At 29.0% G+C, this 58,978-nt stretch overlaps 1 protein-coding gene and 1 long non-coding RNA gene across 7 annotated transcripts; one reads left to right on the top strand and one right to left on the bottom strand.

The window, feature by feature from the left end:
- Positions 1–730: 730 nt before the first annotated feature.
- Positions 731–9,905, top strand: l(2)10685 (5-methylcytosine rRNA methyltransferase l(2)10685). 6 transcript variants are annotated; one of them, XM_085658269.1, is made up of 11 exons: positions 731–823; positions 905–1,012; positions 1,133–1,315; positions 1,385–1,751; positions 1,833–2,015; positions 2,116–2,402; positions 2,495–2,619; positions 2,690–2,827; positions 2,878–5,259; positions 5,758–5,956; positions 6,045–9,905. In XM_085658269.1, exons 2-9 carry the CDS (start codon positions 932–934, stop codon positions 3,074–3,076), a joined length of 1,563 nt encoding a protein of 520 aa, XP_085514395.1. In that variant the 5' UTR covers positions 731–823; positions 905–931; the 3' UTR covers positions 3,077–5,259; positions 5,758–5,956; positions 6,045–9,905. The 6 variants fall into 6 exon arrangements, with proteins under 6 accessions (XP_085514395.1, XP_085514394.1, XP_085514393.1 ...); XM_085658268.1 differs by lacking the exon at positions 731–823 and having other exon boundaries at positions 830–1,012; positions 6,045–6,190; positions 6,537–9,905; XM_085658267.1 differs by lacking the exon at positions 731–823 and having other exon boundaries at positions 830–1,012; positions 2,878–3,081; positions 3,650–5,259.
- A 19,178-nt stretch (positions 9,906–29,083) lies between these two features.
- On the bottom strand, positions 29,084–30,376 carry LOC146872861 (uncharacterized). Its single transcript, XR_014982354.1, has 3 exons — positions 30,181–30,376; positions 29,845–30,014; positions 29,084–29,259 (listed from the first exon to the last, which is right to left on the bottom strand). It is a non-coding gene; the product is annotated as an uncharacterized LOC146872861 (long non-coding RNA).
- Positions 30,377–58,978: the final 28,602 nt, after the last annotated feature.

The following is a 58,978-nucleotide window of genomic DNA, read 5'->3' on the forward strand; positions in this document are numbered from 1 at the left end:
CGGAATTTATGCGGCGGTATGACTTCACGCTGCACTCTCGTCCTCCTTTTTAAACGTTCGCACGTCCTTCTTCAGGATACGATTTGCATTTTCACTTACGTAATCCGAAACCGAAATGTTCTTGCAACGTTCTAATATAAAGTTCGACAAAGTCGAACAATTAAAAAAATTTTCAGAATGAATATCAAGTGGTCAGGTAAGAACTTTTGACTTATTTAATATGTACCTTTGTTTTTATTGTACCTATTGGCCTTTCATTTACAATAATATAAATTGTTTGGTACTGTTTGCTCAACGTGAATTGTTAAGATGTCGATTTTGTCGTCTTTATATTACATTGGCTCGATAATTTTGCTCGATGTATTTACATACGTAAACGTAAATATAAGGTAATATACCACGTACGAGAGTGCATAAGTATATGTCATATGTATGTATAGGCTTGTTTTACTTTTTACGGAAGCGTGTTGTTTGTTTCATGGAATTTGTTAAAGACCATGGCAGGAAAAAAGTAAGCGTATAGTCGATCGAGTCTTTCAATGGTATCTATCATCTAGCAAGTTGTATACAAGTTGTAACTCAAAGATGGGGTTGACCATACTTCCAATCCTTGTATCCGCATTTGCCTTTTCTCTCTCTTTCTCTTTCTTCGTATTCACATGTGTGGTTCGCGCCCTTCTCTTTTTACATCTCTTACCGCATTGCAATCTTCTAACGGTTAATCGACTTCGACTTCTTCTGACTAATCGATCTAAATTTTTGCATATCACGCCATCTAGCAGATTAATTCTAAAAGCCTATTCGATATGTGCTATATTTTTGTGTAAGAGGCGTTTTCCTCTTTCCGTTAACATAACCTATTGAAGATAATTTTTGATTATGAGTTAAAATTTAAATGTTTCAGACTAGATTTAATCATTGTCATCTCAAAATGGCATTTTTAATTAAATGGTTGAAAGTCGAAGAATTGTTAAAAATATTTGTTAGATTTAAGCACGGTTCAAATCATTGGGTAAGAATTTTAATATAATTTATTTAGTTTCATATTGAAGCTTGCTTAATTTTGTTACTTGTTTCTTTTATGTTCCGGTTATTACACTACTGTACATTATAAGTATTTTGTATCTTAAAGTCTGTAATTAGGAAGGAAAAGACACATAAGAACAGAGCATTGGCATATTTTGACGACTTTTATGATAAAGTATATGGAAAAGCGTGGAAGGACATAAGAACCGCATTGCTACAAGAAGAAAACAAATATATAGCAGTGGTTAATAATTTTAGCGATGTGAAAAGAATACAAACGTCTTTGGAGGTATAATAGTTATATATATTCTGTATAAAATTTAAAGAATTATCTTTTGTCAATAATTATATATTATAGAATTCTGGGGCGATAAATTTGAAGTTAATATATGATGCATTTATGGAAAATGTACAAGATCAAAGGTTTCAAAAGAAGCCAAAGAAAACTATTAAGTTAAATGATCGAATGGATAATATAATATCGGAACGACAAATATCAAAAGTACAGTCGGTTTATCCAATTGATTATGAATCATCTCCAGATTCACTGACCTATACAGAGAACAATGATAGGAACATTAATATTAATAAACCATTAGAATTAGTACATTTAAAATCTATAGCAGAAGATTCAAATGATGTGAACATTGACAGCAATCGTATTGTTCTTCCCTCTGATGGTTTAGCAAGTCTTTATGAGTTTGTACCGGTAACAAAATTGAAAGGTTCGTAAATATACTATTCAATATGCATATATAAGAAATATCTGCAGAAAGTGTTTCAGTTTTCTTTTTATTTTAATATAGGTATGGATGAATGGGTTTTAGAATCTGAACATTATGAATATTATCAAAAGACAAGTGATTTTAAGATACCCGTGGAAAAAGAGAAAATTTTGTCTTTTCCAAAACATCTTAAATTGTATACATATGAAGAGTTTAGCGAAGAAAAATTTTCAGTCCCACAAAAAGGATCCACTGGAGTATTAGGTTTGATATAACACTATTTCTATCTTTAGTAGTAAATCTATTTATTGTAGTACTTATTTATTTTACCTGCTTTATATTTCAATGTATTGGTTTATTGTAGATTATTATCTTTTTGATGGAGGCTCAATACTACCTATCTTGGCTCTTGACATACAATTAGGTGATTATGTATTAGATATGTGTGCAGCACCTGGAGGCAAGACTCTAACAATTTTGCAAACACTTATGCCCAATTTAGTGGTAGCAAATGATCTCTCGCAGTCTAGAGTAAACAGAATAAAAAAAGTACTAAATCAATACATAGCAGATATAGGACAGTTAAATGACAAATTGTTTATAACAGAAGAAGATGCACGTAAAATTAATGATAAAGGCGTATATAATAAGGTACTATATATAGTTTAAGAAAGTGATTTATTTTATATGTATTAGTTTCAATATCCTTGGTTATAATTTTTTTTTCTTAACTTTGATTATAGATACTTGTTGATGTCCCATGTACAACAGATAGACATGTATTACATGAAAATAATAACAATATTTTTAAACCTACAAGAATTAAAGAAAGATTGCGAATGCCAGAAATCCAAGCAGATATTTTATTGTTAGTATCATAAATATTTTAAATATACTTTTATTTGGCATTAACTATATTACTGCTATCAATATTGCAGCAATGCATTGCAATTAGTAACTGTTGGTGGTACTGTCGTATATTCTACCTGTTCTCTTAGTCCTATACAAAATGATGGGGTTATACAAATGGCACTAAAACGAATGTGGGAAGAAAGTAATACTGTTATAATTGTAAAGTAAGTTATAAAAAATTGTATTATTATATTTTTATTAATATTTTTGATAGTTTTTCCATGTGGAAATTCAAACAAAAAGTAATGAAAATGATAAATTATATGAACAGAGATATGTCGGATGCATTAGATCCATTGCAAACATTGTTTAATTTTGGAAATTTTGGCTTGAAACATGGACATATTGTCATACCTACTATTGGTTATAATTGGGGTCCTATGTATTTTTGTAAAATGGTTAAATTGAAATGATGAAGGTAAGGTAGTTAAATCACACTTACTTAATTTATTAATAAATTATATATATAAAAGTTGTAGACATAATAATAATAAATTTATAGAAGTATAAAAATAATCTGTAAAAAATGTACCAAATGTAAATATTTCTGTGTTAGTTTAACTATTAAAGCACAGATATTTTAATTTATATGTACAATTAAGTAAAGTAATTTATATTTCCAATATTGTAACAGTTTTTAAGTAATTTTGTACCTTTACATTATGAGACTTTTTTACACCACATTAAAATATGCATATTTCATCCAAAAATGTTAAAATTTACATTAATAGTAGCATATCCCTGTGTCTATAATAATATATAGCGTCGATATGTATACATCATTGGTTTTCTTCGATCTTTTGTTAATATATTGCAGTTTTTGCTAATCTCGCACTCTTTCAACTGTACTATATAATAGACGCGTATCTCAATAGGTTATGAGGTTAATTATTAGATTTCATCACGTTCTACATGTTTACAAGGAAAATTATTTATGTCATAAATGTGTGACAAATTAAATAATTATATATGATTAAATAACATAGATACAATGAATCGTGGATCATATAGATGGATCCATTGTGAAAATCGAAGAGAATGCAGCTATGTGAAAGATTACACAGAAAGACTAAAAACTCTCGGCCTAATTATAAATCTAAGTGTTAAATCGAGCGAGTTCAAACATATAAAATGGAAAAAATGTCATTAAAAATATAAGAAATAACTAAAAATATCTATGAATGTGAAGATCCTACTATGAGATGATGTATACTCTTTAAACCGATCGAAGAAAAAAATAAACCAAAGTGTGGCACAGTATGTAAATCCATTTATTCAAAAAGTAGAATAATTAGATGAATTTGGCATACAATCATTAATACCTGTTAGTTAATTCATTGTCTAATGAATATGAAACAGTCAGCATAAATATTGAATCCAAAAAAGAGAATCTATATTTAAAAATTTTTAAATAAAATTAATGAAAAAAGATATAACAAAAACAGATATCAAATAATGAACAATGTCAACCTGATAGAGAAGAAGCATTATCATTATAGGTACTATTATTAAATAGAAACACATGTGGATAAAAAAGTTATATAGCAAGATAAACTAGAAATAGAAGAAAAGGTATAGCTACGAGAAATTACGAAGATTTATGTCCACTCATGATAAAATAATGATAAATATTTGTTAATTAGTTTAGATTTGATAAATTTGACATGTGAAAATAACGTAGATATTAAAATGAATACAAAAAAAGAAAGAGAAAAGAAACTAATCCAAAAGAAAGTAATGAAAAAAGAAAGAAAAAGGAAAAAAGAACAGCAACATTTCAACTAGCAATCCCATGATTAATAATCTGGAGCACTTTGCAATGAGCTACACAGCTTATTATCTAAATGTTACTATCTACTGCTCATATACGTCATAAATGAATTGATATTTTGCAAAATTAATTTTTTCGAAAGTGAGAATTGTATGTTACTGCTGCGACAAATTAAAATAGCAATGTAAATCACGTATATAATAATAAGTAATACCGCGACTGTCGGGGTTTTATCCTAGTTATGTTCATGATTGAATTAAAATTGTTATTAAAATATTACAAATTCAAGAAAATTGAAAATAAACGAATTAAGTAAACACTATGCAACATGATAAATAATATGTACTATTTTATACTTCAATAATTACATAAGTAGTATATATTTGCAAAAGCAAGTATATTTGTGGACTAGTCAACAATGTCTTAAGGTCTTGCCAAACTGTAGTGCAACAACATGCACATGGGTAATAATAGAAAGAAATTTAAAAGCACTAATGAAAATAGTAGAATGCATACAACAGAAAATTATATAAATTAAAAAGAAAAGAGAAAAAACTAACAAGAACATTAAAGTATAATTGTTAGATCAGGAAGCAAATGACATCGAATAAAGAGATATAATGTTTATACAAGAATTAAAAAATAATTTATTAGTATCAAGTATCATTTGAGTATATAATGCAGTTATAAGAAGAAAATATGGGTCCATTTCCACGAAAACTACAATGAAAGATGAACTGTAATCCATTTAATAAATGAAGAATCCAATCATGTTGTCACAAATTTATAATAAAAAGCAACATGATCACTGAAATAAATGAAATTGTACGTACAGTCACTTTTATAAATATTTATACACCGTAGTAATTTCAAAACTATTGTTTCATATATTTATTTATCATATGTTTATTCAATTTATTGTTCTGTAATAAGTTAAAACATTTATTCCAATACATACAAAAATAAATATTGTTTATTGTTTTATATATAATCATTCATAATCAAAATTAAACACTATTTTGAGGTCTCAAAAATCGAGCACTTAATAATATTTAATTACTTTTAATAATACTACATTTTAATATCTTGTTAACTATCATTTTTGCCGAATAATTTCTTTCATATGCGTAGAAATTATGTTAGAAATATGTTAGAAATTATTTTAAGTAAATAATTTCATAGTATACGTCTCCACTTTTCTATTAAGCAAGTTCTTAATTTTTTTGTTCTTATTTGTATTATCTAAAATTTTTTAACTTTTAATTTTTAACTTTTTGTTAAATTATCTTTCAAATTTTTAAATATTTGTTTTTGTTAATATAGACAGTACAAAAGAGCTGATACCAGTATTAAAACTACTCTAGCCACGAGAGGCTGTATGTAACCCAAAATTCAAAGAATTGGAAAATGTGATAGACCAAGAAAGTTATATAATTCATCAATGACAGCTCAAAATGATCAGTATGTTGTAAAGAAAGTTATAGATAGTCTAAAAAGAGAATTGCGACTAGAGGCAGTTAAGGTAAAATATAAATGTTTTGTTGAGAAATGAAATCTAGTAAGTATACCAAAAGATAAAAAAAATATTAATAAATACATGTATTTTTAAGGTTAAAAGAAAACAAAATGGATTGGTGGACAAATTCAAAGCGAAATTAATTGCAAAGGAATAGATTATGAGGAGGTTTTCGTTCCAGTTGGTAACTATGAGACTATTAGACTCAATTTTTCCTTACATGTTGTTGAAAAAACAAATGTACGTATATCTAAACTGACTTATTCAATTAAATATACATGATCTAGTCTAAAACGCTAAAGATTTTGTAAAATGAGAAATTCTGTAAATTAAACAAAGTCTTGTATGAACTGAAGCAATTAAATAGGAAATGGTGCTAAAAGTTAAACAATTATTTGACAAGCATTTATTTTAATAAAAGTACAGTTAATCCATATGTATATAGAAATTTAGATGCGAATAGTGAATGTTATAATTATAATATATGTAGATTTTTCTTAAATGGATCAAGGAATTTAACCATTATACTGCCAGACCTATCTACGCGGTACATGTGAAGAATGACATGACTGATTCAATATTCCAGACAAAAGACAGTTATAAAGAGAGATGATTACGCATCAGAAATCATAACGACTAAGTGTGAGCGAAAAAGCTACTTGATACTTGAAGGAGCGACAATCAGAATGTAAACGCATGAAACCGATACATCGGTCTGTGGCAGTTTTCGCATAGGTACTGAGGGGTGATGTGTTGATCTGCTGGTAGTAAAAGGTTTAAATAGGATAAATTGAGTTAAGAATTTATTGAAATTAGTTTTTGAAACAAAAAACATCAAATGCAAAATTAATAAAAACAGCTACTCACTGCAATGTAAACATATTAAAAATGTGATGGAAAACATTACAAATTGATGGGTAGTTTAATATATTTATCTTACAGTTGTCTAGATATTGTTTGTCGCGAAAGCATTTAATCGATTTTGTGATAATTCAGATATAAATCTTTGAAGAAAATAATGCTACATGCTAAGGTATTTGTGTGGAATTATAGATTATCAAAGGTAATACCAAACTAGAAACGTATATTGACTCCAACTGATTGACGACTTAGAGGATATGCATTTATGCTTAGATTATGTTGTAATATTGATAAGTGTTCCAATTAGTTGAAATACAAAGAAACAAAAATGTGTTTCCATCGACAATAGAAGCAGAGTATATAACTCTTTTAGAACTTATATAAAAGATATAGTTTATTTAAGAAGCTTGTGATGATCGGTAGTATAGATCTGGTTCGTTATGAAGTTCAAAAGAGAGTATCGCAGAGACGCCTTTATTTTTTAGGACTCGCGTGACTCTTGGGACTCAATGGATGTTTATGCTTAGTGATAAGTCCTCGATGGTTATATTTTGCATTCCTTAGCAGTGAGCCAAAACACTTTATAATTGAATAAAATTTTTATTACATCTTTTTACAGAAATTGATGTTCTATCATCGAGTTGTTTTATTATATTGAGTTAATTAAAATATTAAAACTGTTTATTTATTATTGATCATGTTATAGATCGTTAAATTTGTTTATATTGCAAATGTGTGTAAGGGACAATTTATCAATTTCGAGAGTCTTTAAGAGTCTGCAGGTTCCGTAATCTAAAAACAATGAAGATGTATTGCAAGCGATAGCTTCCAAAATCAGGAATGTGTTCATTTTTTTAATTATAATTTTCCAATTTTATGTATATAAAAGAGTAATGCTGAAACAGATATGATTTATATTAATAGTAAATGTTAGTACAAGGTAATTAAATAGCATACGGAAAGGATTTTGATTTATAATAATAAAAATTTGTCTTTTACTATCTGTGTATAACTTTAATGAGATTTTTAGCTTGATTTTTGATTATAATTATTTGTAATGTTTCTTATCCATCTTATATGTGTTATGATTCTTATCTGTTGCTATGTTTCCTTATTCTGTCTGTTATTACATATGCAATTTTATGTTATAGTTGTAATGACCTTATTCATGTATTGTATCAAATTATATTGTACGAAGTGGTAAGAATTAGAAATATTTTATCATTTATAGAAGGTAAAAAAATGTTTGTAAATTTTTATTTTATAAAAGATAATCATTTAGTTATCATGTGCTGTTATTCCACAGAATAGGCAATTTTGATTATGCATTATCATTGTCATATTTAATATTATTAGTGAATTCTTATGGTTCTTAACCCTTTCGTTATGGACGAGTTCTCCGCCGCGGAATTTCCGCTGAACGGAGCGCTGCGACATCACTGCATGCTATGCGACGTCGTAGATGCCATCAATAGCATCTTATGGAAGGCCACTATAGTGGCCCGTAGTAGCGAAAGGGTTAAAGCTGTGGTGTTTAAGGCTGTCCGGTATTCCTGATTTTATAATGGTTTATGCCAACGATAAGAACAGGCGTAATTATTGACTGATTTTGATGACCGGGATCTCATTTTAAAGACAAAAGTTTAATCTAGAATCCTGTTTTTTCGAATTTTTGAACAAATTGTATATTTGTAAATAAACTATTCTCGAAGAAATACCATTCTTTAACATTATTTTTTCAAAGTAAATAAAGCTTTTCCAAAAATTCAAGAAAGTGCGGTCTTAGATTAAATCTTCGTCTTTAAAATGAGACTTTATTCATTAAAATCGGTTAAGAATTACGCATGTACTCATTGTTGACGTAAACCATAAAATCAGGGGTTTTAGTCTCACTAGCCTTAATTAGAATACATGAAAAAGTATATAACGAATGTTATGATGTGTATATATATATATATGTGTTATATTATGATGTATATGCCAAGAACATGTGTGTAGTGTATATATACATAGAATTAACACTGAATAATATTTGTATAATTTTTCTTTAAATTATAATTTTATAGTATAGTATTATGATTATAATATGATAGTGTTTTTATCGATATTTTAGGATTGTGTTCTGAAGTGTTTCCAATTAGTATAGCTATAATGTCTCTACAGTTTATGTGGTGATATTGGAATTAATTTTATAGGTTCGTTTGCGTATTTGTTTAGCATTTTATTGGCCACTTATCCATTTAATTGTACAAGATAGTAAATTAGAGTTTTGATGTTTTCTTGACAAATTCCTTTATTAATATTAATGTTGGTGTTGAAATTAATGTTGGTCTATGTATCTTAGTATGATTTTTAATATTGACAATATAATTTAGAGATCTCAATGAAATTACTCAAAAATATCAAAAATTGCTGACTGCAGAATTCTCCAGAGTTAATTACTATGTCGCGAACACGTCCCCGCTTTTTCAACATCTAACACGTAGAAAAATTTTCTTTCTTCAGTATCTTCTTTAGCCAGTTTAGATTATTCAAAAGTCTGCATGTTACATTTTTTATGATGGATACAAATGAAATGAGACTGTCCGATCGTTGTGGAATAATCCTATATCATTTGTTTTATGTAGTAATAAAAATTATTTTGGTTATATAATTAAGTTGAGTTCGTGATTTTTTTACAATCGCTTTCAAACATAACGTAACAGCAAATTGAATTAGAAAAACACTTCAACATTTCCAAGAAAGTTATCTTGATTTCCTTAGATGACCTTAGTTGCATACCTCAGTCATCAGTACGATATTTTAACAAACTTGTGAACGTACTGATAATTTGCTGTAACTGATAACTTGCTATAATCAAAGAGGATCAATGCATTCGAAATTCAATGTATATATAAATGATAATCTAGCAGTGTCAAAAATTGGGATTACAATCAATGCAGTATTAGTCGGATATTTAAATAATCTGAAGTCTAGTTTATATATCATATTTCAGATATCACAGGCCAATAGTCTGTTAGATTATAAAAAATGGATATATCCCAAAAATAATAGTATGTGTAAAGAATCATAATGAAATACAAAAAAAATATAAACACAGTATATGTAAATAAATATTGTTATTATATATTAATAACAATATTTATATATGTATTATTACATAAATAAATATATGTAATTAAATATTAAATTGAAATATTTTTATAAAAAAATAAATATATAATTAAATCGATTCCATAAGTTTCACATCTAATGTGCGTGGTGTCATGTACTCATTTTTGTTTATCAAAAATAATAATTAGTAAATATATTTAATATATAAGTATATATAATTATTTTTTATAAAATGTCCGACAAAAGTTTGCTTTATTACCGCAAATTTATATACTATTTATTATATGTATCAATTATATTTATTATTCTTTATGTATTTATATCGCAAAATAAATGCGTATTGGCGTTGCTTCATATCTAAGACAGATCCTTGCGAGACGCATGCCACCATCAAAGGATATATAGTTAGACAAAAAAGTCTCGGTACACTGTACTAAAATTTTTTTGATATTGTTTATCTCTAAGCGGAATATTAATAAATAAATCATTTTTACGCTAGTGTATTCAGAAATATAACATTTATTATTAATGAAAAAGAAAAAATAATACATTTATTTATCAAGTAAAATAAAGAAAAAACAAATAACAAAAATAAGGTCAAAAAAGTTTTCGTACACATAACTTTATTAATCATAATATTTTAAATTAATAATCTGTCGGTTCTCCCTTCACTTTAATTACCTCTTGTAATTTTTTTGGCACAAAGTTCCGGATTTTAATTCTTTTTTGTTTTTAATATTATACTTTTTTAAGTTTCCTTTAATAAATATATATATAACATAGAACATTTATGTTATTATAATATATAGTATAATATATTATGTTATATATTATGCTATATATTATGTTATATATATATATATATATATATAATATATGTAATACATTTATAAAATTATATATAAATATAATAAAACTGGATAAAATTATATATAAAATATATTAAAATTATATATATATATATATATATATATATATATATATATATAAATATATATAAATGTATATATAATATAAATGTTCTATGGGGTTCATGTCGAGTGATTGAGGAAGTATGTGAAGTTGCTTTGGAACATTATATAATATCCATTCTTTTACTTTTTTTGCGGTGTGCTTTAAATCGTTATCTTGTTGAAAGATAAACGATCCTTCTAAATTTAATTTCATTGCTCTACTACTTAAATTTTCTTTAAAAATATTAAGATAGACATATTTTGATTCATAATTTCATCAATAAATGTTAAATTTCCAACCCCCGCTTTTTTTACATTTGCCAAATTTTTACATTCCATTTGTGTATTTGGTTTTCTCTAGACTTTAATATATCCGTCTGAAGTAAAAATATTAAATTTACTTTCATCACTGAATAGAACACTATTCCAGAAGTTTTTATCTTTGTTAATATGCAAATTTGGAAATTCCAAACATTTATATATATTGCACTTATGAAAGGTTTTTTTCTGGCTGTATGGCCATTGCAATCAGCTTTCCTAAATACATTTCGAACAGTTCCAGATACTACTTTAATCTTATAGTCAGTTTCAATCATACCTACTAATTTTGGAGCACTTGTACATGAATCACATCTTATTGTTCGCAAAATAGCATATTTATGATGTGTTTCTAATTTTTGTGGTCTTCCTGTTCGTCCTCGATTTTGTAATGATCCAGTTTTATTATATTTATCAAGAACGTACTGTACAGAAAAGTATGATCTTTACAATTTGGGCAATTTTTTTTAATGTTACACTTTCTTCTCTTAATTTTACAATTAATTTGCGAATTGCTATCGGTATGTCCATTTTCGGGAAAATGTTGTGTATGATTTTTTTTTTTTTTGGTAGACGAGAAAATAACTTGTATTTGACTTTGGAGCACTGTTTTGTTTGTAAACGTCCTGCTGAATTCTTGGTATTGTTAAATTCAATCTTGTACAGAGACTTTCCTGACGTTATTTTTGTTAATTTTAATTATAATTTTTTTATTTTATTTGTTGATAAATAAATATAAGGTTTTTTCTTTTTCATTAATAATAAATGTTATGTAACTGAATATACTAAAATAAAAATTATTTATTTATTAATTCTTTGCAGTCGAATGTCGCCACAAAGACGGCGAAAAATAATTTAAATGAAAACAAAGTATTGCCAAATTGAAAAAAAACCTAATGACAATATAAATAATGAAATTATTTTTTACCGCTTTTGCGACGATATTCGACCTACTGAATAGAAATGTGATGTCGCTTGTATGTCGGCATAAAGGGTTAATATCCCGATTGGAGAGAAACAATGTTAAAAAAATTTTAGTACGGTGTACGGAGATCTTTTTGACTAACTATAAATATGAAAGACTGAAAAGTGTGATTTTACAACTTATTAACACTACCTACTCTAATCCACATTAATCTGGCTGTTATGCTTGAGAGGAATATGTCTACAAAAGCTTATACACTAATACAATAGATGCATGGTGGAGATAATGTTCTCTTGCGCTTGTAGTTCATATTTTGAACGAAATGCTGTTCATCATCTTTCGCTCGAAGCGTACGTGATTTCAGCGATAGATAAGGACAAAATTACTATAAAACAATTATTATTATTAATTGAAGGGATAGTCTTTGTATTGGTATGTTTTCTCTTTGTGTTTTTGTTTAACTTTGGATTCTATGGGCGCTATATGATTTGTTTTTAACTCATATGTATAACCATGTTTTTCATGGGTTGCTAGATTTCCTGAAGATTCTATAGAGGTGGATCACGTGTTTTTGGCTGGTGAAATTTTTTTTTTATCTTACGTATTTTTATATTTTTTGTTGAACTTTCTTCAAGTTTAATTTGCATGATATATGGAGGATTTCTAGATAATGTATCTACGATATTTTCAAGTTAATGTTAAGTTTCTAAATTATAAACATTTAATGTCATTTGTCAACGTTGTAGTTGTGAATTGGTTTTATTATTTAAGTATGTTAATGCTCTATGTATGTAGTCCATTTAAATTCTATAGTTTTTTGAAGTAATTTAGTAAGTGATGTTACTATTTTCGTGTAATATTTAATGATTTATTCAATGATTTTGTTAATACCAAAAATATTCTTTCTGTTTCTTGAAACTATTAAAATCTGATACCGAAAATTGGATTTTTTTCTTTTAATAAATTTTGAAGTTGCTTTTGATTTTCTGTTTTATATACACGAAGACAACGGTATTGTTTTGTATTATTTGAATGTTCATATCGTAGCAACATGTCTATGGAGTGTATGTGTGAGAGAAAGAGCATAACTGTATAACCATATAACAATCGTAGAAGTAAAAAAAGCGAATTAGTATCAATTGGCTGATTTATTTCAATTACACGAACAAATCATATCCGTAAATTAAGAGTTAGATTGGGACAAATGTGTAATTAACAGAGAAAATATAGTATAATTAAAGTGAAATCAAATGACACCTATAATATGAAGAGAGTATGGTCACGTGAAGAGGCTGTTCTGATATCAACATGCGTAGAATTCTTAAAATTTTGAACGATTTAGCGGAATTCATCCTGATCAGATGAATACCAGAATGGCCGCCTATAGGAATATAGTCCTGGAACATATAGAGTGTGTATGTGAGTGAGTGGGATGAGAAGTATGAATACCCAAAGCCTCTATACACATTGAAATATGTAAGTATATACACCTAGCCAGGCTTTTTTACGATTAGTTAACGGGATTATTCATCACGGATTGGATTTCCTATGAAACCTTTTTTGACGCATTGACTCGGAGTACGTGGTTTGGAAAATGTTCGTAAGTGCTTTAGCCCGATTTTTCACTTCTTGGGCTGATTTTACACTCCTCATCTCCAGCGTTGATTTGGCCAGAGCAAGTGCTTCTTCCGAAAACATACCCCAATTAACTTTTTTAGTGTCGAACCTTTTGTTCTTTGTTTTCTTCGTGACATCTCAGCCTTTGGCGCACGCAACAAAATGTAAATTGAGTTGTGATCACTAGAAGTTCATTCAGTCCTCATTCTCTAATTGTCGATAAATTGGCTGATGAATGGAAGCACTAGGGTTAGGTCTTAGAGATTGAAGCGTTAATTCAAGATGTATATCTCGTCGCTGTATGGAAAATAGTGCGAGACAACATAGAAAGAGAAACTTAGAAAGGAGATCTGAACTTCTACACAAACACAGTGGGGAGTGCTAAGCTACGAAGTGAAGAACATCTAAAGGATCGGATTGATCACAACGACTCCTCACTGATATTATTCACATTAGTCATATATGCGCTCACCGTAGATATATGTTCATATATCTATTTACTCATATTCAATTTATCGATCATATAATTCCATTACAAATTATCAAACGTATCTTAGAATATATTCAACAGATTCGTTCATAAAGTCTTTCACTCATTACTAAGGAAGTTCGATAGAACACTCCAAAATCTGTATTGAGAGTCATATATCCTTTCATACATCTTACTCTTGAGTTTTTTCACTAGCATTCGTTTTAGCGCTTTTCTAAATATGGACAGCAAACATATTGGCCTAAACGACGCTAGATTACTTCTCACTTTCTTTGGTAATTTCAAGATTACTATCACACGCGTAATCTTTTATTCAGCAGGGAAATGATTCGTACTCAGATAGACATTATACGTTCTCTTCACATCACATCAACCATTCCGAGATTGCTCGCTAAATCATGCCTAAAATTTCCACACATACAATCACATTCTGTCCAATCAGAATATTTTTTTGTCTTAGAACATCCTGCATACAATACTATAATCATCCTGAATTTCTTGTTCTCCTCTTCTTAACTATCTAATCTTCGAAATTACTCTTAATTACTTTAAATACATTCTGTAGGCAGTCTCTTTACTTAAAAGTCTGAAGAACTAAGAGCCGTTGTTGTTGAAGGCACCGGAGATATTAAATAATAACGTGATGAAAAATCTCTACGATTGGATTCTCCGTCAAATGGAGAAAAGACTAAAGAAATCAAACTACCTATCCGAAATTGTTCTTGGCACGAGCGAAGTATTGGCGAGGCGTAACTTCGTAACAACCTCTTGAAAACTTTCTATAATGGAGAGAAAACAAATCGAATGATACAATTTTGGATCGTACATGTCTTTGTCTTCTCCTTTTAGTAGGATTCTTATGGTGCCGGATGATAAAGGTTTTTTAAGCACATACACTTCTATAAAGTCCGACTCTCGAGCTTTGTCGTTTCTCAGCGATCTAATGACACATATCATCTTCTTTTCCGCGAAAGTAAGAGCGTATCAATGTTTCGGGCGCGGTACTATTCTTAAATATTATTGCTCCGGAGTGTCTTCTAATTCGTGGTCGTTTGGAATATGCGTATGTAGAAAGAAGTTGGCGGTTTCTTTCATGCTCCGATCAGTTGTATCTTTACCATTAATCATATGCCTAAAAAACTTGATGGCGCGTAGTTCCCCAGAAGTTTTCAATCATATGCACTGTACCGATGTCAGTTTTTTAGAGAAGAATCCAAATAATTGCCTTTTTCCGTCGACGAGTTGTTCCAGGGCAACATAAATGGCGTCATCCGATACATTAGTAATTAAAAGCAACTTGGAGTATTCATTTAAGTATGTGAACAGGATGACTTGTGCCAGACGTTGAAGGCCTGTGTCGAAGACTTAGTCTGTTCTAATGTTCTAGATTATCAGTGTCCTGTCATGTTTTTTGCATCCACTGTGAGATTGTGTAATAAATTTTAATTTTGCAACTGTTGACATTGCACACCTACGCAAACTTAGGTATCTACAGTACTTTCTCCTAAGGGCCACATATCCCTATTGAATATATCTGTCCCTGGAATTTCCTTGAATAATCGCTAAAAAAACGAATAGATAAAAAAAACATTGCCACCTTTGTCCGAGTTTAGACATTGTTAGTAAAATACTTAGTTTTTAATAATGTATCGAGCCAGATACCTACCCTTCAAATATTAATGCAATACTCATGGGTCCACATCGTTTCCAGGACAAAGGACCACGCATGAGATTGGTTAAATATTACGAACGAACTATCCCGACACGCCCATTACCAATAAGAATATTGCTTTCCCGTTCTAAATACTTTTAATTAAATTCCTCGCTTTTCATTTTTCTTTCCTAAATCATTAATGCTTTCGTGGACAGTTCGAAATAAATCTGCAGACAGTAGCATCTAAGCATTCGCACTCATCAGTAAAACAACCGAGTCTTACCAATATCACTGGATATGCCTGAAACGGAGGTATCCAGCACAAATTAAATTGTACTATGAATGATGTGAGTCTGAAAGAGTTGACTCTTCCGAGAGTTATTACATTACTGGCTCAGAAATAGATTCACTACACCAGAACACATCAACAATTGTATCATACTACGACAAATATACTGTGATAACCACAATTCACACTATATCTATTGTCTCGCATCTACCTCAGGAGCTCCACGGGATCCTTCAAAATAATTCACGTTCTCCCATTAATTTGTGGGAAAGCGGTATTTTGCTGATGACCTACCACGGTATTCGCTGCCCTCATTCATCGTGACCAGTGGGTCTATAACTCTGACTATTAGGAAGAGGCGGGAAAATTTTCTCCCGTGCAAATCAACTATCATTGCTGATCCGGAGCGAGACGAGTATCAGAAAACGCTTTCGTAGTTGCGCCCTCTCGACATAACAGCAACGTCTTTAATGAATTTTCTATAAAAGTTCAGCATGCCTAGAAATCTTCGAAGTTCAATGATATTTTTGGATTTCGACAAATCAAGAATAGTATGTATCCATTTATTTAAATGTTTAGTACTGTTGACGCACACGTGCGTCTCTCCATTGTTTGCGCCACTTTGTCTTAAGTGTTATATTGGGTTGTTCGGAAAGTAATTTCGTTTTTTCCCGACAGGATTTAATTGTATTTTTTTGCATCCAACTTCACACTTAAGCTGCATAATCATTATATGTTTTGAGAGCTGATATAGCAAGGCTTGTGTGTGAAAAAGTCCAATTGATTTTACGCAGTAGTTTTTGGTTGGTGCCCTTTTAAATATGGAGAGCAATAAGCAGCATTTTCGTCATATTTTAATTTTTTACTATAGAAAAGGTAAAAATGCTGTTCAAGCCAGAAAGAAATTAACCGATGTGTATGGAGAAGATGTGTTGACAATACGCCAGTGCCAGAACTGGCTTGCAAAATTTCGATCCGGCAATTTTGATGTCGAAGATGCACCACGTTCTGGAAGGCCGGTTAAAGCTGATAAAGACACGATAAAGGCATTAGTTGATGCAAACCGGCGAATAACAACACGTGAGATCGGTGAGACGTTAAATTTATCAAATTCAACTATTTATAACTACTTGAAAGGCCTGGGTTTAACCTCGAAGCTCGATATATGGGTTTCTTATGTTCTCACGGAGAGAAATTTGTGTCGTCGCGTTGACGTCTGTGATTCGCTTCTTAAACGTTACGAAAACGATCCATTTTTGAAGCGCATCATTACTGGGGACTAAAAATGGGTTGTATATAACAATGTCAAACGCAAGAGATCATGGAGCGAAAAAAATGAACCGGTTCAAAGCATTTCCAAAGCCAATATCCATCAAAAAAAGGTGACGCTGTCTGTTTGGTGGGATTTTAAAGGATTCGTTTTTTTGAGATTTTACCGGATAACACAACAATTAATTCGGAAGTTTACTGTCATCAGCTGGACAAAGTGAATGATGCACTTCAACAGAAAAGGCCAGAATTAATCAACAGAAAAGGTGTAGTGTTCCACCAAGATAATACGAGACCTTATGTAAGATTGGTCTCTTGCCAAAAGCTTTTACAGCTTGAATGGGATACAATGCCACACCCACCATATTCTCCAGGTCTGGCACCTTCGGATTATTATTTGTTCCGGTCACTGCAAAATTTTTTAGACAGTAAAACCTTCATTTCAAATGAGGTCAAAAACCACCTCGATCAGTTTTTTGCCAGCAAAGAGCAAAAATTTTATGAGCGTAGAATCATCCTACTACCAGAAAGATGTTAAAAGCTATTGGATCAGAATGGCCAATATATAATTTAATGAAATATTTGTTCATTATACGAAAATTGTCTTTCATTTTCACAAAAAAAAGCGAAATTACTTTCCGAACAACCCATTATATATTGGAAATATTTACCCTTTGGGAACCTATTGGATATTAACTAACAAAACGCATAGATAAAAACATGTAGCACCTTTGTTGGGGCCTAGGCATTCTTAGTAAAGTATCTGGGTTTTGATAATATGTCAATCCGGCCAATAAATAAATAACGAAAGTAGACGTCTAGGTGCGGTAAGCCAAGAGTTATCTCAACTCAAATTGAGTCCGAAACTATCTGAACAAAGGGGGAACACACGGAATGATAGTTGAGAAACTATCTGAACAAAGGGGTAAACACGGAATGTTTAAACATTCCAACGAACTATCCTCGACCAATGGGCATTTATTCTTTCCCTTTCCATATTTCAACTCCGCCCTTTTTATTCATGTTCCTAATATCATTTCAGTCTGCGTGGATAGTTCTAAAGACGCCAAAAGGCAGTTAAGTTCCATCTTTCAGACTCACAACATCTAAGCTCTCAAGCCTCCTTCAGAAGCAACCAGTATAACTAACTTCACATCATATACGAAACACACAAACAATTGTAACTCATTTAATCAAAAATACGATGAGATTTACATAGCGCGCATCATTTAATATCGCGCATTTACTTCTTAATTTCTCACGGCATGTTTTAAAAGAACGCACATAAATTAATTTGCGGGAACGCAGTGAAGGGTATTTTGCTGACGGCCTACAACGGTATCCTAGCTTAGTGCTGCTGCCCTTATTCATCGCGACTAGAGGGTCTATAGCTTAGACAATAAGGACGAGATGGGGGACATTTCTTCTGTGTCAAATCGACTGTCATTACTAGTCCGGTGCGAGACGCACATCTAAAATCGCTCTCGTATACAATAACAACAATAAATAAGTACCTTGAGTGGATAGCTTATTTCTCAAGTAGATAATTGTTGGATTTCCCAATTGGCAATTACATTCGTGGAGTTTGTGAGTAATTATACTGAATGCTTATCAGATATGATGATCTCGTTGAGCTGTCTGTACTCGTCGCAAATATTACAGGTCTTTCTTAAGTCACAGCAAAATCACACTAGAGTAAAGGCTATCTGAAAAATTCATGATATGGCAATCTAGATTTCAATTTTTCATTTGGCCTCTTTGTATTTTTCTGGTAAAATTATCCGGGTCTTATTTGTGCAAGATGGGTTTTTTATAACGATATAGTGTCGAATGTTGTGATATGGTTTTTAACAGCAAACGTGTCGTGACCTGCGAGTATCGACTCAGCACATCATAAAAGTCGGGATCGCTTGTTGGGTTGTCAAATAAGCGATATCTGACTCCTTATAGATAGTTTTGTTACGTTGTCGATGAGCCATAGGGAAAAAATTGGTGTTTATGTAGGAATTCATTTCCCAGGGTAACTTGGTTGCCATCTGCTATTAGGAAAGTCCATTTGAAAGGTTACCTGAAGCTCAGGTCTAGAAGTGGTTTTTCTACTAGTACGTCTCCTAGTTTGATTTGTTGCATAAAAGGTCTTGTTTTTGGTCCTGGAGTGTCTAGCGGAGTTATAACGTAACACGGCAGCGTTGTTCACTAGGAAACGCATTCTGTTTTCTTTTATGGGAATGAAGTGCTTTAGTTTAGAATCGGGAAGTAATCTCTCACAGAATACCGTCTTTTTTCAACCACTCCATCCTTTACCTTCAGTCGCTTTAAAAACTACTGGAAAGTTGATGGTATATGATGGAGTGCTCTTTTTTTTCTCTCTTTATCTGTTCGGCAATCACATTTCTACATTCAATTTTTCTTCTTTGATAGAAATTTCTTAACTAAGCTAGGACATCAGGATTTCTATCTTTTCTTCCTAGAGTATTCTCTTTTTCAACTATGATTGCTACGATTAAATAGGGACCGGCAGAATTTCTTTCTAAGGATAAGATCTTGAAATAGACGCGGTAACTCAGTGAATGTATAATGGTGTTGCGTATCTTCTCCAATAACACGCATGTATTGTTCCGTGTAATAATATTTTCAAGCAAATCTGATATAATCAGCATGGTACTTTTTTGAAATGATGAGAAATAAAATATTACAAAAAACTTATCGATATTGAATATTGAGACAAGGAATAATTTTTTTTCTAATAAAAATTTAGATATCTCTATTTGTTATTGAAATTAAGAAGAGAACAATGGCATATATATATATATATATATATATATATATATATATATATAAGAAAATATTAAAAGAAAGAATATCTATATAAATATAAAAGAGTAGAAAATTAAAAATTATTCGTATGTATATTGAAAATAAGATATTGGAAAGATATCATAACTATATTATAATTATTAAAGCATAAATAAATATAAAAAATTAAAAGATATAAACAATAATTTCTTTGTTTTATTGATTGTTCAGAAATTGATTCTAAAATTTTTTCTTAGTATGATATATTTTATAAGATTCTTTAAGGTTATTTATTACCCCTGGTTTTATAATGGTTTACGCTATCAATGAGAACAGGCGTAATTCTTGATTAATTTTGATGAATAAGTCATCATTTTAAAGACGAAGGTTTGATGTAGATTTTTTCTTTTTGATTTTCACATATACACTTAAATGTGTATTTTATGTCCATGGAATAGAGATTACCTGCTTATTTGTGTGCGTAAATAGCTGATGCTCAGATTTTCTGAACATTTCCAAAACGTAAAGAAATTTCACTATAATGTAATAACACTTAAATGTAGTTACATCACTTTTACCCTTCGCAAAGGCATTATCTCAGAAATCAAACTTTACAGGTAAAGAACATCAGATATCTAGGACTCCACGTAGATGCAAACTTACGTGGAAAAAGCACATAAATAAAAAAATTCAGTGAATCAGAATTCTAAGAAAGGGCATGTGTTGTCTAATCAACTGCCGTTCGATACTAAATACAAACAATAAATTATTAATCTATAAAGCCATAATAAAATCTGTCTGAACATACGGCAAACAATTATGGGGTACATCAGCAAAAGGTCATGTCAACAAAATGGAAATTATACAATCAATCACACTACATACAGTAGTAGAAGCATCATGGTACATAAAAAACGAAAAACTACGTTGAGACCTACAAATCCTCATTGTAAAAGAGGGAATACAGCAACTTTCCAGCAGCTGCAGAGAGGGAAAAATAAATCATCCAAACCTATTAGCCAACACCTTGTACACTGTTAACGTCATGAAAAGATTGAAGAAAAAATAATCATAGTATCTAATATGGATACCTGAATATGATCACTGCATCAGTGCTACTCTATTGGGCATAGCACTCATATGTTACCCTTATTTGCTAATTCAACTAGTCGAATCTCTCATTCGACAGATTGAAGAGACTTTAATTTGGAGTTAATATAAAAAAAAATAAATAAAAAAGTTATGGATGTTTTCAAAATTTATGTGGCTTTATACGACTAAAACTATCGCTGCGAACAAAATAATAGATCGTTTTCGAAAACAATCTGTTGTATCTGGAAATTCGCGTAGAATAATTTCCGATAGAAGAGATGTAGTTAAATCAAAAGACCTTGCGCCGAGAAAATTGAATATGTACTTATCACTATCGGGATTTCTAGAGCGAACAAGCAAGTAGAATGCATGGGTTGTACGTTAATATCATTGTTAACGAAACTCACCGATCCGAGAAAAGAAGAGTGGTATCATTATCTTGAACGTGTACAATAGCATCTTAATACCACCATTCATAGAATAGTAAAGATAATAGAAGTATAAGAATCATTACCTTTAATCTATTGTTCAAGGTCCATGCGCATTTGCGAGACGATCCTGAAATTTGTGTCTTATTAGAAGGTGAGAGGATTACCAAATTTCAAACCGAGAAAGACGAACTGTGCGAGAGTGCCAAAAAAAATATAGCGAAAATATAACAAAAAAATAAAAGAATTTTTGATAAAAAGTGAACTAAATATACAAATTATCGTGAAGACCATTTGATAGTAATAAGATAAACGCAACAAAGTCCTGGATTGAAATTTGCAAGTAATTGTAAGTATTTAAGACCATATTCGCATTTTGCACAAAAATAGATACATAGTTCATAAAGTTGACAAATATGAGATAAACTTCGATCTCTGCGAATTATGTAAAACACTAGTTATTAGATGTTGTAAATAATGAATCTAAAGATGATGGCATAGATAATAATTGATATCAGAAATTGCTATTTCTGAAGAATGATCGAGTGTAGGCTAAGAGAACTATTTTGAAGGTCAAAAATTGCATAGGAAGCGATCGAACATTCTAGCAATGATTTAAATGACGCATTGTCAAGGCGAAAAAGTCAATATATTATTCATAAATATAAACAAAATATACTACTTATCATTTTTTTCAAAAGTACGAAAATAATTGGTATAACATAATATAATCAATTTGTTTATTTATTTATGTTAGATTATTATTAAATAATAATTTGTTTTTTATAAATTATTTGTAATTCTTTTTATGCAAATATTCTATTCTACGTCTGAAAATAGACATTATTCAATACTTTTGTAATATTATGCTAGACACTGAATAATTAAATTCTACAAAATATCATAGACTCAAATATTTTAATTACTTTTATATTTAAATACATATAACTAAAATATATAAAAAAATACACAACAGAATTTTTTAAGGAAAAAAGAAAGTAAACAAAGAAAGAAGAAACAAAATAGAAAAAGTTATAAAACAAATAGCTAGATTTTGCAAGTAAAATTTCTTTTTTTATTTCAACTTTTCCAACGTATGATAAAACTCAAGTAGGACACAGCAGCAATATAATTTTGTTCAATGAGAAATGCATATGAAGTATATAGATTTATCGATTATTGTTTCAAAATTAATAATTAGTGAACATATATATTATATATTATTTTTAATAAAGATCAAAACACGAGTTCATTTCCACATTACCCACTGAGATTTTTCGAGCCTATTTTGTTATGGTTTTCTCTGTAGGAATTCACTTCATATTATTGCAATTACTACTACTATTACTATAATAATAATACGTAATATTATAATATACAAATAAGAACATTAATAAAAAAATAAAGAAGAAATAGAAGAATATACTTATATTTATATATCATGACACATATGAAGACTAATATAAAATAATAATTATATATTATAATAATATAATAATTTATTGTAACAAAAGAAGGAAAAATGTATCATTTTACGTGCTGGTTTGACGTGCAAACTCACAATAAATCATGTCCTTGATAATTTTTACACATGACCGCCCATTGATAGATACGTCTAATACAAATAACATATGAGGAACAGTACGAAATGTTTATTTTGCTTTTGTTTCCTATCGTTTCTCTTTATCTTATTACCGTTATTATGATCATTATGAATTTGTCACCACACTGTTTCTTACTCATGATCAGCCGAAACTAATTGTTTTTACTAGTATAATATAAAATGTATTAAACAATATCTAGATGTATATAAATAATATTTAAGTACATTTTTATTATTATTATTATTATATTATATTATATTATATTACATTATTTTATATTATATTATATTATTATTATTATTATCAGTAGTAGTAGTAATAATGTAGTAACAGTCAAAGTAGTATAGAGTAGACTAGTCCTATAGGAGAAACCACGTAGAAAAAGCGCTGAGAGTTCTATTCTATAGGTAGTGTGGACATGAACTCATTTAATTCGTATTAAAGTAATATACAAGTATTCATTAATTATTTTTATGAAAATATTCGACAAATTCTTATTTTTTATCGCAGATTTATATACTAATTTTTATATGTGTCAATTCAATGAAAACCTTATATATCGATACGATAGACGCACGGGTAGGGAACAGGGGTTGTATTACTAATTCATATTTTGTCCATACTTGTCGCTGAAGTCACACACGCCTTGAATAAAAGGTAGTGAACAGTTTTAAGACTAAAACTATCGCGATTTACTTTTGAGACTATTTCTTACTAATTCACTGTGCTTGAAAGTCGCTATCTTATAGCATGGTTCAATTGTCAGAAAGCGATTTTAAACAGAAACAGAGGAATATTACTACCCGAGAGCTATTCCTCAAATATGAATCTGTTTTGTGTTCTGATTTTGGGGGGCAGCGTAACCGGAGAGTAGCAACCTAAAAATGATTGCAAGAAAAGAATGAAGAAAAAATGAAACATTCGAATTAATAATAATAAACGAAGTAAATTCAATATTCAACAGATGAAGATAGACGTTATCTAACGCTTATTTAAAAATAATTAACTTAGACTTCCTATCTACTTCTAATGGAAACGGCTAATTAATAATTTAAATGAGTTTTTCTTGAAACATGGTTTTCAAAATCGCTCAGATATATAGAATTGATTCAAATATTTTGAACAAATTAATTTCTAAAATTATCTAATACTTATCGAAGCGTTTTATCGAATAACATCTTTTTCGTTATTAACAAAAGAAAACGAAAATTCAGATCGAAAATAATACTTTTACTTTTAGGCAGCTGTCATTTTCCAAAAAACAGATTTTGTAAAAATTTGCTTTGTCTTACTAGTATCCTTTATCCATTTCAATGGAAAAAAGAAAATCATCTTAACATAATGTTATACTGTTAACGAACCATCTCATATACAATTGTTATATAAATGAAACTTCTAGAAGTTTATGTTTGACAGATACTATAGAAACCTCTAACTGCTCTTACAAAATTCAACAAGATTATTTTTATATTTTAGAATCACAATACTTCCTTTTAAAAATTCTTCATATTTAGGTAAATACGAAACTTTCAAAGAATGTGGTCTTTCAGAGAAATGGTTCCAAACAATCAACTAACACATGAGTTTCCAAGAAATTAAAGTTTCTTCTTGCGGTTTAATAAGTATATTTTTTATTACGTCATGTAAGTCCATTTCTATTCTATTATTAGATGACTCATTATTATTCACAATTTCAAATGCATCATAAGTAAATGAATTATATTTGTATGATTTATAAACGCCATATTTAATATTACACGTTACGTTCATTACAGAGTCAACGTAAGTTTTTATTATAAATATCTATAGTAGACTATAAAAAGAGGTACCATACTGTATAAATTATTTTATTTTTTCCTTTAATATTCTATACTATTTTATAGTAAATGTCAAAAGAATATTGCTCCTTATGAATGAAAAAAATAAATCTTATAAAACATTATTCATATTTTTACTTATTACTTCTTTTTAATTATATAAATAATCGATAAATATCTTACAAAATTATAGTCCTAAGTAAAAAAAGTAACTTTAGTCTACAAACTTTCTTTCTATTTGAAACCATTTGCTAATTACAATATAAAATCGAAATAAAGCCGAATTTTCAGGGGACAATTTTATTACCTCTGAATGAATTTGAACAGTACAAAAAAAGATAATACATATGTACATATACTTAACATATTTCCAAAATTTTATAATTTTCTGAATTTTCAAGAATTACAAGAATTTTTAAAATAAGAAGTAGAACAAAAGAGCAATAAGTTATTGAATCCGTATGCACGAATATGAATGGGGATAAGAAAGGCTATGAAGTATACATGATTGAAAAAGAACAACAGAAGGACAGTTTTGAATAGACCAAGGAGAGGAGAAAGATCAGAGAGCAGAATTAAGAGTATTGCGTATAATCCTGAGTGAACCAACAAAGAGTAAAGTAAAGCCTTGATTACGTTAAGAAAAGAGAGAAGAGTTTTAGTATCTTGAGTTGTAATACTTTAATTATAATATCTGTATTAATAAAGTACATATTAACTAAAAATAAGTAATCCGAGTTAGTCAGTCCGTATCTTCTAGGTAGAATTTCGAAAAATATCCTACATTAATTAACTAAATTAATAGATGGGTTGATAAAAGCATTAGATCGTATGATAGAAACTATTTATTTTCAAAAATGTATATAGAAGAATGCCTCACTGATTTTTCACCAAAAGTTTATAATAATTTCAATTAATATCCTTAGTCGAATGTTAATTTAATAGATTTTATAGGCTTTAACATGAGATTTCGTTTTATACTAATGTCTTCAATGGCTACCAGCTTATCTATTTTAATAATTAATTTTCTTATGATTGTAGCAATAATTATTTTCATTTGAAACGTGACGTATTTATAACCTAAAAAAGTGAAATCAATTTTAAATATACTTTATCGTATAACTTTTTGGAATGCAATTTCAATAATCTACAAAAATATGTAATTACTTATACAGTTTTTAGGTCTATCGTTGAATGGAATAAATAATTAGGATGTAAATTGTCTCTATTGTCCTGTAAAAACCTATCGGGATTAAAATTTAATGGATCATTCCAATTTCTTTCATTACGCTTAAGTACATAGAAGCATATTGCAACACTACATCCTTTTGATATTTTTCAATTCTTTTCCATTTAATAATACATGAATAAGTGTTAATAAAATATTAATAGTAAATAAATAATATTTCGTTTCTAATGAAAATAACAAAATTTTCTTTTATATGAAAATATCTTCTATATTTTCTATTACTTTATGCCCAATTACTGGAACTGCAGGAAACAGACACAATGTTTCTTTAATAACTCTTTCTAAATATTTCATATATCTCAAGTCGTCAAATATTATTGGAACTTCTTGAGGATCGCTCGAACCATAAATTTGATATAATTCCTCGTAAAGTTTCTTCTTTAATCAAAGATATGGAAATACGATAGATGTATGAAAATATTTATCATTATATAAATAAGGGCAAATAATAAACTAAATACGTACTTGGATTTCAGAGTATGTAGCGATCATTAATAATACGAAACTAATCGTACTAGCTGATATATCGCTTGCCTTAAAAGGAGTTAAAATATTTTCCCAATTCTATTCAATGAATAAAATGTTATTGCTATGAAAATAAATTTTACTCACAACAAGAGCAAACGTGTTGATCTCATCACGAACATCATTCTTCGAATATGTTTCAGTGCCGAATAACAAATTAAGAAATAACCATGAATTTTGTTCTTTATTAAAAAATAAACACATATAATTTATTATTAATGTATAAAGTATTAAAAGAAAAAATTATTATTAATCGTACCTATATTTTTCTTCATTGATTCTCGATTAACTTTATTTTCCAACATTAAGTTTTTTTTCTTGTTAATTATCTTCTTGAACAAAAAATAACATACAAAGAATAATATATTAAAATATTAAAGTAAAATATTAAAATCCTTAAAAAAATATTTATTTTAAATATACTTTGCTTATGATGTCATTGATGTACGATATACATTTTTGATATTTCTTTATTTTAGCAGTGTTGTTAAAAATAATATTAGGATGTAACCATACTTTGAATATCATTTATATAGATCTCTCCATTACACTAAATAAAAAAGACAAAAACAATTTGTAAGTAAATAATAAAAGAATAAAAAAAATGTATTATTATTACTATTCCAGAGATTCTCCAAGTTTGAAATTCAGATTGGTTTGCAAATTTAATCTTGCATTCAAAATGCCATCTTTCAATATAAATCAAAACAAAATTATATAAATATATATAATTTAAATCAAAAAATTAAATCAAAACAAAAAAAAATATATATATATATATATATATATATATATATATAATTATATAAAGTATAAAAATTTTCTATTTTCACTTTATAACATATCCAGAATGCAGAGTATAATATAATGGTAAATATCTATCTTTTTTGCCAGTTGCAGACTCCAATATTTACGTTAAAAAAATTGGATTTTCAACGAATACATCTATATGCGACCCAAGAGCGTTGGAAGGAAAAACTTGTCTAAATAATCTTATATATAATAAGACATAATAAATAATCTTCGATGAGTTCGCCACTTTAATTCTACAAATCATAAGAAAATTTATAGAATAAAATATTATTTCCACGAAATTAAAATTGATTTTCCTAATCAATATACTTTTAGCTCTTAGCTCTCTGTTTCTTTCTCTCTGGTACCTCTTTTCATTTATCCCAACACTTTTTCCTTTTCTAGTCTCAATTTCTCTCATTCAATTCCCTCTATTTACTTATTCCCCTTAAACTACCTCATATTTTTTTGTTAATTTCCTTTCTCTTCTTCTGTTTGTCCCCACTATTTACGCGTGCTCCCATTGCATCATCACATACTCTACAACTACTATTTTTCTCTGAGATGTATCTCGATTATTTTATTTTTTTATTCAACCTAAATCTGGCCAATCTTCTCTACCTTCTTCTTTCTTTTCTCATCGTCACTTTATTAGATCCACTGTATCTTGACGCTGCTACTTTCTATTAAATTTCATTTTTCTTTCGTATTTATTTTTACTAATATATACTTTTACAAGCACTTATAATGCACCTTTTCATAAATTTTCTTGGATATAACTTTTCAAATAAAGAAAAATTAAGAATTAAATTCAGCGAATGAGCAGACCGATAAATTACACTCTCGCGTCTTATCTAGCGATATTTTCGATAGTATCCCTCTTGTATTATTCGAGGCAACGATCTTGCTAAAACTAAATATTGACAAGGATATTGTACTGTATACCAATCAATCTTCTATTAAATGTATTGAAAAATGTATGCAACATGAAGGTTTTTAATAATTATTCAAAAAATTTGTTTTTTGAAAAAGAATATTTTTTTTTAATATATTTTTATATGCACTATGTTTTTTATCTAAACAATGTTAAATATTGTAGAAAGTAGGGGCTGGATAAAAAAATGATGTTTCAGGTAAAAGTTGGTTTTATTTTTGCATAAAATAATATGCTCTTATAAACATTATAAGTTTACATCAAACATATAAAAACGTATTTTTAAAAACGTACACCAAATTCGAAAAGAATATTGCAAATTATGTTTGCCTCTTAGAACCAATTAACTTTTCCTTCAAATTTTTTTTCCAGAAATGCATTGTTGTCGAAATATTTAAATGTCTCAATGTAAAAAATTCACCTTATATATAGTTACATGAGAGTAATATAAATAATAATTAAATACTAATAAAAAATGTAAAATACTTCACCTGAAGCAGTGAACAAACCATTACCAGTAGGAGATTTTATATATTTATATTCCTCGCTCTTCTTAATAGCATTTTGATTAGATAACACAGTCTAAAAAAAAAAAGAGAAATAAAAAATTAAAAGAATAAAAAGAAATAACATAAACCCATTATAAATAATTAAAATAAAATTGATAAATCTTAGTTTGATATAACCAGGTTTATCGACTATTATAACTAATTTTGTGCCTATCCATAGATGCCACAATGATGAATAATTCTCACTAAGTTTTCTATGTGTGTTGTTAATATCTGAAGGAAAGAGTATAAATAATAACAGAATAAAATATAAATATACAATATTTAAGATACAAACTTACTTTCCATATTACCAATAAATAAATAAAAATTTTCAATGATAGGAAACGTTGTTGGTCCGGGGAAGTCTTTGATTATGTTATACATACGTAATTTTTTAAAACAATGTTTTAATGTAGAATAAACCCACAAATATGTAACATGTAATTGTAACTAACGTTGTTATTGAGATTATACTGAATTTCATTTGAAAGTTAAAGAAATGTATAGATCGTATATTTTTTAACACATCTATAAATGTCATATTTTCCAATAGAATATAAAAATATCAAGAATAATTCTATAATTGTAATAATTAAAATTTATGGGAACGTATTACGTTAAGCCAGTGGTGTAGGTTGATTTCCACCTTTGTCTCTTTCTGCGCGGCAGAATACTGAACCCACTGCTAGCAATGAAAAGAACAGTTGCACAAATTCAAAACTGCCACGTTTGTATCGTCGAACAGCTGCTGAAATTGCAATGATGCAAATTCCGCTTGCCGTGTTCCTGCAAATTATTGGGAAATCGCAAATTTTTATAAGTTGAATACCGGGAAGGTCGAAAAGGATTATACCCTGATTTAATGCACTTCATGATTTAAGTAACTTATGACAATATTTTTGAACGAATGAAACTCATTTCGTGATATAAATTCACTATTATTTGCGGATACCTCGATGTTTGAAGAATGACAAGTGTTCCTATGCCGCGATTTAGTATAGCATTACGACTCGACTGTTTTAACGAACAGTTTTAAATCGAATGTTACGAACGCTTTTTATTATTTATCCAAGGATACGATTATGAAAATTAGGGAATAGGAAGAGTAAAGAAGAGATCTCCATAAAAATGTAAATGGAATGAGAAAGAATGACTAGTTATTGGATAGAGAAATGTCTGGATAATTCGTCTCGAATATTCAAATTAACACACGTGTGGTGCTTTTTAAAAAATGATCGTTCTGTTTTATGAATAAAATACAGCTGCTTTAAGATTAGGCACAAAACAAACACGCAGCTCGTTTAATCTAAAAGCCTACCTCTTGTATTTATTGCCGGATTAGTACATTTTAGATATCTATGAGTTTAACTAAAGATTATAAGATTCAGCTATGTGACCTTTATCGTTCTGTCTTTTCTTAGTATAGCAATAATATATATATACATAGAAGAAGGTATACTATATATATATATATATATATATATATATATATATATATATATAAATATATATGTAAATAAATATATAATAAAAATAAATATATAATAAAAAAAATAAATATATAATAAAAATAAATATATATATATATATATAAATAGGTATAATATATATATATTATAGTATAATATATATTATCGGCTATCATCGTTGGTCCGGTGCGAGACGCTTATCTGGAAACGCTCTTGTAGTTTCGCCCTCATTTACAATTCAATAGTACAATGTATAAGAGTACAATATATTTGGTAAAATATGTTATAATATAATAAATGTAATAATGTATATGTATATAATTAATTAATTAAGATACCTGATAATATTGCTAAATATAGTGAAAGATATAAGTAGTATAATTATAGTGGAACTGTTATAACATATTTTTCACTACATATTAACAAAGAAGTGGTTAGATTTCCAAGTTAAGAGATAATCACGTTAGTATCTATCCGTAAAATACCTCATCTTTTTTTCTCTTATTTTCTAAAAATCATGGGAAAGATTATTGGATAGAAACGTGATGAATAATTAAAATATTCCTACCCAGATATGACCAATACATTCCCTTATAATCGTTATTTGAAATTAATGAATAACATTAACTAACTATGAAGAAAACAAGATAGAGATAGACAGAAGTGTCAATCGTATTGAATACTCTTCTCATGGTCATCATTTATGTGTATCGTAGCTATTATACGTGAAAAATTAATAGAATTATGTAATAGATTTTGCTAGCTTATATGTTTCCAAAATCCTCGCTCTCTTTCTCTCTCTTTCTCTCTCTCTCTCTCTCTCTCTCTCTCTCTATCTCTCTCTCTCTCTTTCTTTCTCTCTCTCTCTCTCTCTCTCTCTCTCCCTCTTTCTATCTCTCTCTCTCTCTTTCCCACTGTTTCTCTAAATGAAATACTTTTCGTAATAAAAAAGAGAAATTTATTATAAGAACATGAAAGCAAGAGGAAAAAAAATTATACTAAGAATAAAGAGATATGAGTTATGTAAACATATATTTTAAATATACTATCGACTCAAACGTGTATTTGTTATATCGCACACGGCACAGTAGAAAATCCAAAGTTCCGCAAGAAATCTCTCCAGTATTATCTCGGATTTTATCATTACGTAACAATTAATTCATATACAATGTCGTTGGACGTAAATAAATTAGACGATTAATCTAATTAGGATCTACCTGGAAATGACACGAATTGTCTGAAGCAAATAATTCAACGTATCACATGAAAATAATCTTTTTATTGTCTACTTTTTTCTTTTTCATTTATTACATGAAAAATTGTTTGCCTTGTATTTATATATGTGCCTCGCAAATATCTACATGTATCTATATCTAAAAGCAATTAAGGCTATTCACTATCTTTTATTCAAAGTATGTGTGACTTCAGCGACAAGTATGTACAAAATATGAATTAGGAATACAACCGGAGAACGCTATTCCCACCATGCATCTATTGTATCGTTGTATAAGCTTGTTCGGTTATTTTCCTCTCACGCGTACATAACAATTGGTTTTGTGTAAGTTAGAGTAAGTAATGTTAATAGATTTTGACTGCACACTTTAAAGTCTCTCATATATATATCTTTCTTTGATGATAGAGTACGTCTCGCAGTGATCCGTGGTAGATATGATATCGGTACGCATTTGTTTTACGATAAATGGGATAGAAAATAATAAATATAATTGACATATAGAATGAGCATATAAATCTGCGATAAAAAATAAGAATTTGTCGAATATTTTCATAAAAATAATTAATGAATACTTGTATATTACTTTAATACGAATTAAATGAGTTCATGTCCACACTACCTATAGAATAGAACTCTCAGCGCTTTTTCTACGTGGTTTCTCCTATAGGACTAGTCTACTCTATACTACTTTGACTGTTACTACATTATTACTACTACTACTGATAATAATAATAATAATATAATATAATATAAAATAATGTAATATAATATAATATAATATAATAATAATAATAATAAAAATGTACTTAAATATTATTTATATACATCTAGATATTGTTTAATACATTTTATATTATACTAGTAAAAACAATTAGTTTCGGCTGATCATGAGTAAGAAACAGTGTGGTGACAAATTCATAATGATCATAATAACGGTAATAAGATAAAGAGAAACGATAGGAAACAAAAGCAAAATAAACATTTCGTACTGTTCCTCATATGTTATTTGTATTAGACGTATCTATCAATGGGCGGTCATGTGTAAAAATTATCAAGGACATGATTTATTGTGAGTTTGCACGTCAAACCAGCACGTAAAATGATACATTTTTCCTTCTTTTGTTACAATAAATTATTATATTATTATAATATATAATTATTATTTTATATTAGTCTTCATATGTGTCATGATATATAAATATAAGTATATTCTTCTATTTCTTCTTTATTTTTTTATTAATGTTCTTATTTGTATATTATAATATTACGTATTATTATTATAGTAATAGTAGTAGTAATTGCAATAATATGAAGTGAATTCCTACAGAGAAAACCATAACAAAATAGGCTCGAAAAATCTCAGTGGGTAATGTGGAAATGAACTCGTGTTTTGATCTTTATTAAAAATAATATATAATATATATGTTCACTAATTATTAATTTTGAAACAATAATCGATAAATCTATATACTTCATATGCATTTCTCATTGAACAAAATTATATTGCTGCTGTGTCCTACTTGAGTTTTATCATACGTTGGAAAAGTTGAAATAAAAAAAGAAATTTTACTTGCAAAATCTAGCTATTTGTTTTATAACTTTTTCTATTTTGTTTCTTCTTTCTTTGTTTACTTTCTTTTTTCCTTAAAAAATTCTGTTGTGTATTTTTTTATATATTTTAGTTATATGTATTTAAATATAAAAGTAATTAAAATATTTGAGTCTATGATATTTTGTAGAATTTAATTATTCAGTGTCTAGCATAATATTACAAAAGTATTGAATAATGTCTATTTTCAGACGTAGAATAGAATATTTGCATAAAAAGAATTACAAATAATTTATAAAAAACAAATTATTATTTAATAATAATCTAACATAAATAAATAAACAAATTGATTATATTATGTTATACCAATTATTTTCGTACTTTTGAAAAAAATGATAAGTAGTATATTTTGTTTATATTTATGAATAATATATTGACTTTTTCGCCTTGACAATGCGTCATTTAAATCATTGCTAGAATGTTCGATCGCTTCCTATGCAATTTTTGACCTTCAAAATAGTTCTCTTAGCCTACACTCGATCATTCTTCAGAAATAGCAATTTCTGATATCAATTATTATCTATGCCATCATCTTTAGATTCATTATTTACAACATCTAATAACTAGTGTTTTACATAATTCGCAGAGATCGAAGTTTATCTCATATTTGTCAACTTTATGAACTATGTATCTATTTTTGTGCAAAATGCGAATATGGTCTTAAATACTTACAATTACTTGCAAATTTCAATCCAGGACTTTGTTGCGTTTATCTTATTACTATCAAATGGTCTTCACGATAATTTGTATATTTAGTTCACTTTTTATCAAAAATTCTTTTATTTTTTTGTTATATTTTCGCTATATTTTTTTTGGCACTCTCGCACAGTTCGTCTTTCTCGGTTTGAAATTTGGTAATCCTCTCACCTTCTAATAAGACACAAATTTCAGGATCGTCTCGCAAATGCGCATGGACCTTGAACAATAGATTAAAGGTAATGATTCTTATACTTCTATTATCTTTACTATTCTATGAATGGTGGTATTAAGATGCTATTGTACACGTTCAAGATAATGATACCACTCTTCTTTTCTCGGATCGGTGAGTTTCGTTAACAATGATATTAACGTACAACCCATGCATTCTACTTGCTTGTTCGCTCTAGAAATCCCGATAGTGATAAGTACATATTCAATTTTCTCGGCGCAAGGTCTTTTGATTTAACTACATCTCTTCTATCGGAAATTATTCTACGCGAATTTCCAGATACAACAGATTGTTTTCGAAAACGATCTATTATTTTGTTCGCAGCGATAGTTTTAGTCGTATAAAGCCACATAAATTTTGAAAACATCCATAACTTTTTTATTTATTTTTTTTTATATTAACTCCAAATTAAAGTCTCTTCAATCTGTCGAATGAGAGATTCGACTAGTTGAATTAGCAAATAAGGGTAACATATGAGTGCTATGCCCAATAGAGTAGCACTGATGCAGTGATCATATTCAGGTATCCATATTAGATACTATGATTATTTTTTCTTCAATCTTTTCATGACGTTAACAGTGTACAAGGTGTTGGCTAATAGGTTTGGATGATTTATTTTTCCCTCTCTGCAGCTGCTGGAAAATTGCTGTATTCCCTCTTTTACAATGAGGATTTGTAGGTCTCAACGTAGTTTTTCGTTTTTTATGTACCATGATGCTTCTACTACTGTATGTAGTGTGATTGATTGTATAATTTCCATTTTGTTGACATGACCTTTTGCTGATGTACCCCATAATTGTTTGCCGTATGTTCAGACAGATTTTATTATGGCTTTATAGATTAATAATTTATTGTTTGTATTTAGTATCGAACGGCAGTTGATTAGACAACACATGCCCTTTCTTAGAATTCTGATTCACTGAATTTTTTTATTTATGTGCTTTTTCCACGTAAGTTTGCATCTACGTGGAGTCCTAGATATCTGATGTTCTTTACCTGTAAAGTTTGATTTCTGAGATAATGCCTTTGCGAAGGGTAAAAGTGATGTAACTACATTTAAGTGTTATTACATTATAGTTTACATTAATTCTTTTCTTTTTCAGTCATTCCTCCAGTAGATTTATATGATCTTCTATCTGCTTTATTTAGATTTTCATGAATTGTAATTATTCCGGTATCGTCCACAAATGTGCATGTTGTGCTATTTGGGGTTGTTGGAATGAATGTTTATTACATATAAAGTCTAAAGTGTCTGTCCCAATACACTTGCTTGTGATATTCCTGGATTTATGATTTCATATATCGAGTTTTTGATTTTTACCTAAAAATCTATTTTCAAGATAAGATTTAAGTAGTTGATAGATTGCATCTGGAAAGTGCTGTTTTATAGTTAACATGAGACCTTCATTCCCGATCTTGTCGAATGTTTTCTCTATATGTAGAAGTAAGCATATACTGTATTTATTTTTACGATTGTAGCGTTCCTTTCTCTGAAATCAAATTAAGGGTTTGGTATTATCTCTTTACTGTTAATTATTTCCTTGATTCTAGTTAAAAGGATTTTTTTATATAGCTTAGGTAATATTAGTAAAAACGAGACCAGTCTTTCTAATACTATCTATAAAGATCGTGTACGTTTTTATTTGGTTTAGACACCATTATTATTTTAGACAATTTCTATAAGCTGGGGTAATGCTGGATTCTGAAAATGGCGTTGAATATGATAGTATTCATTCTGATGGCTTCGTTCAGAAGTTTTTTGATTATTTTGCCACTGATTAAATCGAATCTCGGAGATTTTAGTTTTAATTATTATCAGTCGTTTTATTTCTTTCTTTGTAATACTGCATATCGTGATGTATTATCCTTCATAAAAGATAGTATTGCTTGTTAATTTTGTTATTGTTGCTAGACATATTGTTATTACATTAGGTTGAAAAGTTTGATGAAAATGTTCTGCAAATGTTGAAATTTGTTTCGAAGAACTTTTTCTCCAAAAGCCGTTTAGTTTTCTTAATACTGGTATCTACACTATTAATTTTTTAAGTCTCCTTACAGCCTTCCACAGTGTGTAATTTTCATTTAGTGTCAAATTTTTGAGGTATTGAGTGAATTATTTACTGTGATGCTCCTTTAGCATTTTTTTTAACTTTTTTGATAAATTAATTTTGTTTTCTGCTGTTTTATACTGATGCTATTTCGATTATTCTTTCCTTTTTGGTGTAATATGTAATTCGGATATAAGAAGCCTATTATGCTCTTGCCCATGAAAGAAGTGTCTAAGCTGTTTCTTGGATTATTTGTATTATTTGTATTAGTGGCGTAGTCTACTACGTTTTTAATGAGCATAGGTCTTTTTAATGGGATATTACAATTTAGATTTTTGTTAATTTGTACTCTGAACCTGTTCCAGTCAATGATATTATTGTACAAGCGGATATTCTATTGGTAGATTTTGTCTGTATTCTAACAGTATAGAAATGTAATCAGAGCTCGACGATAACGTTAGCTGTATTCTATTTATTCCTTTAATGATAGCAGAATATATAATTTTTTGATTGCCTGTGGCTAGTAAGTGAGTTCACCAGTTAATATTAGTATTAAAGATAATTTGTCTATGACTTGAAGTAGTATTTTATCCCTGGATGTTATTTTTTTGGAGCCCCAGTGTCTGTGTTTGGCATTGTAATCCCCTATGTATATCGGGGGATTGATTATGGTTTTGTATATTGTGTTCTTTTCTTACTTGTTTGTAAATATTCTTTGCACGTAGGTTCTATTACTTACGTACAACGATTGAACATGGTTAATCATCAGTGTATGTATTAAATTGTATGCCTCGGTATTTGATGAATAATTGTTGTTTATTTCCAAAGAAAATTGTTCGATTCTTTTCCTTAAGGTAAGGAAGAGTTTCAATTGTAACTGCTTATGGACTGCGCAACCTTTATAATTTGCGAAATGTTTCTTATGATAATTGCTACATTTCAGATTTTCGATTTTTCCTTGCTGTGGACATGATTTTGTAGGGTAATTGCCTATATATTATACACAAACTGGAAGTCTGTTGCAGTATTTTTTTGGTGCCTTGACAGCGATAGCATTATGGTAGATCACGGTTCATAGCTGATGGTAGTGTTTAATAGTTTCTCTATATTATATATGTAAATCTTTTTTTTCGATGTTTGGCTCGAGTTCTATAGTAAAGAAAGGTAGTGGCTGTTCGGCGTCATATTTAACTATGCTTTTTATTGTTCTGATAGTGTTGCTGTATTGCAGCAATTTTTTAACGATTTTATTTGCATTCGTTTTTGAATGTATTTCGCGAAGTATTACTTTATAACTATGATCTGTTTTGGTTTAATAAATATGAAAATTTGCATTTTTGCATTTGAGAGTGTTTATTATTTTCCTGTAAAGTTCTAGCGAATTAAGTTGAATTTTTATTTGACTGTATTTTAGTTGTTTTAAACTAAACTTTGAGGTGAAATTATTGTTGCCTGCTTGTTACTCAGTGGTTCAATAGTTTTTGCTTGTATATATATATATGGGAGGAGGTTTAACTGTTTCAATTATATTAGTGGCATCGATTGGAGTGTTCTCTACTTCTAGTAGCACGCTAAAGGAATTGTTTGTAGATATTTCTTGTAAACACGTGGCTGAGAGCTTAATATAGTGTCTGTGACTTCGATATCTGGGTGGATTCTTTCTTTTTTGTTAATAGTGGTATTTATAGCAGTGTTGAATGGCTTACTTGAGTATATTTCGACATTTTGATTGTAATATTAAGTATATTCTGTGAGTTATAACTATTTCCTAGTTTTGAGAATTTAACCAGAACTACTAAATGTATATTGTCATCTATCTCTTCTAATAATTTCATTTAATTACGTATTCGGCGGCTTCTTCCCTCTTGGCAAGAACAGCACATTAGGATCATCCTATAACCATAAAGAATCTTTATTGTGCTCGATCACTAAACACGAAGGTAACGGATAATGATTCAATGCGTCTACATGGACTATATTTTTACGGTGCCTATGTTCAATCATAAAAAATTTTTCTAATGCTAATGCCCAGTGGAATATACGCACATAGAAATCTCTCTTATTCAGAGTGAGTATAAAGGTTAGACAATCTGTAATAATTGTAAATTGTATACCGCATAAATAAATCTTAAACTTCTCAAATACTTTGATTATTGCGAGAAATTATTGCAGCTAATTTACTTTTCTTCGGATGGCATCATTCTACCGTTCGAATAATAAAAAGGGTAGAACGCTCATTTTTTTTCAATTTACTGCAATAATATTGCCCCGAATCTGTAATTTGAAGCAGTGCCATGTAACTCACTTTCGACTCCAACTCTATATAGATCCAACATCAACTAACAATACAATGTCTCTTCTAGTGTAAGAAATGCTTTCCTCTTACTTTCCCCTGAACTGATATCTTACATCCTTTCTTAAAAAATTTGTTAATAGACACTGTTGATTGTATACGAGAGCGTTTTAAGAGGCGCATCTCGCACCGGACCAGCGATGACAGTCAATTCGCACGGAGGTGTCTCCCGTCTCGTCCTTGTTGTTCGAGCTATAGACCCACTGGTCGCGATGAATAAGGGCGGCGGTATTAGACTAGAATATCGTTGTAGACCGTCAGCAAAATACCGCTCACCGCGTTCCCGCAAATTAATGGGAGAACGCGCGTTCTTTTAAAGGATCCCATGGGAAATTGAGAAGTAAATGCGCGATACTAAATGATGCGCGCTATGTAAATCTCACTGTGTTTTTGATTAAATGAGTTACAATTGTTTGTGTGTTTCGTATATGATATGAAATTAGTTATACTGGTTGCTTCTGAAGGAGGCTTGAGAGTTTAGATGTTGTGAGTCTGAAAGATGGAACTTAACTGCCTTTTGGCGTCTTTAGAACTACCCATGTAGACTGAAATGATATTGGAAAAGTGAATAAAAAGGGCGGAGTTGAAATATGGAAAGGGAAAGAATAAACGCCCATTGGTCGGGGATAGTTTGTTGGAATGTTTAAACATGTGTTTCCTCTTCGTTCTAATGATCGTGTGACTAAAGGATGCCAATGGATATGTCAAAGCTAGAAGCCAGATAACCCTTGACTTATCGCGCCTAGGCGTCTACTTTCGTTATTTACTTATTGGCCGGATTGACATATTATCAAAATCTAGATACTTTACTAAGAATGCCTAGGCTCAGATAAAGGTGTTTTTATCTATGCGTTTTGTTAGTTAATATCCAATAGGTTCCCACGGGTAAATATTTCCAATGGTGATATATGATTGAAAGTGCCGTGAACAATGGAGAGAACAATGAAGAGACGTATGCATTAACAGCCTCCCTTCCATGATTCTGCATTTCTCGATCTTATGCAAAATGCAATCAGGTAAAACCTGCAATCTTGATGATATTAGATATTAGATATTATATATATTCATTTTTGATATATTTTTCAAATTTTTCTTTTGATTTACCAATTATAATAATTCTGTATAAATTGCCTTCTTTTGACTATTTTTAATTAAGCTTCTCATTTAGTTTTATGTTAAGCACCAAGATTTTTTTTTTTTTATAACTCCCAAGAATTTCCCGGCAATGTGTCACTTAAGACATTCAGCGAGTTGTTTTACGGAATTGAGGGTACCACGTGAATGCTATTCCCAGTGAAATAGCACTATTATAATATCTTGTTGTTCCAGACTTGCGTAACTAGATCTTGAGACCTTTTTTTTAAGTCTTCTTGCTTTATTGTTGTTGTAGAGAGTATTGGCTAGCGGGTTAGGGTAGTTTAGGGTCCTTGATTTATATTTGTCAGATATCTTTTGTATTTTTTGGTACTGCTGGGATTTATAAATCTTTACATAAGTCCTCGTTTTTGACATACCATGGCGCGTCCATAATTGTGCGGATTATTATTGATTGCATAGCTTCCATTTTGGAGATATGGCTTTTAGTTGCAGTGCCCCATAACTGGATGCCGTACATCCAAATAGGCTTTATTATTGTTTTGTATATTAATAACTTATTTTCTATACTTAGTTTAAATTTTCGGCCTGTTAACCAGTAAATGTCTTTTCTTTTTAGTTTAATTTGTAGTATTTTTTTATGAATGTGTTGTTTTCTTGTTAGTTTAAAGTCAAGGTGCAAACCCAAATATTTGATTGATTTTGTTTGCGGTATTTCATTATTGTATATAGTGATTGCTGGTAGTTTGCCTTTGCGAAGAATGAATGTAATGTGATTGCATTTATTGTAGTTGACTTTAATTTTTCGATCTATCAGCCATTTTTCAAGCAATTTTATGTAATTTTGCAAGATTATAGCTGCTTCTTGTGGATCTTCGTGTGTGGTTAAGATTGCAGTGTCATCGGCAAATGTACTTAATAGTGTCTTGCGTTGTCGGGATATCCGCAGTGTAGAGTGTATAGAGGTCCGAACCCAGTACACTTCATTGTGGTACACTGGCAAATATTACATGTACAGCTGAGTGCGAGTCTTTAACTTTAACGTAAAAGCTTCTATTGTTTAGGTATGATTTAAGTAATAGATAAATTGGTACTAGGAAGTGTTGTTTTATAGTTTTCAATAAACCTTCATGCCATACCTTGTCAAAGGCTTTTTCTACGTCTAAGAATAGACATGTACAGTATTTCTTGTTTTCCATAGCAGTTGTTATTTCGTTAATTAATCTGTGGACCTGTTTAGTTGTAGCATGTTTCTCCCTAAAGCCAAACTGATGATCGGGTATTAATCGTTTTCTATTAATTATTTTTTTAACTCTAATTAATATTTTTTCTAAAAGTATGGATACAATTGGTAATGAAGAAAGAGGTCTGTAAGAGGATGGTTCATGAATATCTTTATTCGGCTTAAGCAGCATTATTATTTCTGCCAGTTTCTATGAGTCAGGGAAGTAGAAGAGTTTAAATACGGCGTTAAATATTATGGTAATCATTCTGATGGCTTTTTCTGGGAATTCTTTAATTACTTTCCCATTAATGAGATCAAAGACTGGAGATTTTTTAGTTTTTATTGTATTTATCAATTGCTTTATTTCTTTTTTTTGTGGTCTTATTATATCAAGTTGTTTTGATCTTTGCTATCAGTACTATCGCATACGGTTGTAGCATTTACTGTCGTTGCCATACTATTTGGCTGAAAAGTTTGATATAAGTGGTTGGCAAATGTCTTGGCTTGTTCCATAGACGTCTTTGCCCAAGATCCGTCTAGTTTTCGCAATATTGGAGTTTGGATTATTGGTCTTTTTAATTTTTTTGTCGTCTTCCAGAGTGGGTAGTTTGTATCTTCATTTGGCGTAAGAGATATTTGCTAAACCCGGAATTACAGTATTCTTTTATCATTATTTTAACCTCTCTTGTGAATGCATTTAATTGCCTTTTATTTTCTTCTGTTTTATGCCTTTGCCATTTGTATTTATCTTGCCATTTGTATCTTTCTTTTTTGTTTAATTTTCTGCAAAACATAGACTGGATATGAACAGCTCGTTTTATTTTCTTGTGTATTAGGAGTAAATAACCATGCTGACTCTTGAATTATTTTTGTTATGTAGTCCACAGCATTCTCGATGTGTTCTTGTGTTTTTAGAGAGATTTTGCAATTTAGTTTTCCGTCAATAATTGACCTAAATTTATCCCAGTCCGCATTTCTATTATATAATTTGAGTTTAGCTTCTATGTGGATTGATTTTTGTAGAAATTCTATCAGTATAAGTGTGTGATTAGAGCTCAGTTCTGTGCTTGAGATTAATTTTAAGTGTGTCTTGTTCAGTCCTTTAGTTATGGCGAAATCTAAAAGATCTGGTGAGTTGTTTGATGCTGCTGGCACCGATTGATAGTGGTGTTAATGATAATTTCTGTGTGATTTCGAGCAGTGTTTTATCCCTATGTGAAGCTCTTTTTGATCCCCTATATTTGTATTTAGCATTGTAGTCTCCTATTGCTATAAATTTGCTTCCTAAACTTTTAAAGAAGTTTGAATATTGTTCTTGAGTAATTTTATGTTTTGACGGTGAATATATAGTCAATATTTGTGTTTCTTCAGTTATGGTTTCTAGTGTAATTGTTGCTTGTAGATAGTCAAGTGAAGTGTTGGCATATAGATGATGTTTAATATTATTTTTAATGATAATCGCAGAACCCCCGCGTGCTTTTCCGATGGATGCTTGGTATCATATATGCTGTAGTGTGGTATCTTTATATAATTTTTAACTGTAAGATGAGTTTCTGAAATTGCCATAATATCAATGTTATGTAGATGAAAATTTTGAGATCTTGAAGTTTTTGTTGTAACTCGTTGCTGTTCCAAACAGCTATTCTGATTGATTCATTATTTTTAGGTATTCAAGAATTTAGTTAAGAGGTCTAACATGATGGTTATTTGATGTGTTTGTTGCTGTAACAGTGATGTTTGTGTTCAAAGCATGTCTGTTATGAGTTCTGTATTTTTAGTAGATTGGATTAAAAGTTGTTTAAGTTCTGTATATTCGTTTACAGGAGAATTTTTTGAGCAAGTAGAAATGTTAGGTTTCGTTGTTGCGAGGTCTGTATGGTTGTTACTTGTGCATAAGCTCTGTTATTCTTGTAAAAGTGTTTAGTATAGTGTCTATTTTTGGATTGCATTCTGTGATATAAGATATAATAATAATATGGTTATTGTTAGTTTCAGATGGTGTTCTTCGTCTTAGTGGAGGAAATGTTTTGTGTTGTATTTGTTTACGTATTAAACAGCCTTTATAGCTTGCTGGATGATTACTTTGGCAATTAAAGCACTTTAGGTTTACTAGTTTATCCTGTTGTGGGCAAAATGTAGTTAAGTGATTGTCTGCACATTTAAGATAAGCAGGTAACCTATTGCAATAATTCTTCGTATGACCGTAGGTTTGGCAGCGATGGCATTGAGATATGTCGCGTTTCGATCTTGGCAGTTCGAATTTAATTAATGTGTTGAGTAGTTTTTCTATGCTGTATATGTCCTTGTTATTATTATTTGGTTCTAGTTCAATAACGAATAAAGATAATAGCTGTTTAGTATCATATTTGACTATATTATTAATCGACCCCCCACCCCCCCCCCCCCCCACCCCCCCCCCCCCCCACCCCCCCCCCACCCCCCCCCCACCCCTCCCGCCCCCCCCCCCCCCCCCCCCCCCCCCCCCCCCCCCCCCCCCCCCCCCCCCCCCCCCCCCCCCCCCCCCCCCCCCCCCCCACCCCCCCCCCCCCCACCACCCCCCCCCCCCCCCACCCCCCCCCCCCCCCACCCCCCCCCCCCCCCACCCCCCCCCCCCCCCACCCCCCCCCCCCCCCACCCCCCCCCCCCCCCACCCCCCCCCCCCCCCACCCCCCCCCCCCCCCACCCCCCCCCCCCCCCACCCCCCCCCCCCCCCACCCCCCCCCCCCCCCACCCCCCCCCCCCCCCACCCCCCCCCCCCCCCACCCCCCCCCCCCCCCACCCCCCCCCCCCCCCACCCCCCCCCCCCCCCACCCCCCCCCCCCCCCACCCCCCCCCCCCCCCACCCCCCCCCCCCCCCACCCCCCCCCCCCCCCACCCCCCCCCCCCCCAATATAATATTATAGACGAAATTTATTAATACAATTTATCATAACTTTCTGTTTTTTTTTCATTCTTTTTAATTACTATTTTTCTTTTGTATAATCTAAATTGTTTAATTGAAACCAATAAAAAGTATTTTATTTTATAATATCATGCAATACACTAACTTGTTATTTCCTTTTTCTTTTTTTTTAACTCAAATTAGTCAATTTTTAATAGATTAATTTAATTCATCAACAGTAAAAAGTAAAAACAAGGCTAAGTAGCCTACACACACATATATACAAACACCACACACACACAGCACACATATATAAAATATGTAACGCAAGAGAGAAAGTTATTGGAGAAACGAAAGATAAGAGTGAAATAATGTTTCTCAAAGTCCGACATTACATTTTTTCTTCATTAATACTCAAATACCCGTAAACCCGATGGATTCTCACGTCAGATCGACTTTGCACTACTTGTAAAATATGGCTAAAGCTTTCGTAAAATATATGCCACTTCGTTCGCGTTTACCTTTTAGCTTCAAGAAAACGAATTCTTGAGAAAGATCAAGTTTGCTCAATGAAAACTAACAAAGCGTCGTAAGACATAAATGTTTGTGTGTTTGAAAAATGATAGTGATCAAATATAAGTATCGTCAAAATGATCTAACAAAAATGGCATCAGCACGATTGTCATCTTCTTTAAACTATATATCAACCATATGAATCTCCGCAACCCCAATTTTTTTCAAGTCTCAAAATGAAAATATATTTCAAACAAAAGTTTACTTGTTTCTCCTTTTTTTTTTCTTCTTTTTCTTTTTTTTTTTTTTTTTTTATGTAAAGTATATTATCGCCGTTAAAAAAATGTAGGTACTTATTTAAAAATAGAAGGATGACGTTAAAATGATATTGAAAGCTTCCATTAAATAAAAACAGTAAATGCCGTAATATTTTCATCCTTGAAATTAGATAACTCTAAAGTCCGAAGGATTCTTCTAAAAAATTCCGTACTTTAAGAGATAAAAATTTGTAATGCTATATTTTTTGAACAACCTGTATATATATGTGTATATATATATATATATATATATATATATATATATATATATATATATATTAATTAATATGCATATGAATATATATATAGGTATATATTTAAGTATGTGACTTCAAAATTACGCGACGTTTTAGTGAATTAATACCAAATACGTGCGAAATAACAATATATCCAATTTTAACGATATAAGATTTATTAAATTCTTGAAATTAATTTATTGCACTGTATATATTTTTTTTATTCGGTAATATTAAATCATTAATTTTGAATCCTTTTATAGGTTATAATTCCGTAATGCTATATAATATAGTATAATATTATATACTACTATATAGAAATATACGGTAATCCAAAAAATGTCGGATCGAATATTTTTCTCGAAATCGGATAGAGTTCCCGAAAGTATCGTGACATTCGAAAATATCACGAAATTTCTGAAAATTTCGAGAGATTTTTCATGTTTCACGAGAACTTTAATCACATTTCAAGACTAGCTCTTACAACGCGTATTCGACAACATTCTTTGAAATAAAATATTACATCTATTATATATTACTTGTTACTGTATTCTTGCTTCATATATGTCTCCTATTTTTTAATAAAAAATATGTATATATATATATATATAATATATAACTTTATTTTATAATATTAAATATTTTTTATTAAAAACTATTATATTATATATATTAATGATATATATTATTTTATTATGTTATACTGTGAGATTCAAAAATATCTTTCTCTCTCTCTCTCTCTCTCTCTCTCTCTCTCTCTCTCTCTCTCTCTCTCTTTCTTTCTCTTTTTCTCTTTTCCTTTCTCAAAATTTTCAAAACATTCGAAACCATAATCACATCCATCCAATGAAGCTAGTTCCAAAACGTCGTACGGGTTCTCGAAATTCTCAGAAATTCCAATATTCTCAAGAGAATCTAATTCAACTTGACCCTATCTATCTTGACCATCGGATTCCTGATATTTTCAAATTCTCGAACACCATCACTACTATTATATACCAATATATTTTTGTTTAAAAATTAAAACAAAATATATATATCTCGTATTACACGATACTTAAACAACACAATTTCGGTATAACGAAATATTTGAAATTTTTAGATTTTTATCATATCTTCATTTTATCATATATTTTAATAAATGTGTTTATAATATCTTTACGTTATCATATATATATACACATGCTATGTCGGCGTTATCATCGGAATCATTATAATCCGTTCGACAAGACAAATTCACGAAACATAAAGAAAATAATAAAAAATACTGATTGTGATGAAACTGTTAAAAAATTCAATTTAAAAAAAAAAAGAAGAAAAAAAATATTACAGAAAGATTTAATAATCTCTGAACGCTGTGCTTCAAACAAATTCACGAAACAATTGGGTAATTGTTTAATTCGAAATTGTCGATATGTATGCGATATAATGATAAACAAAGTAGTATTACTGATTGATTTACTTAAAAATATTTAAAAAATATTTAAAATATAATTTTGTAGAAATTTGCATATCTATAAAAAGGAATATACGCGTTATACGAAGATTAATTTGTATAAAAATTGTTTTATAATAATTTATAAATTTACCAAAAAAAAAAAAAAAAAAGGGAAAACAAAATAATAAAATGAAATAAAATAAAATTATAAACTTATCTCATGCATGTGCAAGTATAAATAATGTATATATATATATATATATATATATATATATATATATATATATATCTTTATATATATATATATATATATATATATATATATATATATATGAATGTTTCTTAATTTCTGTCTTTTTGTTTTTTTTTCTAAGACGATTCCAAAAAATTTCGAATTCTTTTCAACCAAAACGTTATCTTAATTAACCGCGAATTTCTAAGCTTTTTTGTAATCTACCTTAAAGCCTATCAGCAACTCATAACGACCGTACGTAAACATATCGTCATTGTTATAACAACGATTCTATATCACAACACGTGACACATATTGGATTACTCTGAAATCCTCTTACGAAGCAGACGACTTTCAAGGTTATACGAAGACCATTCCGTATTACGTTCACTTCTTCAAAAGGGTTGAATTCCTTTGAATCTCGATGGTAAAGAATTATCTTTCCGATGGAACTGATTCCTAAAGTCACGTTTCCAACGTTTCTATCAATACTGTATACATGATTTTCTTCTTTTCTTTGCGTATCTTTCTCTTTTCTCCTTTATTTCATAATTCTCGAATATCCAAATACCCGGAAATTCAACAATTTTCTTTTAATAAAATCTCATATATATATACGTGTGTGTGTGTGTGTGTAATATTATTTTTACTAAAAAAAAAAAGAAACAAAAATGATTGAACGTGTATAATTAAATTAGTTAAACAATATATTTAATTTTAAAGCTCATAGAGATATACGTAGTATACAAATCACGATATATATCGTGTTTCATATCAAGAAAGAATATATTGATTAGCCGATTATAATTAATCGCAATTTAAGTTTCAAACAAATTTTATATATATTTATTTTTTGAATATATTTCAATGCTCCTCTATACATATTTTAATACGATTACACGTAACTATTCAATTATTTAAATATGGAGATAATATAAAACAAAAAAAAAACAAAAAGAAAATAATAAAATATCTACTGCGTTTACTGTTACAATTAATATTTCTCTTTTTTCTAATTCGTAATAAAATAACGATTTAAGATATTAAAATCGAGAATACGCAAAACAAATTTTATATTATTCATTTAAAATAATTCAAATGTATCTACATATTTTAATATGATTAAATACGCATAATTGAATAATATTATAAATATGTAGATGTATATATAAAAAAAAAAAAAAAAAAAAACAAGAAAAAAGAATTATTTATATATATATAATTCTTTTACATAGGATGAGGCAATAACTTTATTAGCCTTAAATATCCCATTTCTTTTTACAGATATGGGAAACTTTGTTTACAAAGTCGTACGATACGGAAGAGGCCATAATATGGCAGTAATAAATTTTTCATAAATGGACAAGTTAAAGACAAATGAAGGTCAATTGTGTTTTCTCGAATGAAATCATACTTTTTGGTTTACATTGATCGATGCAACTCAACATGAAAATGTATTAACTCATGTAAAAAATTAATTTAAGGTATATTTTAATTTAAATATTGTTAAAAAAAAAAATGTAGAGGGAAGCACTAAAATTAAGTAAACTTAGTAATAAGTAAATAGTAATAGTAAATTAAAAAAAAAGTTGTTCGATTCCGTATATCATTGGCTATTAACGAATATCCTATCCTTTATTTTAAATAAACAAAATAAAAAATTTACATTATTATAATTATAAAAAATTCAAATGATTTCATTGTAGTAATGTATTTGTTACATATATATATATATAATAAAATCAAAAATAACAAAATAAAAATTTTGCGAACATATATAATAAAATTAAAAATTAGATATATAAATAAATCAAAAATACTTGAAAAAAAACGCTTGAAAACGATTTATGTATCAAGTCTCTATGATTTTTCGTTTCGAAGATATCGTCTTCAAAAGATTTTCATTCATAATTCGTATAAAACAGCTGTTCATAGTAATAATAGTAATAGGCTCGCGTAAATTCTCGGAATTTATGTAGGTCAGTGTGTCATCGAGCTAATTTGAATGAAATTATATACTCAGTGGGCCAATGTAAATGTATTCGACTTATATGAGAATATCTCCGGAACTATTTAGTACAGACATGATTCAAATGCCATTTTAAAGGGCGAAGTTTTCTTTATTTTTTCAGTTTACTGTTAATAATTGATTAACAATTTGTTATAAATAATTTTTATAAACAAATTCTTACGGACTTGAACCGTCTCATTTTGCTAGGAAAAAAGAATACAGATTACGATTGATTTATAAAGTTGCATAAATTAATAAATAATTAATAAACATATTAAATTTTTTATCATATTTTCCATTTACACCAGAATATTTTCGTAAATAAATATCTAATATAAATATATAAATATCTAATATAAATATAGAGACTAGAAATAAATAAACTAAGTTCGCACAAAATAAGCGTAACATAAGCGCTTATAAATGTCTTCTAAAATAATAATTTTTCGATATAAATAGATTAATATTATTCCTTAGACACTATCGAACAACATCGGTCAATGCAATTAAGAACGTATGAATCCATTTAAAGAAACATAGTTGACCTTCAGGTGTCGTTAACTTTTGTTAACTAAGTTTTGCCATATCTTTAAAAAGTACGGAAATATTGAAGATGATCAAAGTTATTGCCTCATCTATAGACATGCATATACATACATACACACATACACATACACACACACACACACACGCGCGCGTGTCAACTCTGTAATCTATTATATAATGTAATCTATTATATAATGTAATCTATTGTATTAAATAATTTTTATTTCATTAATAACAATACGTTAAGATTTTAATAATGTCCAAAGTATATGCAAGACTACATAGACCTATATATTTTAAATATATGTATATATGTATATATAGATATACATTTAAAAAATTCTGCAAACGATCTATGCGGCAGTAATTGGAACATACATACTTTGATTCAGTTTCGATTCACGTTCGACCTAAATCTAACAAAATAGCTTTGAGAAAATCTAAAATGCTATTTCGGTTGATAGTGGCCCATATTTGATGTCTGAGCTGACCTCAAATTCTTCGGTTATGGCACGTGCGACGTTCATTTCATCGGCCCGAAAAAAAGAAAGAAAAAAAAAAAAGAAAAACAGAAAGAAAGAACGAAAGAAAGGAAAAAATGAAAGAAAGAAAAGAAAGAAAAGGAAGAAAAAAGGAGGCAACAGTGATTCGAGAAAAAAAGTGGGACGCGTTAATGAATATCCTTATCAAACGATGTCCTATCTCTCTCTCTCTCTCTCTCTCTCTCTCTCTCTCTCTCTCTCTGTGTGTCTCTGCCTATCTATCTATCTATCTTGCTCACTCGCTCTTGTGTCCTGTATTATTATCATCTTCTTGTATCGATTGATACGATACGAATTGTAGTATCGACATAGGACGACAAACGCAAATACTTAATAGACTCTGTATATATATATAATACATGTGTTATATATATATATATATATATATATATATATACATATATAATACACAATTTGCAAACGAAACGACTGAAGATAAAATCAATATGGGATAAATTGACACATTTTAATTTCATGAAATAAAGATTTTCTAATTTATTTTTCATGTATTGCCTCACAAAAGTTTCTCTAACGATGACGCATAAAGTGAAGAAGCCATACGTATATTTAAGCATATTGTTTTTATTAATTAATTAATTCAAAGAAAAGTTGCAGAGATGAAAAACTGTAAAACACATTAACCTGTCCCTGATCTACCGTCCTACTTTTTGTTTAATTTGTCGAATCAAAAATTAAAAAAAGAGAAAGAAAGAGAAAAGAAAAAAGTAATTCAAAAAGCAAAATACCTTATCAAATTTTTATCAATTTTTGACATTCTTCTTCACAATATCACTAAAATGAGAACAACAATGATGGAGTTTTCAAGTACTTACGATATGGAACAACGATGTTTAATAAATTTCATATGTTGTATGTATGTGTATGTTTTTACATAATTTGCAAATAAAACGATTTCGTAGGGAGATAAGTATCTATTTCATTTTACTTTCTTTTTTTTTTAATTTTTCAAATAAAAAATAAAAACATTGTTATCAAACTCTTATCAATTTCGAACATTTTTCCTACGATATATATAGTTATGATTAAAATGAATAAAAGGAATTGTACTATCAATGTAGAATGTCATTAAAGTTCAACAGAGAAGTACTTTTTTATTTAATTTTACTAAATATAAATGGTTGAAAAAAGAAAAAAGAAATAATAATAATGAAGACAATTCATAAAGCAAGCAAATATTCAATTAAAATCTCATCAAATTTATATCATTTTTCCCACGATATTACTTAAACCGAGTTTAATGTTACTATGAGATAAGCACACGTTTAAGTTACTTATCTTCCGATCGACTAACGAATTTAAAGAGACTTCGATATTCGAATATCGTCTAGATTAGTAACTCTCGTTACTTATCAAATATATATCTAACTAAATATAAACTTATGAGAACGCATTCCTGATATACCAACAATATATTTTCAAGACTTGAAAAATGAAAATTTTTTTTGAAAATAATGTGTATATATTTGTTTAAAAAATGAATTTAAAGAAGAATTTTACGTATATTATTTTCATTACTTTTTTTTATAATCAAACATTATTTTATAATTATTTTGAGAAAGAAAAATTGTAAGAAAATATTTTTATGATAAGTATCTAATTTAATGTGACTATAAAAAGTATTCGAAGAATATTCTTCAATTTTTGATATTTCAATTTTCATTCCAAAGATTATTCGCACTATACAATTGAGTGATCTAACACGAGGAGTAATTCAAAATGAAAGATCATTTTCCAAGTAATGCACGCTTTCAAATAAAGCTACAATTTTAGAAATACTTCTCGATTCATCAGAATTAAACCTTTACTCACGAGCTACCCCATTAGAGCTCTTAACCGGATATCGAGTTTGACGTCGAGCAATTAAAACTCCGTACATCCTTGATAAGACACTTCGCAGACAAGAACAGTCTTATATATATATATATATATATATATATATATATATATATATATATATATATATATATTATACCCTTACTTTCAAAAATCTTTGAAAATGACGTCATGATAATCTAACCTGTATTACATTGAAAAGCATTTTCAAGATAAGAAATATTTCGAATAATAATTTATAATATATTATAGTTGGAAATTTGTTATTATTTAAAAATTTATATTATTATTATTATTATGATTTTTATTATTATTATTATATTTTATATTTACTTTATTTATATAAATCATATTTTTGTATATATTATATTAATTTATATCATTATTCTGAAAAATTTATATATATATATGATGTGTATATAGTAAGAAATATACATACATACATCTACTTTTTAAATCTTATTTAATATTTTTCGTTACAAAAAATTAATTATCAATTTATATACTTTAATTAATGTTTACTGATTATAAAATATAAATGTATTTTATGTTTCACAATAATTTTTTCATGAGAAAAAAAATGTGTAATTTAACCATCTATAATATAAATATATACAGAGATGATTAAATTATAAATCCGCCCGAGTAAAATAATATTACGAACAAATAAGACAACTTTTATTTGATTTACTTCTATTTATGTAATTAATATAATTAAATAGTTATTGGAAAATTCTGAATTTTATAAAAGGAAGTACAAAAAATATTAGAAAAGAAGAAAAAAAGAAAAAAAAAGACAAGAACAACGAAACAAAAAGAAGTGCCAAATAAACGAAGAAAAAAAAACGAATATTTGTAAAAAAAATACATAAAAGTGTATAACCAGGAATATATAATCACGTATACAGTCCAAAAATCATAATTAATCGCATTCGATAATAATAGATAAATAACGTTCTTCACGGACACATGGGGAAAAAAAAAGAAAAAAAAGGATAATTTATGCGAATGAAAAATAGATTCGATAATCCATTTACAATAATCCATGATAAATAGCTGGTAATCTAGAGGGAATTTTGTACTTTTCATTTTCGTTCGTGGAAACATCTGCATTGAATTAATCAAGAGCCTAAGCGTCATCGGATATTGACAAATGATCTTCCGCATTGTCATTCGTTTATCTCCGAACGAGAAGAAATATTTTAATCGTTTTGTTCTTGTCCTCCCACCTCTTTCCTTCCACAAACTCTCTCATCCCTAACTCCTACCGATGCTCCATTAACGAACAACGAACATTTTCCAAAATAGACCTTTCACCTTTTATCCTGGCTAAAAGGTATTACGGTTTTGTTAATCTTTTTTTTTCCAAAGAGAAATTATAATTACGATGCTCGTCGAGATTGATTAAAGCTAATGATTTCTCTTTCTCTTTCTCTCTTTCTCTCTTTCTCTCTCTCTCTCTCTCTCTCTCTCTCTCTTTCTTTTTTTTTTATTATTATTAATGATTTTCAGAGTAATCATGTGACCATAAAGGTAAAATTTATGTAATGTAAAATTATTGAGAGTGAATATTACAAAAAGATTAATCTATTATATGAATTTTTCGAAATTTCGTCTTTTTTCTTTTTTTTTTAATACCTACTCATCTGCAAGAGGACAGAAAGTTAATTAAATATTTAGAAAAAATATATAAATTCTAATGGATTTTTATCTAATACAGTATTAACATTATATACATGTTATATAATTGAAATAAAAGATAAAATATTTATTTTAAAGGAATACTTATATTAAATAGATAATTTTACTAAAATATCATAGTAATATTATAAGTATTTTGTTATATAATATTATAATATTAATGTTATAACTTTAAATGTAACATTTTGTACTGTAATAATTTTTTGTATTCATTAAATATCAATATAATATTAATACTGATATTAATATTGTATTATTATTACTACTATAATATTATTTTATATAAATTAAATAAAAAAGAAAAAAAAAATGAATGGAAATATAATCATGAATAATAAGACGCATAGATATTAACGTTAATAGAAGAAATACTTATGTAACTTTAAGAATATATCTACAATTGATTATTATATTTTACTCTTACGCACTCGCACTATTATTATTATTATTATTATTTTTATTTTTTTTTATTAATATTTTTCCTGTAATAAAATTCCTTTCCCTTGATAAAATATTTGTTACGATAACAAAACATAATGTTGATATTTAAATAGGGAAAAAAAAAGAACGACAAAAACAAAAAACGAAGAAAATACCGATGCAAGTGTGCAAAGAGAAATACGATTTTATCGAAAACTTTTTGTGAACATTGTCGTACACGCGTAAATCATGATGACGGGAAATTTTGAAAGGAGCGGGGTTGGAGGAGGGTTAATCTGCGCGTAAGCGTAACGACGTTAATCGCGATAATCGAGTAAACGAATCACCCCGAACGAGCGCATGAGAATTCGCGTCGTCGAACAATTTTAACGGATGCGAATAAAAATCCATTAACTCGAACACAATAGACGGATTTCGAAAGAAGACTTTATACGATCATCAATGGACTTTGATTTCTATTATTTTTGAAATCTCAATAGCTCGTTAGAGCACGTTAAATCCTCAATATTATATTACTTTTGATAATTGAAAAAAAAAGTCGATTATTTTGTCGTTTTATTTAGACATATAAAAAAAAAAACATAAAGAAAAAAAAATTATATAAAAATATTTCAAAATAATTTGTAATTTATTTAACCCTCTCTATAACGATATGTTATGGCATTAAAGATAAAAAAAAAAGAAAACTATCTCTTTAAAAAAAAAAAAAATCTCCCCTATTACATAGACATGTAATCTCAAACTCGTTAGGACCAATCTCAAACGGCTTTAACTTCGTAAATTCGTTCTTTTTCCATTCTTTTTTCTTTTTTTCTTTGTTTTCAATGTGCGAGGAAAAGAGATTGAACGGGAAGAAGGAAATTGTTTCATGAAATTCTACGAGAACATACTTAAATGAAACGAATAATATCGTCGAATAAAAATATTATTTTTTTGTTTTTTTCTTTAAATCGATTTTTATTTTCTTTCCTTTCCTTTCCTTTTTTTTTTCTTTTTTAACTATTTACGTGCAAACCCGCTTAAAAGGAGAACTCGATGGTAATGCCGTCGAGAAGTTTTGAAAAGTGAAAAGAAAGAAACAGATAGAAAGGCCAAGGGAAGCGTATTGAGGGTTTAAGACATAGGCTGAGGGGTAAAGAGTCGGCTAAGATAGATAGAGTAGGTAGGTAAAAGGTAAGAGGAAAGAAGAAAAAGGAAAAGGAGACGAACGATCGTTTTAATTCGACGTTAATGCAAAGTGCTCGGGTCGAGGCTTGGGCTTGGGCTCGGGCTCGGGCACACGAAGGTGAAGGTTATTATCCCCAGCGTTGGCAGAAATCCAACGGCTGAGAGCATTCGAGAAGAGAGAGAGAGAGAGGGAGAAAGAGAGAGAGAGAGAGAGAGAGAGAGAGAGAGAGAGAGAGAGAGAGGGAGAGAGAGAGAGAGAGCTTTCCCAACGCACTTAACCCGCGGTGGATTGAAAAGCGATAAAGCTTCTCTTTTCCTTTCTCCAGCTTCCTACTTTCCCTCTCTTTCACTCTCATCCTCACCCTCATCCTCACTATCCTCAATCTCTTCGACAGCATCAACCGGCTGTTTCCATCAACATACAGGTCGTTCTTCTCTCTCGATTATAGATGTATATATGTATGTATTTCTCTCTCTCTCTCTCTCTTTTTTTCTCTCTTTCATTCTCAACAACGAACGACGAGTTATCAAGGGGTTCCGTTTCTTTTCGATCTTTTCAAGATTGGTCTCGTAATCTGTCAGTGATACGATAATTTGATTGAAATATACCTAATGGCTGACATTGACATCGATAAAAAATAATATCGGAATTTTTTGTGTTTTTCTTTTTTGTATTATAAATACATAAATAATACTTTAATACCATACTTGTATTTAATTTTTTCTTTTTTATATATATAAAAATTTGAATAGCAGATGTATGCCTATAGTATAATACTAAATGTAAGTATGAATGTAAGAACTTTTTTGTATTGTATAAATATATAAATAATGTTATATTAGTAACATATAACGATAACATTTTTAATAATATATAACATTCATACAGTATCCGAATACTTAATTAATATCAGAATTATCTGTATTTTATTGCTATATAAACGATCCATTTTTTTTTTTTTTTTTTTTTTTTTTTTTATGGAAATTTCGATATTATTATATTGGGTTGGTTAATTAATAATACCAGAATTATTTGTATTTTATAGCTACATAAATAACAATGGTATTTTCTAATGAAAATTTTTCAATAATATTTACCAATGGCATAATATATTGGATAAAATTTATGTAATGTTAGAATTTTTTATATTTTATAATTACATAAACAACGTTGATATTTTTTCATAAAATTTGAGATAGTATAATATTGCGTTGATCATATATATATATAACATAATTTTAACATATAACATAATTTTCATTATTTTTTACCGAGAATTCCGATGTAGTTACAGTGTTTGGTATACAAATAAATATTGTCGACATTTTCAATATTTTATATGTAAATAAGTAATATCGGCATTATTTATTTTAAAATTTCAATAATACAAACGAATTATTATTATACTTTTAATTTTGGCTTATTGAAATTCGAATAAATAATTTCGATTCAAACTGCATTAATTTTGAACAACATGAAATTAATTATTTATTTTCAAAATGTTTATTCCAAAATATTTATAATTATTGTTGATCATTATATATATATATATATTATATACTATATAAACTTTCGTATTTTTTATTAATAAAAATTAACTATTAATAAAAAATTTTCGTATTTTTTATTAATAAATATTAACTATTAATATCTCATGTTTTTCAATGATTAGGATATTTTTTCTTTTCTCTTATTTTTCTTTTTATTTCCTTTTTTTTTTTCATTACTCTTCCGATCATATCATCGCATGAAGAATTGAATAACGATATTCGAAATATCTCCGATCAAGAAAATATTTAAACGTCGCCGTGGGAGCCGTTCGATCTCTCAATTCGTTGCAAATCGAATCGCTGTGTTATGGATTATTTTAGAATCTCGAACGGATGCAAATGGCTACGTAAATACCAGCTTTCCGAAATAAATCTCTACATACATACATACATGGCCGTTCTTTCGTTACGAAGCTGAACAAACGTAGGTTATACGGGTTTCAATTTTCAACATCCGGCGATAATAAGATAAAAGTTGGAACAAAAATATAACTAAACTTCTCGTGCGTACACGAACGTTTATTTTTCTGAAAGAGAATAGAAAGAAAAAAAAAGTAAAAGAAAGAGAAAGAGAGAGAGAGAGAGAGTAAGAGAAAGAGAGGGAGAGAGAAAGAGAGAAAGAGAAGAAATTTTAACGAATCCAATACAAAAGTTCTTTTCGATATTTTTATTTCGATAACGTTTCCACTGTATCGTTCGTGATTTTGTTTTCACAAAAAATAAAATAGAAAATCTGAATGGGTTATATCTATGGAAGATTATTAATAAAAGTCGTCGAGATAAAGATAAAAAGTACTGTGGAATAGAAAACAAAAACAAAATCAAAAACAAAAAAATATAGTAAAAAAGGAAAATAAAAATATCATTGACAAGAACGTGCACCTATACACACGTGACGTGTGATATCGATTGATAAAATTCGAACGATTTCGTCTTCGGATTTCACTTTGATCAATTTGATTTCGAATTTCACACAAATCGAATTGTATCCAATCGTTTGTAATCGAATAAAAGTCAGGATATCCAGCGAGGATTAAATTTATGTGAACACACTCTCTAGGAACAAATTTTTTTAAGAGCAACAACTATTCTTCTTGGTTGATTTAATCTCGATCTAATTGAAATCGGATTTATATTTTTCTTTTCTATAATTCTCAAATACAATGACGCAAATTGGCAAATGTTGATGAGATTAAAAATCCGACGATTACTTTTGATTCCTTATATCGCTTATAAGTATTTATTCTTTTTCTTTACATTGCCTGAAGAGAGATGGAGGGAGGAAGAATAAAAGGAAAAAATAAAAAAAATAAATAAACTATCGAACGGAATAATTACGGACGTTTGATTTATATCTTTTCTTATCTCCTACCGATCGACGTAAATCATTCTTTTTGATTGAGATTGTTTTTATCTCTTTTCTTTTTCTATATAAAATATTCATCGCGAATAAAAATTTATTTTTTTTATTTACAAGTTTACGACGCGTAAATTATTATTAATTCCTACATAAATTATATAAGTATATCAATCATTTTTACTATAATTCTATAATATTTTCTTAAATTTGATCTCGATGAACTTTGATTTAATTTTTTTTATTTTTTATCTTACGTATACGTATATGCACGTAAGTACACATAGAAATATGAAATATCGAAATACATTAGTTATATGCTTAAGTCTCCCCAACCATATCTCTTTCAAAGCAATTTTTCAATAATATTATATTCTACTGATTCATTTTATTAATTGAACGAAATGTCAGATCAGATATATATATATATATATATATATATATATATATATAAAATTAAATAAATAGTATTGTCATTTCATGATGGAAAGTATTAATAAATCTATATATCTATTATCTATTATTGCATTATTATTATCAACATTTGAAAATTTTATGAAAAAATAATATTGTCATCCCACGATACAAACACTTTAATAAATCTACTTACTCATTTTTCTTTAATTCACATATAATTATATATAATTGTATATCATTTTCAGATATGAATAAAATATGATCGTATGATATATATGTATATGAATTTTATCAATTTCATCTAACTCTTTCTTACATTATTATCTATATATTTACGTGTTCGTACGTGTACATGAAAGACTTCTTTTTAGACCATCGGCACGTTCGACTCACAATTTCATATCTTTGCGATAAAGAAATAAAGAAGAAAACAAACTATATCTTCGAATAGTAAGTTTTTCAAAGTTACCGTTCAAAAAGATAAAACTCGTGACAATAACAATACATCTGATATAATAATTCGCAGAATCTAGGTATAAAACTTCTTCCTTCTCATATACATTCTTCTACGTGACAAAAATCCAA

The sequence above is a fragment of the Vespa mandarinia genome, chromosome 7 (assembly GCF_050613455.1).
Source record: "Vespa mandarinia isolate Hongniang chromosome 7, ASM5061345v1, whole genome shotgun sequence".
NCBI classification, from domain to species: Eukaryota; Metazoa; Arthropoda; class Insecta; order Hymenoptera; family Vespidae; genus Vespa; species Vespa mandarinia.